Genomic DNA, 72,089 nt, shown 5'->3' with positions numbered 1-72,089 from the left:
ATGTCTGCCTATGATGTACATGAGGGCAAGATGATCATGAGCCACTTTATGCCAGCCGTGTTGCAGCCGCAGTCAGCTGCAGATTACATAAGGACCAACCTTGAGGTCCTTGCCAAGGACATCCACCCAATGGATCAAATCGAATTACATAAGCAAACGGGTGAGATGGTGTATGCCTCCTTGGCAGATAAGACATTGGTGAACTACAGGCTAGAAAATAGCCTAAATAATACAACTTCCCAACTTGAGTTGGAGAGAGCATCCTCTCAAGCAAAGGACAACAGAATCAAAGCCTTAGAGGAGATAATCATAGAACTTGGGCATGATCCCAAGGACATCAAGGCTGTACAAGCATTATTGAAGTTAAGGGATGCAGATATGGCAGCACTAAGGAAAATGGTAAAAGTCCCAGCAACCATTCACCCACAAACTGGAGAAGTTTCCCAGCTGAGACATGACCAAGATGCAGCAGCTATGCTAGTGTCCCTATACAAACAGCTGATCCAAACACAAGAGAAATTGGGAGAATCAGAGGCTGCACAGGCTACACTGCAGGCAGCATTACAACAAAAAGAAGGAGGGCAAACATCTCAGCCTCCTCCAGAGATAATCAACCTTGAGGAGCCTCCTCAAACTACTGCTCCTCCCACTGAACGAACAGAACAGGCAGCGTCTTCCACATCAGCACCAGCGCCAACAACAGAGCAGGCTCCAAGCCTGGACATGCAGAAACTGAAAAATGAAATCCAGGCCTTAGAGGCCCAAATGGCAGAGCTAAATGGGGCCAGGGAGAGTCTAGCTAAGCTCAATGAAAGATATGACAAATCCAAGCAGACTGTAGCAGAAAAAGGAAGGGAAATAAAGGCCCTTAAGGAGAAGATAAAGGAGCTGGAGAAGGAGCTCACACTTGATAAAGTAGTGGCTGAACTAAAGACAGTCCGATGGGCCAACATTGGCCAATCAATCACTGATCAATGGCAATACATTGAGACCATTCATGAGCAGATAGAGCTCATAGGGAAAGAACATAGAGAAATCCAAAGAGCAAGGGCATCTCTAGGCAATATGCCTGAGGTTGCCAACAGAATGATTAATGTGCTTAATAACAGAACAAGTGCTCAGCTGGCAGCAATGGGAATCTCCAGTAGAACTGAAACCATCCAGCTGATAAAGAGGGTCCTCACACTAAGAAACCTGGTACAAACACTGGAAAGAAGAAGCCAGGATATGCAGACAGAGGTTAATAAGTTCACGGACAAATTTGTGGCATTGCAAAATAGAGGTCTTCCTAGCTTACTGAATAGCGCAGGAAGACTACTTTCCCATGAACATTATGCCAAAAGGGTCAACACATTTTCTACAAATCAGATTACAGAAAGGCCCAGTACTTCAGAAGAATTAGGGCCAGCATCAGGGCAGAGTCCCTACAACAGGGTTGAGAACCTATTTTTCATCATGAATGAGATCCAACATTTGTTTGAAGTGCCTCCAAATTTCTACAAATACACAGAGGCAAATGAGACTCTAGAGACAATCCTGAGACATCAATTGCCCACACAGGAATTCTGGACCAAAATGATACAGTTAATACTATAAACCAGAGGCTGTATTCAAGTTTTTTCATTTAAATATATAAGTTATCATACACAGGAAAATTTTGATAAAATCAGCATGCATGGAGAAGAATGGGCTGAGCCAACTCAGCAAAACTATTCGGCCACTAAAGCAGCACTGACAGTCACAAGTGACAGGGCCGAAAAGATACAGGAGGACAGAGCCACAAAGACACGTCATCCAGCATTTATAACAGAACATTCAACTGACTCAATGGCCTCCAAAGGTCAATAAGTCTTCTGACAGAATTGAAGAGCATTTATGTTGTATTCAAAGTTGTAATAACTTCTTATTTGTTGTTCTGTACAAGTTGGTGAACATATTTATTTCTCAGATGACTCAACGCTTCAAATATTTTGTATGACCGTTTGTATATATTCCCCCTCGCATAAGTTTGCAGGGGTTGTTGTTGATTTCTCTTCTAGAGTTTCTTATGCTGTAAATTTCCAGAGTATTAATACAAAAGTGATGGAATTTCCAAAGCTCTGTGTTATCTGAGGCATTCTGGTGTTTTGCTGAAAGTTACAGGATTCCTGCGTACTTCATGGCACAATAACTTCTCCTTAAAAACTCTTCGTTATGTGTTTTGTTATCTTTTCATAGCTCATTCATGTTTCTGTGTTTCATAGTTAACGGCAAAGAAAAAGAATAGTTCCAGGATTTATTCACAGAATACCCTGAACTCAATCTATGCCTTTATAAATGTTTTTCTTCAGTTATAGTCATAAGGTGTAATTCTTAATTGTTGCACCTCCAAACTATATCTTTCACAGTGATTGTTGTTTCAGGAATTCAAGTATGCTCCTATGCAACAAATCTCTTTCCTACACCCTCATCTTAGTGGAAAATTCTTAATTGCTTTTCACTGGTTAATCATAGTTCATAATCACAATTTAAATTTTGTTTCATGATGTATTTGAATGGCCCTGCAGTTCCAGTAACTCAACTTAATATCTCAGACAACCTGTAGCCACAGACTCCATTGCCCAATGGACTAGAACTATCTGAAGATTTCCACCTTAGCTACAGAAGATATCCTTCAACCAAAACATAAAACCAAACCCTGAACTCATAACTAGCCTAAAATCTTCACAAAACAGAGACAAACCTTAAAGAGAGAGCCCTCTCTGATTACAGTTTGGCTAGAAGCTGTAATCCAAAGATTGGTTAGTGGTTACCCTGGCTGTATTCCCTTGGGAGTCAAAGGGAACAACCTAGGTGTTAACACCAGGAAAAGGAGCTGTGTAGCCTGTTGGCCAGTCACCTAGATGCTTTTGCTTGGAGCTATAAGGAGATGAAAGGATTTCATCCCTCGGTCTATACCCATCACATATACATCAAAGAGGGTTGTAAACCAGTTAGGCAACCTCAGAGGAGAATGAATCCAGCCCTTAAGGACATTGTCAAGGAAGAATTGCAAAAACTGTTGGATGCCGGATTCATTTACCCCATCTCAGATAGTGAATGGGTGTCCCCTCTGGTGTTGGTTCCTAAGAAGAATGGGAAATGGAGAATCTGTGTGGACTACCGAGAACTGAACAAAGCTACCAAGAAAGACCATTTCCCTCTACCTTTCATAGATCAAGTGTTGGATGGACTGGCAGGAAAGAAGTTCTTCTCTTTCCTGGATGGGTTTAGCGGGTACAACCAAATCCAAATCAGCCCGGAAGACCAAGATAAGACCACCTTCACTTGTCCTTGGGGTACCTTTGCCTACCGAGTTCTTCCCTTTGGGCTATGCAATGCTCCTGCTACCTTCCAGAGAGCTGTCTTGAGCATCTTCTCGGAGCTGGTCCATGATGCAGTGGAAATCTATATGGATGACTTCACTCCTTATGGGGCCAACTTCCAGGAAGCATTGTCCAATCTAGGAAAAGTCCTAACCAAATGCATTGAGATGAACCTGTCCCTTAGTCCTAAAAAATGTGAATTCCTGATGACTGAAGGGACCGTGCTAGGCCATACCATTTCTTGCCAAGGGTTACAGGTGGATCCTAACAAAATTGCTCTCATCAAGAAGGTTCCACCTCCTCAAAAGGTAAGGGATGTTCGGAGTTTCCTAGGATTAGCAGGGTATTACAGGAGATTCATTAAAGACTTCAGCAAGCTAGCCTCGCCATTGTTTGGCCTGTTGGCAAAATATGTGGAGTTTAAGTGGACTGACGATTGTCAGAGGGCTTTGAATGAATTGAAGGACAAGTTGGTGTCAGCCCCAATCTTGAGAGGTCCAAACTGGGCCCTACCTTTCCACATCCACACTGATGCCTCGAACAAAGCCATAGGTGCAGCTTTAGGACAAGTTGAACAAAAACTTCCATATGCCATTTACTTTGTTAGTAAAAACTTGTCCAAAGCTTAGCTGAATTACACTGTAACTGAGAAAGAGTTTTTGGCTGTGGTCCATGCACTGAACAAGTTTCGACATTATATCACTGGCTATCAAACATTTGTACATACAGACCATGCTGCAATTAGATATTTAATGAATAAACCAGATGTGAATGCTCGTATTATTAGATGGTTACTTTTGTTGCAGCAGTTTGATTTGACCATTGTTGACAAACCAGGTAAAGAAAATGTTGTTGCTGACTTTTTATCTAGATTGGATTTGTCTGCAGATGAGGATGGGACAGTGGATGACCAGATGCCAGATGAACATCTGTTTTCCATCTCAGCACTCTCTCCATGGTTTGCTGATATAGCAAACTACCTTGTTTCAGCACAGTTCCCTCCGCACCTATCTTCAAGAGAGAAGAGCAGAATCATCAGAAAAAGTGCCTCATTTACTTGGATCGGGGGCAATCTGTTCAAGCTTGGCCCTGATCAGATCTTAAGGCGTTGTGTAAGGGAGGAGGAAGTCTTTGATATCCTCCTCACCTGTCACGATGGGCCTTGTGGAGGAAATTTTGCAACAAAGAGGACTGCCTTCAAAATCCTGCAGGCAGGCTACTATTGGCCCACACTTCATCAAGATGTCAGAAGATATATCAGCCAATGTGACCAATGCCAAAGAATGGGGAAACCGACTCAAAGGGATGAGATGCCTCTCCAACCTCAAGTGACTCTTGAGCCATTTGAGAAGTGGGGTATGGACTTTGTGGGTCCAATCAACCCTCCTTCAAGGCAAAGGTCCTACATCATTGTGTGTACTGACTACCTAACAAAGTGGGCAGAGACTAAAGCAATCAAGGCAGCAACAGAAGAAAAGGTGGCCGAGTTCTTAAGAGAAAACATCTTCTACAAGTTTGGCTACCCAAGAGAGCTAGTCACCGATCAAGGGAGCCAGTTCACATCCAACTTAGTTGAAGACCTACTAGCTCATCACAAGATCAAGCATAGGACTTCCACCCCCTATCAACCTCAAGAAAATGGGCAGGTGGAAGTCACCAATAGAGCATTAGAAGGGATCTTGACTAAGGTGGTGAGCAGCAGCAGAAAAGACTGGGCAGATCGCCTGGTTGAGGCCACATGGGCTTACAACACAACCTGGAAGACCAACACCGGCTTCACACCTTATGAGCTGGTCTATGGGAAGAAAGCTTTGCTTTCCATTGAGTTCGAGTACAACACTTTGAGGATGGCAGCTCAGCTAGATCTAGATCTCAGCCATGCACAACAAGAAAGGTTATTGCAGCTGAATGGACTGGACGAGCACTGGATGCAGGCCCTCCTTCACTCGGAAGTGGTTCAACTTCAGAGAAAGGTGTGGCATGACCAACATCTCCATAACAAGCAATTTCAGCCGGGAGATTGGGCCTTGTTGTATGACTCCAGATACAAAGATTTCAAGGGGAAGCTGAGAACCAGATGGCTAGGACCATATGCAGTGGAAAAATGTCATGACAATGGATCTGTTCTTATTCGGACCATTGATGAGGAAGCCATCCCCATGCTTGTCAATGGGCATCGATTGAAGATCTAAAGGAAGCTTCTCTCAAGACAAGAGTTCATCAAAACTATGGAGAAATCAGTGTTGGTCATAGAGAAGGGTTCTGCCTCTCCTTTGGGCATACCCTGGAAGATTTAAACAAAATAATAATAATAATAATAAAGATCCTTGGGTGAAAACCTTTCTGAGGCGCCCAAGGCAGGTGGTAGGGGTGAAAACCTCATTGAGGCACCCCTATTGTCTTTCAAAAAAAAGGAAAAGAGATTTGAAAAAAGATCCTTGAGTGAAAACCTCTCTGAGGCGCTTAAGGTAGATGGCAAGGGTGAAAACCTCATTGAGGCGCCCCTGTTATCTTTAAAAAAAAAAAAAAAAAGAGAAAAAAAAAGAAAAAAAAAAGGGAAAAAAAAAACAATAAGAAAAAAACAAGGTCAGCAAATTCATAATGTAAAGTTGCATGCAGGTTGCAGGTGTACTATGGAGGAGAGGAAGCCTCTCAACTCAAAGCTAAGGATCCTTATCATGCTGTCAGGAGACCTCACCAGCACCTCCTCCAAGAATACTCATTTTCTCCAAGGTATGTGCAATTTTATCTCGGCTTGAGTCTTCTACAGGAAGACGCAGATTTTCTACAGGAAGACGCAGATTTTCTACAGGAAGATGCAGATTTTCTACAGGAAGGTGCAGACTCTCTACAGGAAACGCAACCTTTCTACAGGAAGCTCTGTATTTCTACAGGAAACTTCCTGTAGAAGTTCAGGACGGCCCAGAATCCATTTTATGAGGAGATCTAACGACTAAGGATCGGTTTGGACGCATGCAAGCTATTGTTATCTCCCTTGCACATTGTTGTCACCTCGTCCTGCCATCCTTGTCGACATGCAACGAAGTTACCTGCACCAGCAAAGCAGATTGATGAGTTATCAAGAAAAAACAATTTTTAAATGAAAAAAAATGCTGAGATCTCATACCATATCCATCCCAGTCATCCAGAAGCCCTGGGAGCGTGATCGGGAGGCCAGATCCTTCATCGTGCAACATGCACCCAAGGAGGAAGAACTGTTACAAGACATCCCGTGGGAGTCCTGTAACAGTTAAGCCCGCTAGAGTGTATACTATTCACAGTGCTGGCCATATGCAATGGAAACACGGACGCTGATCCAGATTTAAGCAGGAACGCAACAAATTACAGAGATAACCATATACACAAAGATGCAGCGGAAATAATACTTCATTTCATTAATGGAAAATACTGACATATGCTTACAAGCAGAAATGGCAATAAACTAGCTAGGGCGATGGTAGCTTATCTCTGAGAAGAGATGTGATGGCTACATGCCTCTGAACTGTTCTGAACTGTATTACAATGAGGCTCGAAGGCCTATTTATTGTTGAGAAACAATGGAAAACCTTCACATACCGAAACCTAACCCTAGAAGATGAAACGCCAAATTCCAAATTCCCAAAAAAACGTCGTTTAGGGCCTCAAAACGGCTCCGGAAGTTCAGGACCCGAAAAACTGCTAAAAATAGTAAACTGTGCTACAATTAAGGAAACTGAAAATGCTGAGAAAGACAATGGTGGGGGTCCAGGTGGACCTGGCAGGTGGCCACCAATATCCACCTGGATCATTCCTCCCCCCTTAGGAAGCAATGGTCCCCATTGCGTTGAGCTCCTCCATGAGATGAGGAAACCTCTGCTGAACTTGTTCCCTGGTGAGCCACTTGCCCTGCTGAAGGAGTTGGCCTGCTTTGACAACTCGATACAGTTGGATATGCTGTTGGCGAGTGTTCTTGATCTGTGTGTCCATGATCCGATCAGTTGCAGCTTGTTCCATGCAATCTGGATTTAATTCTGTGGGTTTGAGCTGTTCTGCAATGTCGGATGTGTCTAGCAATGGTGGAAAGTATGGCCGAAGGCGGTCCACATTGAACACTGGGTGCAGGCCAAGGAATGGGGGAATGCTGAGCTCAAATGCATTGTCTCCCATAGCCTTAGTAATGGTGTAAGGACCATATCGAAGTGGTCTCAATTTCCGATAGGCTCCAGTAAGGCGTTCCTTTTGCAAATGCAACCAGACTTTATCGCCCACCTGAAACTTGTGTGGCACCCGGTGTTGATCATGTCGCTGCTTGTACTTGGCATTTGATTTCTCAAGAATGTCATGGACCTGCTGGCGAATATGTTGGATGCGCTCAATGAAGCTGGTGGCCTTATCTGTTTCGGACTGGACATGAGCTGAATTCATGTGAGTAGCTGCAAGTGGCATGGCCACATCAATGGGGCATAGTGGCTGGAATCCTAAACCCACCTGAAAAGGGCTATGGCTAGTGGAGCTGTGAAGAGCTCGGTTGTAGCTGTGCTGAACATAGGGGAGGCTCTCGTCCCATGTGCGTGGATGCTTTGAGTTATACATGCGCAGAATGTGCACAATCATCCTGTTGACAACCTCTGTCTGGCCATCAGTTTGAGGATGGAAGGCTGTGGACTTCGTGAGTTTGGTGTCCAGCATTGACCAGAGACTGGACCAAAATGTGCTGAGAAACCGACTGTCCCGATCTGAGATGATAGACTGTGGGATCCCAAAGTGCACCCACACTTGTTCAAAGAAGAGTTTAGCAGTGGCTTCTGCTGTGATATTCTTCTTGCAGGCCATCATAATGGCCATCTTTGAGAACCTGTCGACGACCACAAAAACACAGTCATTTCCATGCTTAGTGGAAGGAAGGCCTGACATGTAATCCATGGAGATGGATTCCCAAGGTCGACTAGGGGTAGGCAACGGGGTATAGAGGCCTTGCTTCTTAATGGTCGGTTTGGCAATGGCACAGGCAGTACATGATCGGATGTACTTCCCAACATCCTGTCGAAGATTCGGCCAATAGAAATAGTTTTGCAGTACTGCCACTATTTTCTCGACCCCGAAATGCCCAGCAGCCCGACTGTAGTGTGCTTCCCAAATCATCTTGGCACGCTCGCTTGAAGGAACACAAAGGTGACCGAGGTGGCATAATAGGGCATCCTGGAGGTGAAAATCTGCAACCTGCCGACCCTCCAAGAGTGTCTGGTATGTGTGGCCGAATTCTGGGTCGCTTTTGTAGAGAAGTGGCCAATCAGAAGTCTCGTGCCCGCAAGAGTTGAGCACGGTGGTTAGTGCCATGATCGGTGGTCGACTGAGGCAATCTGCAACATTATTGGTGCTGCCCTTTTTATACTTGATATTCAAGTGAAACTGTTGCAGGTATGTAGACCACTTCTGGTGGCGATCATTCTGCAATTTCCCTTGGGTCTGTATGAATTGCAGAGGTCGGTGGTCTGTGTGGATGACCGTTTCCTTCCCCAAAATGTAATGCTTCCATTGTCGGCAGGCCTGTACAATGGAATACATCTCTTTATCATAAGTGGGGTACTTTCGGACTGTGTCTGAAAGTGTTTCACTGTGATATGCCACTGGATGTCCATGTTGAGTAAGGACTGCCCCAATAGCATAGTCAGAGGCATCTGTCTCGACCTCAAATGGTTGTTGTAAATCTGGTAACGCGAGCACTGGTGCCGTGCAGAGGCGATCCTTCAACTCCCTGAATGCCTTCTGTTGAGATTCAGACCAAAAGAATTTTGCTTTCGCCCCGCCCTTGGTGACTTGACTCAAGGGCCAAGAAATATGAGAAAATCCCAACACAAACCTGCGGTAGAAGTTGGCAAGACCTAGAAAGCTGCTGAGCTCTGTTAGAGTGGTTGGAGAGGGCCAATCCCGAATGACTTGGACCTTGGCTGGATCGACATGCACCCCTGTTCATCAATGATGTATCCCAGATACTGGACCTCGGTCATGCCAAAAGTGCATTTCTCCAAATTGGCACATAGCTTGTGTTGCCGCAGTGTTTGGAGAACCTGTCGGATGTGGTGGAGGTGCTCTTCCCAACTCTGGCTGAAGATCAGAATGTCATCCAAGTATACTACTACAAAGGAGTTGGTGAATGGCCGCAAGATGTCATCCATTAGCCTCATAAAGGTTGCAGGAGCATTCGTCAATCCGAAAGGCATGACCAACCATTCGAAGAGGCCCTCCTTGGATTTGAAGGCAGTCTTCCACACATCTGAGGTTTCAATTGGTACCTGGTGATATCCTGACTTCAGATCGATCTTGCTGAAATATTTCGCCCCCTTTAGTTGGTCTAGGAGGTCATCAATCCGCGGGATCGGGTACCTATTACGGACAGTGATCTTGTTCAGCGCCCGATAGTCAATACAGAGTCTCCACGTCCCATCCTTCTTCTGTACCAACACTATCGGGCTCCCACAGGGCGAAGAACTCGGACGGATGTGACCTTTCTGTAGGAGCTCCTGAATCTACCTCTTGATTTCATTGTTCTCCAGAACGGAGCGCCGATAAATTGGTCCATTGGGTAGCGGCGCACCTGAGGTCAGATCAATGGAGTGCTTGACTTGACAGTGCAGAGGAACCCCTGCCGGGGAGGTGAAGATGTCTTTGTACTCCTCCACAATCTTGTCCATTTGTAGCTGCCATGCAGAGGGACCTCGTTTGGAGGCCGCGGCCACTGTCTTCTTCTTCCCTTGAGGGCGTATCATCAGGAAAACAAATTTCCTAGTTTTGGAAATGATCTTACTGCATTGTTTTGCAGTAATCAAAGAGATGGCGGCAGGTGGTGGTACCTCTGGTATCCTGAACAACTTATTTCCCAATGTAATAATAACAGCACTAGGCCTCGATTCATACACAGCATGTCGCTTCCACAAGTATGGTTGTCCTAGTAATACATCACAAACTTCAAGTGGAGCAATGTCACACAATACCTCATCCGTGAAGGGCTTGATGTTGTATGGAAGGCGACACTGCTGGCTCACGCGAAGATCTCGCCCTTGGTAAAGCCACCCAATGGTGTATGGTTGTGGATGTGCTGTGGTCGGTAAGCCCAACCGCTTCACGACCTCTGCCGAAATGAGGTTCTTTTGACTCCCGCTATCAACAATGAACTGTATCGGGGAGCCCTTGACCCACATCTGGGAGTGGAAGAGACGCTCCTCCTCCTCTGGATCTTTGCGGTAGCAACAGTGGCGCTGGGATCCGCATCAATGATCTGCTTCCCTTTTTCATACCCCTTATCGGGTTCTGACTCAGAGTCGGAACATGCATCTGATTCTGAAACCTTTAGCTCAGCCACCAGTGACTGTTTGGCCCGACACTCACTTGTGTTGTGAGTGGAGCTCTTATGGAACTCGCACCATTTTCCAGTGTCCTTTCTCGGCTTCGCGGCGTTGCTCTTTGCTTGCAGCTTCAGCTGGTTGTCTTGGGCTGTCCCGCCTTGGCTTTGTCCTTTGTTCTGTGGCTTAGGGGCACCTTTCCCCTGCTTTGGATTCGCAGATCCAAAGTCTCGCTTCTTTTGTTTAAACTTCTGCTCGACTTTGACGGCATACCGGTATGCTGCGCCGAGCGAGGGGATGTTTAGGAACTGTATTTCTTCCTGGATGTACTTGTGCAGGCAGCCACGGTATTTGAGTATCAAATGTTGCTCCGAATCCTTGATACCCAACTTTGTGCGAAGGGTATGGAAAAGATTGGTGAACTCCGGCACATCTTGGTCCCTTCCCTGCCGCAGCGTGGTCCACTTTATGTATTCATCCTCATAGCTTCCGACAGGGTAGTACTGCTCCTTGATGGCATCCTGGAACGAATCCCAGGTGGGTGCGGCTGAAAATAGTGAGCCAGTACTTTCATCCTTCTACTCGCAGTAGGTTTCCCACCAGTCCTTGACGTGGGGGGCTGCTTTGAGAAGAGCAAAAACAATCTTTTCCCGACTCGAAAATTCATGAACAGAAAAATAACCCTCTAGCAGATTTAACCATTTATCTACGGCATCGGCGTCTATCTGACCCTCGAATATGGGGATTTCAAAATTAACTTGTACCTTAAAGGGTGTGGCGTTTCCAGAGGAGCTGCTGGAAGCCGATGCGCCGCTTCTGGGTAGCCGCTGAAGGATTTGCGCAAAGCTGTCCATCATCGCGTTCCGTTGTCGCTCGAGCGCTTCTTCGAGCAAGATTTTGATGGGATCTCCTGCCCCCTCGTCTTTCTTCTCGTCCGCCATGGGAGGCCGTCGGGATTTGCGAGGCTGGTCTTGCAAAGGTTCAACCAGTTCAAGCCCTAACTCCTTATATCCCGACCTTGTTGGGGACATGCAAAGAAAAACCGAGAAAAAGCAGACCGCTCTGATACCACTGATCCAGATTTAAGCAGGAACGCAACAAATTACAGAGATAACCATATACACAAAGATGCAGCGGAAATAATACTTCATTTCATTAATGGAAAATACTGACATATGCTTACAAGCAGAAATGGCAATAAACTAGCTAGGGCGATGGTAGCTTATCTCTGAGAAGAGATGTGATGGCTACATGCCTCTGAACTGTTCTGAACTGTATTACAATGAGGCTCGAAGGCCTATTTATTGTTGAGAAACAATGGAAAACCCTTCACATACCGAAACCTAACCCTAGAAGATGAAACGCCAAATTGTGGGCCCCGTTTGGGTAAATTGGTACATCAATTTCCCGGGGTCGTAACTTTGGCACACGATCTTCGTTTGACGCGTACGATAGCTCGTTAGAAAGACCTATCCGAGTACTACCACTTTGGGGGGCAACATAGGGCTCGGTCGCCCCAGAATTCCAAAAAAACGTCGTTTAGGGCCTCAAAACGGCTCCGGAAGTTCAGGACCCGAAAAACTGCTAAAAATAGTAAACTGTGCTACAATTAAGGAAACTGAAAATGCTGAGAAAGACAATGGTGGGGGTCCAGGTGGACCTGGCAGGTGGCCACCAATATCCACCTGGATCAGACGCATGCAGCCAAGCATCTACTCCATCGTCGGCAGCCTGTAAACGTGAACCTCCGGGCCTGTGCAAATTCACCAGCAGCAGATAGATCCATTCATCATCGTCCAAAACCCGAAAAATCGTGTTGCAGCCGCGCAGGTAAGTGTCTCGACCCTTTCTTCCGTCAGATTGCATGAATTTTACTTTGAATTGTTTGCAAAGTGTGAAGTGAATGGGTTGAGCGGCTGTATGGCCAGTTGACTGGCCACGTCGACCAGTTAATGGTCCAGTCGGATGTTTGGGTGGCGGCCGTGACAAAAGGAATGGGCAGCACACACGTGAGAACAATCCCCGTCGGGAAAAACGGATTTAGCAGAAGAAACGACGGCCACAGAACACATGTGAGAACAATCCCCGTCGGGAAAAACGGATTTAGCAGAAGAAACGGTAGTAAGTGAACTCGCAGACAAATGATGGAACGACGTCATCCAACGGTCCGGCGGGGACAGCTCACCCCCGCGCCACGGATTCCGCCGATTCAAATCTAATCGGCTAGATTGCCCACACGCATTTATCATTCATCGTTTGAAGCTCGAGTGAACATTCGGATCCCTCTGCAGTTCGAAACTCTGAGCCTTTAGCTATCAGAACGGCTGTGAAGCAACACCGAGAGCGCAGACCAACTGCAGTCTTCCCCAGGAATCACGCGCTGCTCCTACAGGAAAGTTGTTTCTACAGGAAGGCGGGTTCCTCACGTAAAAAGGTGGCAGATAAAAAGGTAACCCTGAACTCTCCATGCAATTGGTTTTTAAAGGTGGCAGAATCGTCGTCTACAGTCTGGTCATAGAAAGTTGTTGCAAGTGTTGTCTGCTGTGCATAGACTATCATTCTACAGGATGTCAGCGTAATTAAACTATGTTAAGGTCCTCAGGGATAAGTTTTGTGGATTATTTGCACGACGGAAGCGTAATTCTATGCTCTGTCCCAATAAGCTAAACTTCTTCCGCATTCGCCACCTCTAGCAACAGTTTTTATCATGCCGGGTGGGTTTATTAGACGGGAACCCACTGATTCATCAAAGTTAAGAGAAAACCAGGAGGTGGTGGAGCTCTTCACACGGGTGCAATGGATATCCTTTTGTGACAAGTTGCAGGGTTATGACGATGAAGTGGCAGAAGAATTTTTACAAGCTTTGAGGCCGAAATCCAGAACATTGGCCACCGTGAACTTCAGGGGCCTGAGCCTCAAGCTCACCCCGCAATATATCAGTCGAATTACTGAACTTCCAATGGGTTTGCCATGGGATAAGGAAGAAAGGAAGTTGATCCAGCAGGCAAAGAAAGAATTCTTTCCACCTGAGGAGGAATTCTCGGAGGACAAAAATGGGGTGCGTAGAACCAGTTTGTTGCCACCATGGAATGAAGTTAGCCTACAGATCATGAAGTATATAACCTGTGAAGGCCGTTTTAGCATTGTGTATGGGTATCACTTTCGGTTTCTCACTGAATTGAGGCACCAAATTGATCTTCCTGTAGAAAATAAACTGAGCATCCCTTATTTCCTGCTACAGTCTCTAATTGAGTGCGCCACAAAGTTAAAAGAAGGCATACCAGATCAGGTAGCCCACCATGGATTGATCAAACTTCTCGTGGAGGATGCGCTTCATTCATATAAGGTTCCCCTCTCATGGGAAGCATTCAGAAATTTGACAAGAGATGGAGACATAAGGATGTTGACCGAGGAAAGTGGTTCCTCCAGCGGTGAGGAGAAAGAAACAGTGGTCGCGGGAAAGAAAGAAACATGCCAGAATACCCCGACCACAGTGTAGAAGAAAAAGCAAGAGAAGAAACAAAAGAAAAAGGATGCTGAGGAAAAAGGTGACACACCCATCTTGTCAGCAAGAGATAAAAGGTTGCAGAGCAGAAAGGACAAAGCTGAGAAGGTCCACATCAGCACAAGTACCTCATCAGCACCCGCAACCATACCAGAAAGCAAAACCCATGCAGCAAAGCAAGCCAAGGTGGTGACACCTTTGTCTATAGGAAAGCAGAAACAGGCTTCTACAGGAAGCCCGAAGATTATTGAAAAAGGGTCTTCTACAGGAAGCCCGAAAATTACCAAAACAGGGTCTTCTATAGGAAGCCCGGAATTGACTAAAACAGGGTCTTCTACAGGAAGCCCTGAAAAAGTGAAACCCAAGGAGAAGAAAGATGATATTCATGAAAGGGAGGCAGCAGCTGTGCTGGCTGCCCTCAGCACGCCACCTAAGCCAAAAGAGAAAAGGAAGAGGGAGACCCCTCTATACTTTGAAGCTCGAAGAAGTGCGAGAATAAAGACGGGCAAGCCACAACCCCCATCCAGCAGCCAAATCACTACAGGGGATGCCCCTACTCCACCCGGTGAAAGGTCCCCCTCGAAGATATCGGTCACCTACGACAGGGGGAGCCCAAAAACAACTACGTGGAAAAGAAGGATAGACCAATCGGCTTCAAAAGCCCGGCTCAAGGTCAGGGAAACAGAGAAGAGGAAAGGAGCGGCACCCTCATCGCCACCAAGGGCAGAACAGGCAGAGCCACCAAGAGTAGGAAAGAAAGAGCGTATTCCGGAGCCTAGTTCTCAGCCAAGGACAAGGAGCTGGGGCAAAATTGCTCAAGGATGAGCAAATATTTTAGCTGGGGGGTGATGATGAGCCCCAATTTTTGGTAACAATTTGAGCTCATTTGGCCTACTTACCTTGCTCAACCCTTCATCTTTTATCACTTATGCATTCATTTCTTGGTATATTCGTGTTATTTGTAGGAAGAAGGGCAGGCATTATATCTATGTGGCTAATACATGATGATTTCAGGTTTTTTGGCATTAAAGGGAGCAAAGACCACGCAGAAGGAGACAAGGAGACAACAAAGGTGGCATTGCAGGTTTATAGGGAGGTTGTCTACAGCGTTAAATGACCTCCCTCGTGATCTCCACCCTAACTCCGAGCTCCAACAGCTCTCCCCACCAAGCTTAAAGGCAGCCAACGGGTTCTACAGGAACATCAGTTTACAGCAGTTTGACTTTCAGTTGGACAGCCAAGCTCCACGTATTGAGGAAGCCAGCTGGATCCTCATCATGTATAAATATTAAGGCCGTAGCCTTTGATAGGAGCTTTTTGAACTTTTGAACTACTGTTGCAATTTCTAAGCACGAGCTACAGCTCGGTTTTTGCTTCTTGTAAGCCAGTTTTGGCATGATGTTAGACTCATGATTATTCAATAAAGGCAGGCAGCTTTGGATTCAATTCTGAGTTTTTAAGGGAGCTATAGCTCTCAGGTTAGGGCCTAACCTGAGAGCAATAGACCTCCTCTTCCTTGTATTGTTACTTGTCTTTCCTTTCAGCACTTTATTCCTCTGTTTTGACATGCATTTGGAAATTATAGTCTGCCAATTCAATTTCTTTTATGTGATTGAGTAGGATTAGTTTACGGTTCAAGTGCTTTTAGTTGCTTAGACTAGAGTAGGAGGATCAGCATTCATTAGAGCTCCAAGAAAAGGTTGACAGTGCACTCACTGCCATCTCTGTTTAGAGATTGGGGGTGAAGACCGTACCAACCACCAAAAAAACGCAGTCTTATACTTTCATTCAAGCTGCCACACAGTCATTTCAATTGTAGATCCATCCATGCATTCTGATCTTGAGCAGTACTTCTTCATTCCAACTCCATGCACGATTCTTCTCTGAAGTTTACATTGCTGTTCGTTGATTGAATAACACAGTTAGGATAGGTTGATGAATTCTCGATTTTGTGTAGATTTGTTTCCTTTACACTGCGTTGCATCACTCTGTTATCTTCTTCTTCTTCTCAACCGTGCCTAAATCCACCTACCCAACCTCTGTTTAGCTCGTTTACCTTCTAGCACTTCTACTGTTCACGTAGCTCCATCTTTTTGGACTTTTCATTGCTTCCACCCTTCTATCCACCAACCAACTGTACCCACTCTTTCCTCATCTCATATCTCTGTCCCTGAGCCATCATAAGCTCCCTTTCCATCCTACCTATCCACCCATACAACTCCTCCACTCCTCCATCACCCAAAACTCCAACCACAGAACATCCTGTAGAAGTTAGCAGACTTCCTGTAGAAATCCCGAGCTTCCTGTAGGATCCCCTGCAGACATCCTGTAGAAGCCTGCAAACTCGGTTTCCGAGCACCTGAACGTTGTGGACTTCTGTGGAACGACGTTAGGGATCCCCTGGAACCTTTCCTAGCCCTCCTGACCTTTCCCAAGCTTTCTTTCCCTTCGAACTACCCCTGCACAGTCAAACCCTAATAAGAAACAAAATCATAATAACTCCAACCACTTAAGCAAAAATACAAAAACAATGTTCTTTTCAGTAGAAGTAGCTTAAATTCATGCATCTCATATCACTAGAAGTAATGGCATCATTTCTAGAAGTTTGCACTCCCACCATTGCATCATAGAGATTAGACTAGTCAGATTAGGGTTTACTAGGGTTTCCCTGTTTTGTTGGCTTTCAGTTCATTATTGCAAAGTAGGTCAATTTCCTTTGAGATAGCCTTCGTCCTTCATTTAGAAAGCTTCTTTTGAGAACATATAGAAGTTGGCTTGAGCCCTAGTGGACTTGTGCCAGCTGACCAAGTGACAGCTGCGACAAGAGCTAGTACTTGTGCATACAACACCGTCGCTTCCAAGTTTGTTACGGACTACCGGGTTGATAAAATTAGAGATAGGAAGCTCCAGGAGTTGTAGCATTATTGCTACAATACTGGAGCCCACCAGGCTCTACGACCGGGCCCACCTGAATGCTGATATAAGACCTGCGATGGACCTCCTGGGCCCGATTGTGATTTTCTCCTCAGACTTAGCCAGTTTTTGGTTTTCCTGAGCTTTCTAACAGAATCTTCAACAGGCTCTAAAGTTTGCTCTGGAAGTCCATTTTTAGACTTCTATATACCATTGGAAATCTCTTTCTGAGTAATAGGTATTGGAGTGGGGTTGATGCAACTCTAAGATCTTCTTTGGCTTGGGTAAGTGGCTCCAAAATTTCACTATTCTTGAGCAACCTCGACCAATTGAAACCCACAATGCAATGAGTGACAACATTGGCTCCAATTGGGGACAGTGCCTTGCTGGTAAGGTGATGAGGACATGTAGACCAATATATTTTCCTTCCATTGGGCATGGGGTTATTTTTAAACAAAATTTAATTTTATGAAATAAAGGAATTTTTTGACAATAAACTGAAAATTCAAGTAACAATTTCAACATACACACAATGGATATTTACAATGAGCAAGAGACAGTTGTCTCTAATTTTGAAAATAAAATTTTAGGAACTAACCATTTACAGGTAGTTTACCATCTAAGTTTTCAAGCATGTAAGTTTTATTTCCCCTTTCTTCTGCAATCTTAAAGGGGCCGGACTATAGCAGATCAAACTTCCCATGTTTTCCTTTTTCTTCTCGTCTGACATCCACGTGAGAACTAAATCTAACTGTTATAGAGGTTTGTCCTTATCCTTCTTGTCAAATAGAGATTTCATCCTTTGTTGATAGTTTGACAGTTTGGTCCCCACTTTCTCTCTGTTCTCGTGAAGCTCCACGAGCTGATTAATTCTTCTAGTCAAGGCGATAGGCTCTTCCTTGGTTTCTTGCAGCAAACTAGCTACTAGCATTGCTAATTGGATAGGGAAGACAACATCCTTTCCATATACTATCTCAAAAGGATTTTTCCCAGTGGATCTTTTGGGTGTTACACGATTAGCCCACAGAGCAAACTTTAGTTGAGAGTCCTAGTTCCTTTGATTTTCAGTGATGGTCTTCTTTAGAAATATCACCAGAGTTTTATTTGAAGACTCAACCAAGCCATTCCCTTGAGGGTAGTATGTAGTGGAGTGTCCAATAATGATGTTGCATTTGTGGTAGAATTTGGTGAACTTGGGATATTTGAAGACCTGTGCATTATCAGTGATGATTTTAAATGGACACCCAAAGCAGGACAATATGTTCTCCTCCATGAATTTTATCACCACTTAATCAATAACATTCCTCGCTGGGATAGCCTCTACCCACTTGGTGAAATAGTCAGTGGCTATTAAAATCCATTTGTGTTGGCCGCTAGAAGGTGGGTTGATTTCTCCAATGAAGTCCAATCCCCACTGTCTAAAGGGCTCCTCTACGTGCACCAGAATCAGGGGGAGAGGAGAAAACTTCTGTCTTTCAACAAACAACTGGCACTTTTGGCATGACCTAACCTGAGAATAAATATCTCCAAACAGTATGGGATGGTAAAATATTGCCTTGAGGATTTCGTGTGTTGTTTCCTTCCAACTGCAGTTTCCTCCACATAATCCCCCATGGAAAACCTCAATCACTTCACGGGTTTCTCCTTCAACGACACATAGCAGCAATACCACCACTAGGTCCTTCCAATAGAGCAATCCATTAGAGATAATGTATTTTTGTGCCTGCAATCTCAGACTCCAGTATTTAGATCTATCTAGTCCCAATGGGAATCTTAGGAATAACAGGTAATGAAAAATGTTCTTATACCGATCCATCATATTTGGAATAGATATTCTACTTAGCCATTTTTATTCTTCTTTATTCATCCTCTGGGCTACTCTCCTCTGTGATCAGGCTTATTCCTAAAGCTTGGCAGTTGGATTCAGACAAAATCTTGGCCAACCCTTGACCTTTCATAAGCTTGGTAGGCTTGATTTCCAGCTCATATTTGTTGGGTTGTGTTATATTCTTTCCATGACTAGCCCATGTAGTTAACCGGGGGGTTAGAAGGGGGGCGGAGCCCCCCCTTCGTTGCACCGATTGCGTAGCGAGGGGAGTCACAGGGGGTTTGAGGGGTGCAAGTAACCCCACTCTATGGGGTCTGGGGCAGCGCCCTGGAAAATTTTGGTTTTGGACCCTATGTTAGGTTGGGCGGACCTACCTATGGTTTTGTGCATGATTTTCGCACATGGTTTTGGATGAGATGGTTTTCGGTCCATGGTTTTGGACGCAATGGTTTTCAGTCCATGGTATTGGATGCTTCGGCATGTATAAATATGTATTGTAACATTGAAAGGAACATAATGAAAAATTAAGCTGGTATTCCCGGTTTTGGGATCCAGGGGAAAATCTCTATGTATATGTGTTTTATGTGTTATGCTCTTGCATTGTTTATTTTCTATGTTTTAGAATTTGTATGCAGGTAATTTTTGTACGGGGTTAAAACCTACATTTGGTTTCATAGTTGTTTTGGCTTCAAGGGGACGCCTTTGTTGTTGAGGTGTTTTGCTCGGGCTTGTGGTAGACCCTGTTCAGTGGGAGATCTGCGAGATCGATTCTAGTGGTGAAAGAAGATGGCAAGCTGTGGAAAGATAGAGATCGAGAAATTTAATGGTCAAAGTTTTGAGTTGTGGAAACTCAAGATGGAGGATCTGTTGGTGGATAAATATTTGTGGATTGCAGTAGATCTGGGTACTAAACCAACGGGAGTGTCCGATGAAGAATGGAAGAAGTTAGATTAGAAGGCAAAGAGCACAATACGATTGTGTGTCTCAGATTCAGTATTGTTGAATCTATCAGGGGAAGCTACGGCTAAGGCTTTGTGGAACAAGTTAGGGACTTTGTACCAATCTAAGTCTCTGGTGAATAAATTGTTTTTGCAGAAAAAGCTTGATAACCTGAGGATGAAAGATGGAGACTCGGTGACAGAGCATTTGAACGCATTTAATAATGTGGTAATTCAATTATTATCTGTTGATATTAAAATTTAAGATGAAGATAAATGCATCAGTTTTTTGTGTTCTCTACCAAATTCGTGGGATAGTCTGGTTATTGCAATAGGTAGCAATACAACTGCCTTGCAGTTTGATGAAATAGTCTCATCCTTGCCGACGGAGGAGATGAGACGGAAAAATATGGAGAGCTAGAATGGTGATGCCTTGTCTGTACGAGGACGGTCCCATAATAGAAACAAAAATAAGTCATCGAGTGGGAGATCTAAGTCTAGAGGGAGATCTAAATCTCCAGGAAAACCTGTAAAGGTGGTGTGCTGGAAATGTGGAAAGGAAGGGCACTACAAAAGGGACTATAATTCTAAAGCTCCTGATAAAGGAAAGGGATCTGATGATGCTCCTTCTACAGAGGCGAAAACAACCTCAGATGAAGGTGGGGATGTGTACTTGGCTTCTTCAAGTACACATGTAGATCACGAGGCATGGTTGATTGACTCAGGTGCATCCTTTCACTTCACTCCCCATAGAGAGTGGTTCTGTGAGTATGAGAAATACAATGGTGGTGATGTCTTCTTAGGGGATGATAGGAAGGCTAGAATCGTTGGTCACGGAAAAGTAAAGTTGAAGTTGCAAGGTGGAAGGGTTAGAACACTTCTGGGCATTCTACATATTCTTGCATTGGCCAAAAATATGATTTTTGTAAGCAAGCTAGATGATGCAGGTGTAAAAACAGTGTTCGAGAAGGATAGCAGCAAGATAGTTCGGGGAGCACTGGTATTGATGCGGGGAGTTCAGATTGGAACTCTGTACAAGCTGCAAGGTAGCACTGTTGTTGATGGGTGCAACAGTTCTGTGGTTCCTGAAAGTGGAGCAGAAAATCTAGTGGTCTCTGGAGAGAAGACCATGCTGTGGCATCAAAGGCTTGGACATATTGGAGAGAAGGGCCTTCGAATACTTCATGGTAAAGGTATGGTAGAAGTATGAGTAATAGCCCTTTGGATTTTGATTTATGTGAAAATTGTGTATATGGGAAGTAGAATCAGGTGAGTTTCCCCTCTGGTGGTAAGAGGGTGAAACAGATATTAGAGCTTGTGCACAGTGATGTGTTTGGACCTGTGAAGGTTCCATCACTGGGTAAGTCTGTGTACTGTGTATCATTTATATATGACTTCTCAAGGAATACATAGATATATTTCCTTAAGAATAAATCTAAAGTCTTTGATAGGTTTAAAGAATTTAAGGCTTTGGTGGAAAACCAAACAGAGAAGAAGATAAAGGTGTTGAGGATAGATAATGGTGGAGAGTTTTGCAGTAAGGAATTTGAAGAATTTTGTAAGAAGTATGGTATAGCATGGCAGAAGACTACTCCATATACACCTTAGCAAAATGGAGTTGCAGAAATAATGAACAAGATGTTGATGGAAAGGGCAAGAAGTATGCTCAGTGGTGCCAGGTTAGGACAAGAATTATGGGCAGAGGCAGTGGAGATAGCATGTTACTTGGTCAATAGATCACCTTCATCAGTGTTGGAGGATCAGACTCCACAAGAGGTATGGACTGGTAAGAAACCCTCTCTTTCACATCTGAGGGTATTTGGATGTGATGCATATGTACATGTTCCAAAGGAGAAATGAACCAAGTTGGATAGTAAATCTGAAAAGTGAATCTTTATTGGGTATAAGGATGGTCTAAAGGGTTATAAGCTTTGGAACCCAATAACAAGGAAGGTTGTGTACAGCTGAGATGTGGTGTTGAGAGAAGTGAAAGATGTTATTAAACATGAAGTCCAACCAAAGGAACCTGAGAAGATAGAGTTTGATCTAAAGGAGGAAGAATTAGAATCTACAACAGAGGAGGAATCAGAAGATGAAGACCCACAAAATTCGGGTGTGAGAAGATCAGTTCAAGAAAGAAGGCAGCCAGAAAGGTATAGTCCATTTGCTTTCTGTTCAAATTTTTCTTTATCTATTACTGATGATGATCCTAGAACTGTGAAGGAAGCAGTAGATTCAAAGGATGGAAAACTCTGGAAAGAGGCCATGGTTGATGAAATGGCATCTTTGTAAAAAAATGAGGCTTGGGATCTGGTGGAGTTGCCGGCTGGAAGGAAACCCATTGGCAGAAAATGGGTGTTCAAGAAGAAGACAAATGCAGAAGGAAAGGTGGAGAAATACAAAGCTCGTTTGGTATCAAAAGGTTATTTCCAGGTGCCGGGGATTGATTTTGGTGATATTTTTTTCTCCTGTTGCCAAGGTAACTTCTATTAGATTACTTTTATCTATTGTTGTGCTTTTGATTTTGAGGTAGAACAGATAGATGTGAAGACAACGTTTCTTCATGGGGATCTCGAAGAGGAGATCTACATGAAGTAACCTGAAGGCTTTGCGGTGAAGGGTAAGAAAGAACTGGTATGAAAGTTAAAGAAGTCTCTGTATGGGTTAAAACAGTCACCAAGGATGTGGTATTAGAAATTTGATACATTTATATGGGGACTTGGCTTCATCAGAAGCAAAGAAGATCACTGTGTGTATTTTAAATTAATTGGTGATCATGTTATTTATCTGGTCTTGTATGTGGATGATATGTTGCTGGTTGAAAATGAAAAATAAATTATCCAGGATTTGAAGACCCATTTGTCCTCCAAATTTGACATGAAAGATCTTGGTGCTGCAAACTATATTTTGGGTATGGAAATTAAAAGAGATCGGACAAAGAGGAAGCTCTGGTTAAACCAGAGGAAGTATTTCGAGACAATATTGTAGAGGTTTAATATGCAGGATAATAAACTGGTGAAGGTTCCTATTCCTGTAGGTGTAAAGTTATCTGCTGAACAGTGTCCCAAGACACAAGAAGAGGAAGAGGACATGTCCCGTGTTCCATATGCAAGTGCAGTCGGTAGCCTGATGTATGTGATGGTCTGTACTAGACCAGATATTGCACATGCAGTGGGAGTATTGAGCAGGTTTATGTCAAAACCAGGGAAGGAGCACTGGACAACAGTGAAGCGGGTTTTCAGGTATTTGTGTGGCACTATTGATTATGGTTTGTACTACCAAGGAAGACTAGGATTGGACAAAGTGTTGGATATTTGTGGCTTTGTTGATGCGGACTAGGCTAGAGATCTGGATCAAAGAAGATCTACAAGTGGGTATGTGTTTAACCTATTTGGAGGCGCAATCAGTTGGATGAGTAAGAAACAATTTGTAGTGGCACTATCAACTACAGAGGCAGAATACATGGCAACCACTCATGCAAGCAAAGAAGAAGTTTGGTTGCAGAGATTGTGTTCAAGTATGGGGTTATTACAGGCAACTATAAGGATAGACTGTGACAGCCAAAGTGCAATTTTCTTGGCAAAGAACCCTGCTTACCATTCAAAGACAAAGCACATTGATGTTCAGTATCACTTTGTGAGGGATATGATAGAAGACAAAAAGGTGTTGCTGGTAAAGGTGGACACTTTGAAGAATACTGCAGATGCATTGACAAAATCTATGAGCTCTGAGAAGTTCTCTTGGTGTAGAGAGACAATGGGTGTTGCAGGGCTGGATAATGACTAAGCTCTCTTGTGGCCCCCTATGGAAATAAAACAACAAGTGGGAGAATGTTGGGTTGTGTTATATTCTTTCCACGACTAGGCCATGTAGTTAACCAGGGGGTTAGAAGGGGGGCGAAGCCCCCCATTCGTTGCGCCGATTGCATAGCGGGGGGAGTCACAGGGGGTTTGAGGGGTGCAAGTAACCCCACTCTATGGGGTCTGGGAATCGCCCCGAAAAAATTTGGTTTTGGACCCTATGTTAGGTTGGGCGGACCTACCTATGGTTTTGTGCATGATTTTTGCACATGGTTTTGGATGAGATGGTTTTCGGTCCATGGTTTTCGACGCGATGGTTTTCGGCCCATGGTATTGGATTCTTCGGCATGTATAAATATGTATTGTAACATTGGAAGGAACATAATGAAAAATCAAGCTGGTAGTCTTGGTTTTGGGATCCAGGGGAAAATCTTTGTGTATATGTGTTTTATGTGTTATGCTCTCGCATTATTTATTTTCTGTGTTTTAGAATTCGTATGCAGGTAATTTCTGTACAGGGTTAAAACCTACAATATTCTTGTATTTTAGCTATCCATCTACCTCTCTTCCCTTTGCTATCTCCCTGCACTGGAATGTATTTGACTGATGTCGTTGGGACAAACGTTGTGATTTTGGATTCCAGCACATACATACGAAACAAATTCAGCGCCTCTACCAATGCATAAGCCTGTTTCTCCAATATATCATACTTCAGCTGAGCGTCCCTCAGAACTTGGCTAGAAAAGGCAATAGGCTGCTCGTAACCATCTTTATTTTTCTGTAACAGCACAACAACAATGATATGTGGAGAGGTGAAAGAAAATATGTAAAAGGGAACAGAATAATCGAGGTTGGCCAACACTAGGGCCTCAACCAAATATTTCTTGATCCTAGTGAAAGAATCACGAGGGGTGGAGCTCCACTTAACTTCGTTCTCCTTCTTGAGGATATCTATGATACCTTTAACTATCTCAACATAGTTGGGCACGAATCACCTTAAGAAATTTATCCTCCCCAAAAAGGCTTGGACTTCTTTCTTGTTTCTGGGCAAGGGAATGAGGTTGATGGCTTTGACTCGTTCAGGATCAATCTTTACTCCTACCTGTGCTACTATGTGCCCAAGCAACTTCCCCTCACTCAGGGTGAACTGAGACTTCTTCATATTCAAAGAGAGACCATACCTTCTGCACTTCTCGAAAACGAGCTTTAAATGGAGGATATGCTCTTCATCAGTCTTAGAAAATACTGTGATGGCGTCTAAGTAAACTACCATGAATTTATATTTCTCACCCACGAAAGCTGTGTCCATAGCTCTCTAGAAAGTGGCTCCTACATTTATTAACCCAAATGGCATGTAGGCGTACATGAAAGTCCCCCATGGGGTGGTGAAAGCAGTCTTTTTCTAGTCCTCTGGGTGGACCACCACTTGGTTATATCCTGAGAATCCGTCCATCATGGACATTCTGGCCACACCCACTACCTTTTGCAATATATTATCCATCTTGGGCAGAGGGTAGTTGTCCTTTAGGGACACCCTGTTTAAATTTCGGAAGTCCATGCACAACCTTATCTCTCCGTTCTTCTTTCGGGCAGGGACCAAATTAGCCACGCACTCAAAGTACCTTAAAGGGACAATGATCTTGGTCTGCAACAACTTCCTTACCTCCTTTTCAATGGAGGGGAGTAAGAGTGGGTTTATTTGTCTGAGTTTCTATTTGCATGGCTTTATCCCACTCTTCAAAGGAATCTTATGTTGAATAATATTTGTGTCAAACAATTTCAAATCATCATAGGACCAAGAAAATACATATTTGTAAGTTTTGAACAAATCTAAATACCTTTTTATGTATTGCGGGGGGACTCCATTAGACAACCTGATCTTCTGGGGTTCCTCCTCTGATCCGATGTTGTAGTCTTGGACTTTCTCATCCTTCTCTGGGGCTATTGGCATGGATGCTATGTCATCTTTATTGAAAATTCTTTCTAGTGGAACAAGTCCACGAGGGATGGTGTTCCCTTTTAGTTGCAAATTTTTTTTCCTAACCACTGTGTCTTTCCACGAAGTGGCTTCTTGTTCTGCTTCTTCTTCTTCTTGATTGATGGTGGAGTGAGAAAACTCCCCAACAACTTCTATGAATCTTCTTGCTTGCTCATCATCTTCGAATACCTGCCATTGTTTGACATTATCAGGTATTGAAGGCTTATGTCTGAATTCTATCTCATACCTAAGGAGTGGATTCTGTGGGGGCCTGAAATCGCTTGCAACTACCGCAAGAGAGTCAACCATCCTATTTTCTTCCCTGGGAAGAAAATGAACGTTAAAGGACAAGAATAAATTTTTTATTAAGTCCCACACTTCATTTCAGTATGTCCTCAACCTGGGGTGTTTGGCCTTGCATTGATTCCTGATATGCCTTACGACCATTTTAGAATCTTCATAGACTGCTAGTCATTCGATGCTCATCTTTTTTGTTTGTTTGTAACCCTAGGAGTAATGCCTTGTACTTTGCTACATTGTTGGTCACCTCAAATTCAATCTTGAATAAGAGGGGTATCATGCTGCCTTTTGGAGATACCGACAATGTTCCAGCTCCATTTCCCTATTTTGAGTTTGCCCCATCAAAGTACAATTTCCTTACTTCATTTTCATTTAAATGCTAGTATTTCAACTATCTTATCAAGTGCACTGATGCTTCTTGTAAGAGGTTCTCATCTTCTTCCAAGAATAGGCAGGAGATGTCACTGTCTTTCCCATGCACCAAGGATTTTTCTGAGCCTTTAGTCGGGGTCACGGTTTCACAAACAGAGATTCTCTGTATAGCCTCCTTTACTCACCTCCAAAAGTGGGGATGGTGGCATAAGTCAAATCCATCTTGATAGAACCACCCACCTTTGTACCCCAATATTTGGATAAGAGAATTCCAGAATGAGGAGGTATGTCAACCACCGCTATATCCATTACCACACTTTTGACTAGGATCTGAGCCAAGTTTACCACTAGATCCTTTATCATTTCTAAGCACTTGACTCTCTTGGAGTTAGAGAAGTACAAGTCTTTGTATGTTATGGTGATCTCCAAACCCAGTTGTTCCATTACTGATAATGGCATGAGGTTGTGTGAAGCTCCTGAATCCAGCATGTAGTTATGCAGCGAAAGGTCATGGATCACCAGAGTCACATATAACAGTGCAGTAGAGGGATCCAACTCTTCCACATGTGGCCCAAAAAAAACCATTGGCCTCTCCCCCTGGAGGTTCAAACTATCATAGGATGGTGCTGAGCCAGTTGGGTGCATGGATTTGGAGACTTGAGATTTGTAATGAGGCTACTTTAAAAGCTCAGTTAGAGGAACAATAATTTTTACTTTTTCAAGCTTCTTTTGGAGATTGAACGTATGTTGGGCCCTTTCTGCATCTCCATGCTCTATTCCTTCTCCCTTCTCGCTGGCAGTTGTTAGCGGAGCAGGTGCCTCTTTTTATGTGTGTCCCTTAGGACCATTTCTCTCTTTATTTGCAGAGACTCCTATCTTGGGTGGGTCAGGATGTAGCTTACCCTTCCCTTTGTCTGGGGCTAGAGGAACCACTTGGGGAGCAACTTCCTCTTGCTGATCTAGTTCTCTCATCCTCTTCTTCGAAGATCTAATATTATACTTGCGTTGTGGCTGTGTTTGCATGAACTCTGCAAACTGCTTGCAATAATAATCTATATCTTCATCCTCTGCTATTTCTTCTTTGTGGTGAGTGGCCTCCTGGTGAGCCATACTCTCATTTCCCTCTTCAGCAAAACCAGCATATATATTGCCTTGGATCTCCTAAGTATGCAATGATTGTTCGTCGGGACTATCTTCCAAGTATAAGGGATGGGGAATTTGATCAAGTTGCTCCTTTCTTTCTCTTGGAAGTAGTTGCAGTGGAGGCCTTCTGTGTTGTTGGTTATAGCCCCAATTGTTGATTTGAGCATTCTGCCTGGAGAGGTTCTTGTTCTCGATTTCAAACTTCCCAACCTTTCGTGATAAAATTTTGATGAGTTTATCTAGATCATCCCACTTTGGTTATGATGTTTCCCCAACTAGACCAGAGGAGAATGCCTACTCTTTCCCTCTCTTGGGTTCCGTGGGCTCCTGCTTCACCCTTGACTTTCCTGCCAAGGCCAGATTGGCTTCCACTTCGAGAGCATCGATTTGAAGTTGGTCCAGTGTGGTAGATTTCCTTTCTCTCAGGGTAAAACCAACATTAGAGTCAAAAGCTCCCAAGAAAACCACTCAAGCTGCAACTAGGGGAGGCTTTATGTCAGCTGGTAGGTTATTGAACTGCTTATTGAATCTTTTGATAAATTCTATAGTATCCTCCTTCGACTTTTTCCTTATTGCATTGAAAAAATTAAGGAGGTACTCATGGTTCCTCTTTTCTCCCCATTTCTGGGTGAAAGAGTTTTCAAGCTACTCCCATGTAGTGATGGAGGCATTAGGCATAGATTTGAACCATTTTCTAGCCTCTCCATTGAGAGATTGTACAAACAGTCTCATAACCACATCCATGTGTTCCACATTTATGTTCTTGGCAAAAGCACTGAAGGTTTCAATGTGACTTTGTGCCGTGTTATCATCTTCCCCATTGAACCTAGGCAGATGCTTTAGGTAACCTTGGGGCATTGCACTCAGATCCTGGGGTAGATCAATAGGTGCATATTTATTTAGCAAGAAACCTAGAAGAGCCAACCGGGTTAGTGGAGGAGGATTCAAATTTGCTTGAGGGAGTAGGGTCAAGACCACGGGGGTCGTAGGCGAAGAAGGGTATGTCAAGGCCTTAGGAGTGATTCCTCAATACTGAGCAGCAGTAGGCCAAGAACTGGATGAGGGAACTACAAAGGCTGGTGAGATGGTAGCATAGTCTGGGGGAGTTTTTTTCTTTCCAGAATTTCATGGATATTAATTTTTCAGGGTTAGATACAAATGGGGCTTTCTGTTGGGATGTATCTGAGCGAGTATGTGGCCTTTTTAAAGCCAAAGCTATGAATGATAATGAGGAAGGGTGTGGAGTCGCCAAGGTGATATGAATGCAATCAAAATAGGTTTTGATCACCTATTCAAAGAGTGTTTCAGCTTGTCGTATCCCAGGGGAAAGAATCCTTCAATAAGTCCCCGACAATGGCACCAAAATATGTTGGGGCTCCCAAAGATAGCCTTAGATTTCTTCAAGACCAGTGCCTGGGCACATCTAAATTTGGTGTGTCTCGAATGATTTATAGAAAACTGGAGACAACACTTATGATCTATAGATACATGTGTACATAGAAAATAGGTTGGTTCATTAATCCAAAGAAATGAAAAATGGATTTCTAATACTTCTTCACAAGTTCAAATCTCATAAATAAGCATAAAAATAGTGGAAGCCAAGAGCTTCAAGGTCTTATAGCTTAATAATATTTTGTAGAGTAGGTGAGAGAGGATAAGAGAGAAGAGTAATCCATCACATAGAGCATAATGCTTCAAGACTTCTATATTCAACACACAAAGCTTGGGGCAGTAAGGATTTCTATGCTTATTTGGATTATAAGAAGAAATAATGAATGAAGGGAGAACTGAAAGCTATGATTCATGTGATGCAGGTTTAAGGATCTAATCTCAATAATCATCATAGGCATATACATAAACAATGTTTCAGGAAAATGAATTTGTGAAACTACTACAGGCATTTGCATTAACATATGGATACTAATGAATCTGTGAGGAAGCTTGAAAAACATCTAGCAACAATAATTACATGAATCCAGGGAAGAAGCATGAACATAAAAAATGAGTTAGACAAAGGGGAACACACTTTGAAGAGGGAATCACCAATATTTCCTTAGTATTTTGAAAACATCTATATTACAAAGGAAATACAGTCTGAAAATATAACATGCAGTGCTTCTCTAGAATTTCTGAACCTTTTCTAAGTCTTGCACTCCTTTATTTATTTGGAGAGAGGAGCAAGAACATTCATTACACAAAATATCTAAGGTCTGTACTCAGTTGTCTGGTCGACTAGCTGTATCAATCCTAAATGGCTCCATGGCCCCAAAAATATTACAGAGTTGAATGCCTTCGGATTGGAGACACGTTACAGTACAACATAGTAAATAACCACAAGGAAAAAATACACGAAGATCTCCTCACCCATCCTGTGATCATCTCAATTTGCAGGAGTTGTTCTAGCTAAGATATGGCCTCCTGTGCTATTTCATAGACCACTTCCTTTTCTGCCATTACTCCATTCAGCGTTGACTCTTGGACTCGTGTCTTAGTGATCTTCCTTTGAATAGACCAATCATGTGCCTTGAATGCACCACCTACTCCTCTTAAAACAATAATTGTCGGCCCATCACGCCCTTTAAACCTCTGTACTACACTTCCAGTGCCTTGACGCGGTGGTTGAGTTGCATTCCATCTGTAACAACACAGTCTCACTAGCACAGGATTTTTTTCCTCTAAAACAGGTGAAACAAGCATTTTTTATTTTCCCCTTAGCCCCCTTTATTATAGCCCCTCGTGTGGCTTTTCTCATATGACTGGGGGTTGGAACCAGGGGCTTAGCCCTCAGGCGCTAAGGCCTTCAGACCCGTGTCTGGGAGCCTTTTCCTTTTTATCACAAAATCCCGCATATCGGTGCTTTACCATGCTTTTCCATTTTCCATAGTGCAGGTCGATAGTCCAAATGCGAAATCCTTATAGACCAAGCTGTAATAATTTATCATGTCCGGGGGGAAGTTTCGCACATCGCAATTGACCTTGCACTGTTGTCTTAAGCTTTTCCCTTTAGCCACTTGTGATCGTTGATCGTCGATAACCTGTTCACGTCAACACTGCCATGTGTCACCCTGTGGGTGGTACCACGTGGCACCTGGAAAAAACCCCATAGGACCCGTGAAAATGCAAAAAACGAGTGACACGTTTCCACCTTCCACGTCATCTTCTGTACTTGCCACGTCATCGTTGATGTCAGCTGCCATGTTAGCTCGGTGGACCAATCAAAGGTCGCCACATGGCCTCCGGGAGGAGAGAGAAAATGGCATGCCCGACCTTGTTTTGTCAGCCCTTTCCTTTGTAAATATTTTTCTCGACCCCCCCAACGATACAACACTATATCACAAATCGGCCCCCGTAATGTCTTTGAAGTTTTAGAACCCCGTCGATCTACCAATATGTGAGATGCGGGGTCACCGAGATGTTGGACTCCAATATCGGTCTTCTATGCCGAGAACCGCCGATAATCCTTAAGTGTGATCCCAGGACCTCACTGATATGCAGGATGTGATATTGCCAGTTGTGTGACACGTGGCTCCCATGGAGGAGAGAAAGGGGGTCCACCTGCCCTCTTTTGCAAACCTTTTCCTTTGTATTTCAGAATCATCCCCTCCCGGCGGTTCAACACTATATCGCAGGGTTGGACCCCTATGAGGTGTGTTAAGTATGAAGCCCGCCCATCCGTTGATGGACCTCCCAGGGCCGATTGTGATTTTCTCCTCAGACTTAGCCATTTTTTGGTTTTCTTGAGCTTTCCAAGGCAATCTTCAACATGTTATAACTTTTTCTTCGGGAGTCCATTTTTAGACTTCTATATACCATTGGAAATATATTTCCGAGCACTAGGCATTGAAGTGGGGTTGATGCAACCCTCAGATCTTCCGTGGCCTTGGAAAGTGGCTCCAAAATTTCACTAGTCTTGGGCAACCTCGACCACTTGAAACCCAAAATGTAGCGAGTGACAACACATGGTAAAATATGCTTCATGGAAGAAAACAACTCCGACAATGTTGTGATCTTACCTGAATCAACTAGATTTTCCCCCACCATTTGAATTGATACTTGGGTTGAGCATTTTCCCCTCTTCTTAAACTCCTTGTGAAGATGGCCTTTACCTTTCTCGATGTGTATTTGCACCTCGAAACCCCCTAGTTGAAGTTGTGGATTCACTGTCATTTACTTTTTTCTGATTCCTAAGATGGAGATAGGTAATCTAAAAATTGATCACCTTTTATTCTGGGATAGTAGGAGGGTCTTTACTTTCCCACTCTCATAGCATGTCAACTAGTAATCTTTCCTCTTGGCTCAAGGTATTGAGATCCTCCTCAACCTGTTAGAAAATTATATACTACACAACAATGGAACACATAAAATATTAAAAAAATATATACATAGAAAACGCATAAAACAAGAGAGACATAATTATAAGTGGTTCAACCAATTTGGGCTACGTCCACAGAGAAACAACCAATCCTTCATTTATATTATCCAGCAAAATAAAGAGATACAACCTACAACATAGCAACTATAATTCCCTCTTCGATCTCACACAATCTCTTCTCTCTTTCTTGCTCAGAATACACACCTATATCCAGCCGCAATACAATTCCCTCATATATAGCGAGGGGTTTCCTTCTAGGGAAAAAAACCCTAAATTAAAGATAACTTCTACTGTCAGATCACCCGTCTAATGAACGACTCAGATTGACTATGAAATTACAATATTTTACAAGGCAATTTTACATCTATTTTTAGCTTAGGGGGTGCTGCCCCCGAACCCCTGCTAAGGGGGGCTCATAAAAATCATCGTCGCCCTTAGACCTCCTTGACAACGATTAAACGACGGGCGATGTTGCCAGCCCGTTACGAACTAGGGTCCAACGCGAAGATACCTCTAAATAAAGAAGATAATCAGGCTTCACAAGCAACACAACCTCCTTTTACCACCCTCTCCAACATCATTCAAACTCTTATTGAAAAATATTTTATTAATTTGAAGATATATTAAATTATATATAAATTTAATAATTAAATAAATTATTTTTTGGAAATTTTAATTGTTCTTGTTTTTTCCCTTGACATTTAGAGATACAATTTCTAGTGTAATTATTATTTTTGGATATTTTGAATGCACAAATAAATTTAGAGTTTCCAAAAACTATTTGTCCGTGAATAAGTGGATTATTCTAATTTGCTATTTTAATAAATTTTAATGATATTTTAAGCAAAATTAAGCCAAAACATTAAGAACAATAAATATTATCATTTTCTTTAATAATAATGCAAAGTTTTTAAAAATTTTAACATTATATATATATATATATATATATATATATATATATATATATATATAGATATAGATATATATATATATATTAAATTTCATGACTTACATAATATTTATTATCTCATGGTTTACATACAAACCGATCACCAATTAAAGTGACTCTTTAATTCCACCACACATTATACATAATATAAACTTAAATAAAACTAATACTTTATTTTTAAAACATGTAAAAATAAACTATGATGATGATGGTGGTGGTGGTGGTTAACGTCCACTGAGACCAAACTTTGGTCTATGGGACTTAAAAAAACAAATTATTTAGTTTGATTTAAGATTTTATTCCTATGCTCAAAAAACAAATTATTTAGTTTGCTTTAAGATTTTATTTCTATGCTCAAAATACTTGGAGAAAAACCTTCCATCCATATATATATATAATTTTCATTTAAATTACTTTAAAAGAATTGTTATTATCACCACCTAAATTTAATTAAAATAAAAATTAAAATAAATATATTTATCCACTTTCCTATTACATGATGATGATGATGATGATGATGATGATGGTTAACGTCCGCTGAGACCAAATAATGATCTATCGGACCTAAAAAGACAAATTATTTATTTTGATTTAAGATTTTATTCCTATGCTCAAAAAGCTTGGAGAGAAACCTCCCGAGTTCACTATAATTTTGGCATTGTAAAAGGCTAGGAAGGTCAGTATTGTAACAAAGGTTGTGAAATTGAGATCTAATGTGGTTGTATGCAGGGCACTCTAAGAGGAAGTGGTTTTCATCCTCGATGCTCGTATTCTCACAAATATGGCAGATCCTTTCCATCCATGGCGTTTTAGGAACTGCCCAACGGCCAGTTTCACTATGGAGCTCATGAGAATTCGTTCTAATCTTTGATATATTAATTTTCTTCTTTGAGCTAGTTAAAAAAGAGAGATACTTTTGATCTTCAAGGGTGGCGTTGATGACCTTATTATAATAACTTAATTTTCTTTTAGACGCTAAATCTTTCTCACACCACAATTTTTCTTTGAACTTAGAAGTAACAATATCTTTAATATTATTTATGTTTTGCAAAGCATCATTCTCATTGATCTCCCAATAGTTTAACCAGGCCCTTGTGTCCTTATGCCATCCTCGGTTAAGCCTTAGGTGGTTTTGGCTGGAATTTAAAGCTAGCTTATGAAGTCTATGATTGTCTACGTTATTGAGCTTGTGCTTGTACAACAGAAACCTGAGCATAGCCAGGCTCTCAATAGGAGAAATACCTGCTTCTATAAGGAGAATAGGATAGGGTGTATTACTTTTAATTTTCAGGTTATAAATTATAAAACGCTTCTGGATTTTCTCAATCTTTCTCCAAGATTCTCTGGAGATGTTGCAGCCCCAAACTTCACAGCCATATAAGATAACAGGAGTGACTAAAGTTTCAAAGAGGAACTTCTTTTTATCCCACATTACGAGGTTTGTTGTTTTACAATTATTTTCAAGACCAAAATAAGCTTTCCATCCCCCATTGATCCTTTTCTCAATGCTATGGTTCCAGTTGAGCTTGTGATGGATATCAATTCCTAAGTACTTGTAAGAATACACTTCCTCCAAGTTATTATTGTCATACATAAAATTAGCGCAAGTGTCCTTCTTGGATTTGATAATCATAACTTTTGTTTTGTCAGTGTTAACAGTCATACCTATGGTAGAGCAGAAATCCTTAAGAAGCTTGAGTTGCTTATCAAGATCAGAAGGGCACCTTGCCAAAAGAACAATATCGTCAGCATAGAGAAGAAGGATAACGACTATCCCAGCTAAGATTGTGCCACCACATCCTGCTTCTTCTAAATAACCTTCGAGCTCATCGATGTAAATGCAAAAAGGGTAGGGGAGAGGGGGCAACCTTGTTTAACTCCGATGTTACACTTAATATCTTTTGATCACCCCTCATTGTTCTTTAGCTTGGCAATTACATTCTCGTATAGCCTTATAGCAGCAGCTCTTAACTCAAGAGGAACCTTTAGCTCTTCTAACCTATTCCAAAGGTTGTATCTAGGAACCGTCGAAAGCCTTTCTAAAGTCTACAAAGCAGCAAAATAAATTGGATTTATCATTACGACATTCCTCCGCAATGATCCTAAGTGTAACAAGGTGGTCAGTAATAATAATAATATATGCCCATAACCTTTTATTAAAAATGCTTAGTCAGTTATGAACTTCCGAATCATATAATATCCACCCGAATGGTTATATAAAATGAATGGCTTTTATTTACGGGTGAACATTTTTTCGCTTTTATTAATGTTGAAGGTTTTCCACATATGAAAGATGATTTTTTAATTTTTTCAAATCTTCAATAAGATTTCCTGTTAGTGATTATGACATCCCAATAAAAATTATATCCACCCAAAAAAAATATAAATTCAAACTAACTATTTAATGGAGAATAATCCACTTACAGACAGACAAATATATTAAAATCAATTTAATGAGATTTATATTAGTTAAATTTTTTCAAATCTTCAATAAAATTTCCTCATTTGAGATCAGCAATTATGACATTCCAATAAAATTTGAGATCAGCAATTATGACATTCCAATAAAATTTATTATATCCCTAATAGAGAATAATCCTCGAATATATTAAAATCAATTTAATGAGATTCATAATAGTCCGAAATTTTTAACCCAATCACATAATTTAGATAATATAAACGGAAATATCACGTAATTTAGATAATACAAACTGTAAATATATTAAAATCAATTTAATGAGATTCATAATAGTCAGAAATTTTTAACCCTATCACATAATTTAGATAATATAAACGGGAATATCGCGTAATTTAGATAATACAAACTTGAAAATTCCATCATTTCACGTTGTTGTTACCTAATTTATTTATTGAATTGAGTTTGTGGCGTAGGTTTAACTTCTTTATCCAAATTTAAAATCATTATAACAAAATTTATCAAGTTTTTCAGGGATGTAACAAAATTGTCAAGCTATAAAAATAGTTTTGTTTTTTGTTGGGTTTGTTTTCGAGTTATAAAAATAGTTTGTTTTTGATTTTATTATTTTTGTTTTTGGGTTTGTTTTCAAGTTATAAAAATAGTTTTGTTTTTTATTTTATTATTTTTTGTTTTATTTGATTAGTTAAATATTATTAATATTTTAAAGTAATTTAAGTTATAATTTATTATTAATATTTGAAAGTAATTTAAGTTTATGGATTATATAAGCTTTGAATTGATAGTAAATGAGTATATTGTTAAATTACATTTTCCAAAAAAAAGGTTATTGGTTCAAATATCTATCATTTCAGTTCATAAAATTAAATTGTATTTTATTATTTAAATTGTAAATTTATAAAGTGGAATGTAATTTAATTGTTACTGAAATTTTATGTTTTGAAGTTTTTTTGTAAAGAAACTATTTCTGAGAAATCTTTTAGGCATTAGAATTGCAAAAATTTATACGACGACAAACGAGATTTTGGGAAAAAAATTTGAAAAAATGAAAATGACACAACAAAACAATTACAACTATGCATTTAAATTTAGCAGACTGCTATATGAAAAAAAAAAGACAAGACAGTCTAATCCACACTAAAGGTTTGGGCCAAAACTCTTAATACCGTAACTCGGTAAACGAAGCAACAATGGTGTATGATCGCAACCCATCTTGTAAAAAACAATATCTTAGGGTGATCGACTATTTACCATAAATATGTAATTTAGATTAATTAGTTTCATCATAAAATTTGAAACTTTCATCCGTTGGGAAAATCTACCTACCTGCCGTGAATCTACTTTCCGGCACAACAAAAATACTATTATTTTCAGACACAACAAACAAATTATTTAAAAAAATTTAAAAAATGCATGCTACATTCCACAAGCACAGCGTATCAGTTTATAGCTGTTCAAAAACCGTTTTAGAAATAAAAATAAAGTTCAAAATGCAATAACAAAACTTATCAGAGTATAACAATTTAAATCGTATGTGCTTTTCTCAGATATATGGTTTTCCTTTTCTAGTTTTTTCATCCGTACAGGAAGGTTTCAGCGGGTGGTGTGCTCAGTGCCTTTCCTGATGCACTCTGTTCATCCTTACTTGTTGGTATCTTTGGAAATATTTCAGAACTCTAGCCGGGCCCTTGATTCTATCCTCACCCAAATCATGGGCAATCTGCCTCCTGCAGATTAATCTCTTTTTACGCACAGGACTCATCGCCTTACTTCGGTTTTTCTCATTAAGAACAGTGACTATCCTTATATACTGCCTCATCAATTCGCTCCTATGATCTGAAGCTATTTTTCTGCTGTTCTCTCATAGCCATCCTATGATCTGAAGCTTTCTGCTGTTCTCACAGAGCTATGTACATGTATTTTGACTCTATATTTTCTTAATATACGATCCCCATTTTCTCTCTGAAAAATGTGCTTTTCTAGACTCAAAAATCTCTTTAGAAATAAAAATAAACTGCAAAATACAATAGCAAGGCTTAGGAATAAAAGGACATGATAAAATAGAGAATTTCAATCTTAGCAAAATACAATAGCAAGGCTTGGGAATAAAAGGACATGATAAAATAGAGAATTTCAATCTGCTAAGAGTGCATTGGGCAATCAAGAAGTAAGATTGGTAATGCGCTATGGATGTTTTCAATACTAATATATGAGCAGCAGGGCAAAAATGCGCTGCCCGAAAATCGCCATACTATATATGATCATCCCTTCCATCTCCAAAAAGAAAAGTCACATTATGGACTACTCCGTAGTATATATTGCGGGGGACGACGGAGATAAAAGCACAGTACATGATGCTTGATTCCTTGCAAAATATTAAATCGATCACACATCATTCAATTCTTTTCATTTCATTGCACATCATTCACAAACATGATGCCTTAAAATGGTGGGTCACACATCATTCCATTCAATTCAATTCATTTAATTTCATTACACATCATTCACAAACATAATGCCTTATGGTCGTTAAATCCACATTATTTGGATATGTTTGTAATGTGTGTCATTAGCCTGCGTTTTCAGGTATAACCTTGCTTAGGCCTGCGGGCCCACTTGAGAAACCGCCGTAGACACACAAAACTGGCCATGCTTTACACCAGGTACAGAGTAGGAATTTCAAATCTGAAACTGCTTCGGTCAGTCATTGTCATTTGAATACAGGACATTGAGGGGTTGGAATGAAGTTTAGTTGTAATTGACGGGCAAAACACGCCGTGAAGTTCTGGGCAATTTGCCCGTCGAATTCTCCATTCGAGATTGTTTCCTACGTCAAAGCCTCTACGAACGCCCGCCTCTTCAAACTTTGTCGGATGCGCCTTAGGAACGCCCAACAGTTGAAGTTTTGTCCGATGCGCCTACCCCTGCATTGCTTCCTTTGTGGAGAGCCCCAACCGCTGACTTCCTTCAGCTTTGGACAATCACTCTTACTCCACGAACTCAAATTTCCCATACTTGGTAGCTCCTCTAATTTTATGCAGCTGAAAGTGTGCAGATGTTTAAGTGTTGCTGGCAATGCTTCAACCAACACTAGACGATCACAACCCTCTATGCGGAGCTGTTGAAGATTGGGTAAAACAGCTTCTAGTTTCCCCTCATCCGTTGTTGTTTCAATCCCCCCTCCAACTTTCATGAATGTCGCTTCTTCTATTGACGGACATTCTTTTAGCTCTAACACTTCAAGATCCTTGATCCCTTCGATATTCAACGTTTCCAATTGACTCAACATTCTGATGGAATCGTGCAGACATTTCAAGGAGCAGTAGGCGAGCGTCAATTCCTTCAAGCTCCTTAGATAACCCAATGAAGGTGGGAGCGATTCCAAGCAAGAGCTTTTTAATTCCAGAGTTTTCAAATTACTCAGGTTTCCGATAGCACTTGGCAATTCTTTGAACTCAAAGTCCAAACGCAATCTTTGCAAAAACCGTAAATATGCAAGCTGGGCAGGCACTGCTTCAATATTCTCACGAGCTGAAAGTGAGAAGCCTCCTGAAAGAGACAAGTCTTCAAGTGTGGTGATCTTTTCCAGGGTTTCGATCAAGATGGTCAACTGCTTGCAACCAGTCAAATGCAAATATTTTAGTTGTATAAAATTTTCGAAAGAATTTGGGAGCTTCTGCAATTTTTGGCAACCAGACAAGTCAATATGCTGGAGGTTGATTAAATTCCCAAAGGAACTTGGCAGCATCTGCAATTTTCCGCAACCAGACAAGGCAATGTGCTGGAGGTTGATTAAATTACCAAAGGAACTTGGCAGTATCTGCAATTTTCTGCAATCAGACAAGTCAATATGCTGGAGCTTGGTTAAATTCCCAAAGGAACTTGACAGGAACTCCAATTTTTTGCAACCAGACAAGTAAATATGCTGGAGGTTGATTAAATTCCCAAAGGAACTTGGCAGCATCTGCAATTGTTTGCAACCAGACAAGTTAATATGTTGGAGGTTGATTAAATTCCCAACGGAACTTGGTAGCGTCTGCAATTTTCTGCAATGAGACAAGTCAATATGCTGGAGCTTGGTTAAATTCCCAAAGGAATTTGGGAGATTCTGCAATTTATGGCAGTCAATCAACAATAGATCTTGTAGGTTGGTTAAATTCCCAAAAGAATCTGGCAGCATTTGAAGTAGGTCGCACCCGAACAACTTAACATACTGGAGGCTGGTCACGTTCCCAAAAGCATCTGGCAGCGACCTCAAATGACAGTAATGGAATACCAAGTGTTTCAAGGACGCCAAATGACAGAACTCTTCTGGCAAACTTTCCAATGGTATTTGATTATTCAGACCGCTACCGCTGAGGACAATCTTCTCTAGGTGCTTCAGCTGCCCTATGGACTTTGGAATCTTGGACAGCCTACAAAACTCCATTTGCAACTGCCTCAGGTTCAGAGGTGCCTGCAATCCAACCCTATGTCAACCATATGCATTGTGGTATATGAAAACAGTAAACCAATTTTTACAATGTAGGAATATAGAAACAACCCTGTCAATGAGTTACATGACTACCTACCTGAGATTCAAGGCACCACAGTGTTTCCAAATTGTGTCTCCTTATATCTAGAGCTAATAAATTCCGGGTTGAAATCTCTGAAGCTGACGAGGAGTGCTGCCAGCACTCCTCGTAAAGATATATTAGTTGCAGTGACCGCCCAACGCTGAATATACCTTCCACATGAGAATGCTCAAAGTCAGGGAGCTGCAACCTCAGCTCAGTTACTAGATGATCGCATTCTGGAAAAGTTTTGATTTCTCCCACCTAAATTGTTATATGGAAACTATTAGAAACAATATTGACATCCTTCCAATATTTAAGAATTCAAAATTTGACAGATCACTACACTATTTTAAAAGTCGGTCAAAAACTTCAAACTAATATGTACAGATGACTGGTTCCAAAGGCTTACGGCTGCGAAACGAATCCGACGCAAAGGTTCTTTGCTTGCAAGATCTCTGCCCAATTCTCTAAGGTGGTCGTGCATTCTTATGCATTCTGCCTTCTCATTGGAGAATATATCATCCCGACACTTCTCCACCTTGACCTCCACGAGGCACTTGTTCTGTAAATTCTGAAGAGCGAGTGATCCTTCCCACCCGGATCCATCCCATACCCTAATGGCTGTTTCCTTTCTTCGTCCTATGAAGATACAGGCAATATCTAAGAATATTTGCTTCTCCTCTTCATCCAGACTGTCGTAGCTAATTTTCAGGGTCTTTTGTATGTCTTCATGAAGTATTTTGGAAATTTTGCGCAACTGCGCTTTCCAATGCTCAAGATTTTTACGATAAAGAAGCGAACCGATGACTTTGAGAGATAATGGTAACCCCTTGCAGGCATGCAAAAAATCATTAACTAATTGTTCAAATCCTGCAACAGCATGAGGTTGTCGGAATGCATGCCAGCAAAAGAGCTCTGTGGAGTGTTGTGGATTGAGGCCTTCGAGCATGTAAATAAATCCATCTTCAACACCCCAATCTGTAAGTACGCTCTTATCGTGGGATGTAACTAAAATTAAGCCACTGAAATTAAGGACATCCCTCGCTCGTAAAATCGGAAGCAAAGCTTCCAGCTGATCTATATGATCCACATCATCCAAAATGATAAGAGCATGACACTGTGAGAGATGTTTTTTAAGAAGAGAGACACCTTCGTGAGTGTTGTTTATTTTGGCATCCACCTGACTCAAGTCCCTAATAAGTTGTATCTGCAAGGACTCTAAGGATCCTCTAGAGGCCTTTTCTCTGACATCTGATAAAAAACTGGAACGACGGTACTTTGTTCTCTCTCTGTTAAAGAACTCTTTTGCGAGGGTGGATTTTCCAACGCCCCCAAGTCCGACAAATCCTACAATCCTAGCCTCCCCATTTTGGTGCTGCTGCAATAACACTCTTTCTTCAAAAACTTTAATTTTGTCATCCAATCCAGTAGGATATTTGGAGACATCCAAGGGTGGCTGTGGAACTATTTCCAACAATCGTTCCACAACAGCGGCCAGCAGCATCCCCTCGTCACTGAATAATATTGAGAATAAACCTACTCGTAAGAGAAAACTATGATATAACTATGAATCAGACAAATGAAACAATAACCTTGACTGACAAACGAACAGGAGATTTGAGTACTCACCCATTATACGGCGCCTCATCCAGCTCGAAGCCGCTGAGTCCAGCAACTTCCTTGAGAGCCTTCTTCCATTTTCCAATGGTGTTGGAATCGTATCGTTGCAGAGAATCGGACGTTTCCTTCTTTTGGAGCGAGCTCAGGGCTTCGGCATACACTCCATTTTCTCCCTCCGCCCACCGAACTTCCGACGGCTTGACACCGAAGAAGACGGGAATAATCGTTGACTTCGACTTCTGCTTCATCTCCAGCATGAGCAGCAACTCGTTGAGACACCAGTGTGATTGGCAATAATTGGGAGAGAAAACAGCCAAATGGATGGACGCAGCTCTAATAGCGCCGTCTATCTCATCAGTTAACTCTTCTCCCTTCCTGATTTCTTCCCTGTCCAGGAAGACTCGCAATCGATGATCCCTGAGACGATTGTAAAGATGGCTGACAAACGTGTTCTTAACGTCAGGGCCTCTGTGATTGAGGAACACATCGAACTGGTAGCACTTGTTGCCGTCCGCTGTGGAAGCGGAGGCGGAGGCGGAGGTGGAGGCCCATGATGTGGAGGAAGATGCCATGGGATACAGAATAATAATAGTACAAAAGATTGGGAATGCGCAATCAATCACCTGAGTATATGCTTCCAAGTTATATTAGCAGGCCTTTGGCACGCTCTGTGTCTGTAGATCTCGGTGCTTGCTAATCGAAACGGACAAGCAAAACTGCAATCCAATGTCAGATTCTTCGTGGGTACCTTGCATTTCCTGATTGATTTAACTACCGACACCGCCCCACTTCACGGGTTTTTATCTCTTTCGTCGAAAAGACGATCCCCTTTCGCAGGATTCTTTTCTTTTGATTTGATTTCATTCAGGGCCGCCTAAACTTCAAACACATGCCACCTAACTTCCTAGTTAGGGAACACGTTTTTTTTCCTTCTGATTTCCCGCTTGCCGATTAGTATATGCAATCAACCTTCTGGTTACGACTCTTTTTTTCTTTTCTTTTTTAATTTAAAAACAATTTTCTCCGTTTACTTTGGTGTTGTTATTGACCACTAATTTATGGTGTAAGTTTTCATAGTATATGAAAAAACAACAAAACCACATAAATGATATAAAAATATGAAGTTGTGGAAGGAGCTTTTATTTAAAGCTGGTTCCTGCCATGACTTTCAATCAAAACGATCAACAGAAATTCACAATAGATATCTTGAAGTAAAGGTCTTTTGCAAACTAAAGGATAAATTTACCTTGAGGTAAAGGTATTTTGCAAACTAAAAGATAAATTTCAAACGATCAACTGAAATTCGATATCTTGAAGTAAAGGTCTTTTGCAAACTAAAGGATTAATTTATCTTGAAGTAAAGATATTTTGTAAAATAAAGGAAGTAAAGGTCTTTTGCAAATTATAGGATAAATTTATCTTGAAGTAAAGGGTTTTTTTGCAAATTAAAGGATAAATTAGGTGTGTATAAGAAAAAATATAAGTACGATAGTTGTTTTTAATGTGATTTTTTGGAAGTTTTTTTATAGGTTTTTTGGGTTCAATTTCTCTAAAATCTAACAAAAAATTATTGAAATCACGAGTTTGATGGGTAACCCCTGCACAATTGAAGTGCCCTAGGGATTTTTCAAGGCTTTGAATCCATATATATAGTAAAAAAAACAGTTTAAATAACACAAATTAACATTTCACCTCCATCCGATTCCAGCACCTCAAAGTCCAAAAAATCCCACTAAAAACAACTCCATTACCAAGTTCAATTATATATATATATATATATATATATATATATATATATATATATATATATATATATATATATATATATATAACCACAATCATATAATAATTAATGTTAGCATTTATATATATATATATATATATATGCTAAAATTAATTATTATATGATTGTGGTTAATATTTTTTTTTTTTTTTTTTAATATATAAAAATAAAGACTTTCCCAAGGAAGACTGATATCAGAAGACAACTAGGGTCTTGGAAAAATGACAGAGGCTTGGGGCAAGGGTTTCTAGACACAGGTTACAGAGACCATGGTTCGACTCCACAGTCAGCCACCCTAACTGCTTCACCTCCTTGTGGCTCCCCATAACCTCCAACTAACGGCTTACGGGCACGACCTGCCGGCTGGAAGCTTACCCATTGTCGTTTCTGGCCCCCTCACTGACATTCTCTATTCGCTAGCATCGATCCTGCAAGCAACTGTCAGCTAGCTGGGTTGATAGTTATGGACGACCTCCTTGATTATTCCGCGGACCCTTCGGAGGATGTGCCCATTTGGACACAACCCAGGACCACTTCGGAGGGTTTCTTTGCTTTTGACCATGAGCTTTCCGAGGAAGTAGAAGGCCTCCCCTCATTTTCTTAGGCTTTTGCTCGCCCGCAGATTCCACCCATCTCTCTTCCGGAAGGAGCTCCAACCATACAAGATTACGTCCCCTTCCTCCTTTACCTCATTCACGGGCCTTGGGAGCACTGTCTCATCAGCTGGGGGAACAAACCCTAGAGGCATCCGCTGGTACTTTACCCTCTTCAACTGGATTATACTTTCCCCCATCTCAAGCAGCTGACACATCTACATTCTCGGCTCCTGTGTCTACCTCACCAGGCAATTTCACCGGTATCGACTCCATCCTTGGTTTTTTCGACTCCATCTCGGTTAAACCCATATCAAGGGCTAGGGTTTCGACCTCCCGAGAAAACGTACTACCATCAGGGATCCATGAAGCTTCAGGAAGTAGGGATAGAGGATTTTCTAAGAGGAAGCGGTGCATTCAGCTACGAAGTCATGAGACCTTCCTCAAGCTATCTGAGGATATCCCGTTGATTGAAACCATGGATTCGGCAGATAAGGTCTTAGTGGGGAGGGTTCATGGTAGACATTACAGTGTTGAGCGACTTTAGAAATGGACTATGGAGGTTTGGGGGCATCACATGACGGAGCCCCCCAGGGTTCAAACTTTTGTCAAAGGATGGTTTGCATTGAATTTCAACTGCTTGGCCCATACCAACTGGGTCCTCTCTACTATCTGGCATATCGACCAAGCACTCGTGCTACTTAGAAGATGGATGCCTTTGTTTGACCTTGAGCTGGAAAGGGTTGATTCTGGTCCTATCTGGGTTCGGCTTCCAGGGCTGCCCTATCATTTCTGGACAGAAGAGGTCTTCAGACGGATTGGGGATGCAATGGGGACTTACCTTACTTTCGATGCTTCCTTCTAGACCACCAGTCGAATGGCTTATGCTAGAATTTTGGTCCATTTAGATCTCTCTGAAGGCATCCTGGAGCATATTAATATACAATGGTGAGATGTTACCAGGAAACAATTATTAGACTATGAAGGAATACCCTTCAGATGCAGGAGGTGTCATAAAGTCGGACATCTCTTCAAGGACTGTCCACTTAATGGTGGAAAGCTCAGGAAGACAAACAGAGAGTTCTCTCAGGAACCATTGGAGCCGGTATCTCAGAAACATGTGGAACCAGTGAGAGAGGAACAACCTCGGGGTTTTGGGGAACAACCTCAAAAATCTACTATAGATGCACAGCCAGCACAGCCTAGCACTAAGGATCTGACTCTAGTACCTACAAAGACCTCCCAGAAGAAGTGAGGCAGACCTCCACACTATCCCCGTCCCCCGCCTCCTGAGCAGTCCATGGTGGCCTCCGGAGATTCCAATGCATCGGGTAAGCAAATCTCACATCCTGAACTCTCACATTGCTTATCTGATTTGCATGTTATTTCTTTATCTGGGTTAACTTTGGGATCTTGCATGGCCACTTCTATGATTGTTGTTACACCGATTAATTGTCTCATTGCTCCCCCTAGTACTTCTATCTTTGTCACGCCCCCCCTCTTCTGATTACCACCCCATCGTCTCCCTCTTCCTCGTCCCTTGTTCCTCCTGCATCTGGATACCACACTCGTTCAAAAACTAGGAAACTGGAATTGGACCAAGTGGGTCTAGACATTTTATCCCCCCCTCCTCCTCATAAGCTTCCAAGAGGTCGGCCCTCTTCCCTCTCTATGGCAAAATCTTAGGCGGTTGATAATATCGCTTTGGGTACTCAGTCCACTATCCCCGGGGTCCTTAGAGCCAAAGTTACCCCTGCCGAGCCCCCGACATGAAGATTTTATCCTTCAACTACAGAGGGCTAGCTAGGCCTGAGAAAAAACTAGCTCTTCGTCAGTTAGTTTTTGCCGACCCGTTGGATCTCATCTTCTTACAAGAAACCCTCGGTCCTGCGACCGATATCTCTCGCACTCTGGAATCAATTCTACCTGGGTGGCATTTCACAGGCCTTGATGCCCATGGACGATTTGGAGGACTTGCCTTGGGATATAATTCCTGTACTATAAATCTTCTTAATTGTTGGGGAGGGGCTGGTCTCATTGGGGCGGATATTCATTCGGCCGATCTGGGTATGGATTTTAGGATCTTGAACATTTATGGACCTTGTCAAAACAAACGCATATTTTGGGAGAAGCTCCTAGACTCGGCTCTGCTTAATGCTGACCGTCTTATTATTGGTGGAGATCTCAACTTCTCCATAGGACACTCAGAGTCCTGGGGTCACCGAGCACAGTCTGACTCTCTCTCAGATTTTTTCACCGACTCTCTGGAGACACACAACCTGGTGGACATTCCATCTCCCAGGCTACAAGCTACCTGGAGAAACAATAGGACTAGTGAGAATGGTCTGGCCAGAAGACTCGACCACTTCCTTGTGAAGGAAAGTCCTCGATTTAGGTCTGCATATCAGGCAATGGGTCGGATCTGGGGGGATCTCGGACCATTTGCCTATCTACATGGAAATGGAAGGTGGAAGAACTAAGCCAAAGGGACCATTCAAATTTTGCTCAACCTGGCTCAAGGATGACTCTTATATCAATTTGGTCACTGAATTCTAGAGATCACATCCACTTGGGGCTAGAGGAAATCTAACGGAGGGTTTCATTCACAACCTCTCTGAGCTAAATAAATTGTCTAAGAATTGGGCACATCACAAAAGAATTCAGGAGGATCACTCACTGAGGCGCATCGAACTGGAGCTGATAAATTTTGAAAATGACCTGGGTGGACTATACAGTTCGGAGGCTCACAAGGAGAAGATCACTTCCCTCTACGCTGCTCGGAGCAAAATCCTTAAGGACAGAGAAGCAGCCTGGAGGCTGAGAAGCAGAGCTATCTGGATGAAGGAAGGTGATGCCAATACCAAATTTTAGCACAAGTTTGCCAATGGAAGCAAGGCGATTAACAATATTTGGAAACTTCGGGATGAGCTGGGTCAGATCGCAAATACCTTCCCTCAGCTTGCCTCACTTGCCACCTCACATTTCAAAAGGACATACAGTGCCCCCGGGACACTAATCTGGCCGAGATTATCAGAGTTGCACAGCATTTTCCAAGATTTGTGGAGCAAGAAGAGGGTACCGATCTGATGAAATAAGTCACAATAGAGGAGCTGGAGGCCACCCTAAAATGGTTCAAAAAGGACAAGAGCCCTGGACCTGATGGTTGGACTATCGAGTTCTACCTAGATTTTTTTGATATCATCGGCACAGACTTATTAAAGGTCATTGAGGATTCTAGAAATAATGGACATTTGGAGGCTGCCATCACCTCTACATTCATTGCTCTTATTCCAAAAGTTGATAACCCTCGCTCTTTTGACGAATATCGCCTTATCTCACTCTGCAACTGCTTGTATAAGATCATTGCAAAAATTATTTCCAACGGATGCAACCCATACTTTCAAACCACATTTCACCTAAACAATTTGCTTTCCTCCAGGATAGGCAGATTCACGAGGCCATTGGCACTGCCCAGGAAGTTTTACATACTCTCCACACCAAAAAAGGCAAAGGTATGATTCTGAAGGTAGATTTATCTAAAGCTTTTGACAGAGTGAATTGGTTATACCTTAGAATGTTTTTAACCCATCTCGGGTTCCCATTCAATTTCATCAAATGGATTATGTGTTGCATCACTAACGTTCCGTATAGTGTTCTGGTCAATGGAAGCGCATCTCCTTTTTTCTTCTTAGAAAGAGGTTTGAGGCATGGATGTCCACTGTCTCCGCTACTTTTTCTGTTGGTTATGGAGGGGCTAAGCAGAATCATCAGGGAGGAGCACAGAAGGGGCAGATTACAGGGTATCAAGATGATAGATGATTGCACGCTCACACATCTACTATTTGTGGATGATGTTCTGATATTCCTTAATGGAAGTATTAGTGACCTCACCAATATCAGAGCCTCTTTCACCTTATTTCAGGAAGCTACAGGCATGTTGATCAATGAACATAAATCTACCCTCACAGCTACAGAGTGCTCTCAGCATGAACTACAGTTCGCCCTTCATCGCTTCCAGTTTACACTACATAATCTTTCTGAGGGATTGAAATATCTGGGGTATAGATTAAAGCCTAATGGATACAAGATTGCTGACTGGACCTGGCTCATTGCTAAGCTGGAAAAGAGACTCAATATTTGGTACCTCAAATATTTATCTCGTGCTGGACGCCTTACTCTTATCAAGAGTGTCTTGGAAGCCACTCCAATATACTGGATGTCCCTGGCATGGATTCCTAGAGGAATTCTTACCAGAATACAATCAATTTGCTGTAGATTCTTATGGAGGGGAAGCCAGCAAGGGAAGATATTTGCATGGGTTAAATGGGAGGCTCTCAATCTTCCAAAGAAATGGGGAGGTTGGGGGATTAAGAAATTGGACGATTTCTCCTCTGCTTTCGCTGCTAAGCTAGGGTGGCACCTGGTCACATCTGACAGCCTTTGGTCGAGAGTGACAACATCGAAATACATTTCCCCTCTACACATCTTGGATTGGATCAGAAGACCGATCTGGAACTTAGCTGGGATATCGACCATCTGGAAGGCTGTGATTAAATCATTGGATACCATTCGAGCTGGTCTCACTTGGAGGATACTCTCGGGTCACAGCGTCCGCATAGGCATTGATCCATGGGTGGGTTGCGGGAATGCACACAGACTGCCTCTTGAACTTCTCCAGCATCTTCGAGCACACAACATCACACATATTGCACATATTGCAGATAGTGAGAAATCTTCTTTTCTTTATCAAGCTTGGAAATCAGCCCACCAGCTTGACATCCCCCCACATTGGCAACTATCCTGGGAAAACTATACTCGGGCTTTATCAGAAGCACACATTCGCATTATTGAAGGTGAAGATGAACTTATATGGGCATTAGCCAAATCGGGCAGATTCTCCCCAAAGGAAGGATACCTGTTCCTATCGGCTGATAGGAAACCTCTGTCCATACAGGCTTGGTGGAAACACCTTTGGAAGCTGAAGGCCCCCCCTAGGACTCGGCTTCTAATGTGGTGCATTATGAAAAACAAATTACCTACGGGGGATAACCTACTGAAGCGCACCTTTCATGGCCCGCACTGGTGTTATCTATGCAAATGTGAATCTGAATCTGTAGAACACCTGTTCCTCACATGTCCGGAAGCCCGCAATCTATGGTCTCTTCTTGCATCGGCTGTTTCCCCCCATGTGACTGGTCTGCAGACTCCATCGAGGCAGCATGGAACCTTTGGCACTCCTCGATTTCCTCCCACAAGATGCACTGCCTCCCCTTACTCTTTTGCTGGGCAATCTAGATTGCTCGCAACCGCTTAATTTTTCAATCCGTCTCTCCCCGATGGCCTATCATTGCTGCAAAGGTTTTGGCCGATTTTTCACATATACCAGACGATCCCCCACCTCCAAGGCCTAGGAACATTATACCTGAAGTCTTTGATCCTCATATTCCTCGAGCCTATTTTGATGGTGCAGCACAGGAGGATGGTTGCGGGGGCGGGGCCATCCTACATATCTCCGCATCACACTCTTACAACCTACTCCTAGGCTTTAGAAGAGGCACCAACAATTTTGCGGAGCTTCTTGCTGCAAAACACATCATTCTCTTTGCACTGGAGAAGAACTGCCGAGCCTTACAATTATTTGGGGATTCTAAAATTGTTTGTGACTGGCTGAATAGATCCACTAGATGCTCGTCTTTCTCTTTGAGACATATTCTGGATGAGACTTTGAGATTGATTACTCATTTTGATTTTTTTACTTGTAATCATATCTACAGGGAGCGGAACACAGTTGTTGACCGTCTTTCCAAAGAAGCAGCGCTCTGGGAGCCGGGCATCTGGATGATCTGAGAACAGATTGATGGTGTCCATTACCAGTACTATCATAGACCTTTTATGGACATTATTGCTTAGATGGCATGGTACTTTGGATATTTTAAATTTTTGTAAATATTTTGCACTTCTGGACTATTTATGTCGACCATACAACATGTTATTACTGTTTATATTCGAATTGTCACCTCCCTGCATGGATCAAAGGTCACAGTATCTTTTTTGAACTCTGTTAGTCTGGCTGATGATAGTTATGTTATTATACAATGTCTTTGAATATGCATATGCATCTACAAAATGTAATTTCTAATATTAATGAAATTACGAATTTTTCCACGAGAAAAAAAATAAAAATAAAAATATTTAAAATTTAACTAATCAAATATTATGTTAATAAGAAGTGTCATTTTTTTTTGAACTACTCCCATGTTATCCTCATTACATTTCTTAATTAATATGGAATTGATTATTTATATAAAAAAGTGTTTTTATCATAAAACCAATTACAATACGCATACATTATAAGTGTATATGGACTTTTTTTTAAAAAACGTGTGTGAAAGAAGTATTGTGAGATACTTTGAATGATTTTTTTAGGGGAGAGGAAATTTGAACAACAAAAAATTCTCACTTCAAACAATCAACTATTATGTTAGTCATAATGCATAATGCAAAATAATATGTATTTAATTAAAAAATTATCACAAGTTTAAACATGATTATTAGCTTTCTCAAATCTCTTCAAAGTAGTTATTTTTTTTTACTTTTTTATTTTGTTAGGGGGACAAGAAATTTGAACAACAAAAAATTCTCACCTCAAACAATCAACTATTATGTTAGTCATAATGCATAATGCAAAGCAATATGTATTTAACTAAAAAAAATTATCACAAATTTAAACATGATGATCAACTTCCTCAAATCTCTTCAAAATAGTTATTTTTTTAAGAAGTGCATTTACTCATTTTTACTTTTATTCAAAACAATGATATTCTCAATATCATCCTGTTGTTGCAAGTTAAAATTGTAATGTTTTACTATTATGATTTTAAAAATCCATAATAAAATCCATAACCAAATCAACAAGTGGTAATACTATAATTTTTTTTTTTTTAATTTAATATTAAAAATATAACTTTTTAAAATTATGAATCTTAAATTTAATATGTAATAAAAAATATGTGTTACAAAAAATATTTATTCTTCCTATCAAATTTAAAATTATAAAAATTTTGAATTTATGATTTAAAAACCATTATTATTAAAAACTCATTTAAAAGGAAAAATAGAAAACTAAAATGATGTGAAATGTACACTTCTACTACTTTATAAATAAACAAATAAGAAATAAATAAGCATAATTAATATAATAAGAATGAATGTGAAATAATATTAATATATAATAATAATAATGATGATGATTTAATTTTAAGGTCATGACCAAGCTAGAAAACTCTTGTTTTTTAGATAAGAGACCCACCTCCATACAATGATTTGACTACAAAATTTTATGGAGGTGTACATATTCTAAACAATACCAATAATATTTTGAAAAAAATGATATTAAACATTTATCTATCTACTTTGTTCATTCTTCATACTTACTCAAAAATATTAAATAAGTTTAAAATAAAATAAAATACAATTTATTTATTTATTTTTTGTTTCATGACAGGCTAGCTTTTGGATAAGAAACTACAATCTAGTGGCAACTAATCTATCATAATCACCTAACAATGGCACTTGCCCAGGGTACACTAGCCTTTAACATGGTTGAATTTTTCGTATCCATGTAGTTTTTAACTAGAAACCCTCACATAAACAATTTTTTAAAGATAAATTAATTAAAAAATAAATAAATATTATTAGTGTCTTCCATATTATAGCAATAGCTTCATGGTTATCTTTGCATTAGGATTCCCCAATTGGGGCGCAAACGGTGGTGGGTATGAAATTTATTTTGGGAAATGTGTTTGGTGTACAATTGTTGCATCCAGTGCATGGTGTGATAGAGGATAGGTGAGAGGGGTCAGTATTCACTCCCAACATCCCTTCGTTATAAATGCTTGATCTTTTCTACGGGGTGGCAGAGGTATGTTACATATGCGAAAGGAGGTGAGGTTCATTCCTCTACGTCTTGCACCTGAATTTATGTAGCTATGAATTTATGTGGATTCAGGTTGCATGTTGATGAGTTCAGGTTTGGTCTTGGAGTTAGTGTTATATGAGATTCAGTTCAAGCTAGTGTGACTATGGAGCCAATGTTTTTCGTCTTGTATCTACATTCTATAGAGCTTGGGTTCGTCTTTGAATTGGGGTCATCTATTCAACCTCACCCTCTTTGGAAAAAAAATACAAAGGTATTCATATCCTTGTCTAGGTCTTATTTATGGCTATTGATATCCAAGTAATTTTTCAATTTGGGTTTGAAATTGAGGGAAGCCTACTTCTGTTAGTGGAAAATTCGTATTTATTCAAGTTTTGTTTCACCCTTTTTGATTTCTAACCCTGGAGTTCTATGGTCTTGTGAATGGGGGTTCTGTTAGGTTGATTGTAATATTCCTTTTTCTTATATGGCTAGGATGGATTGTATTTGACCATGATATATATCATGGTGTTTTTCCATGCCCAATTCGAAAAATATTTAATCCTTCTGGCACATTATAATGTTCTAATTAATATGCTTACAATAAGAAGAAAATGGAACACAAAGGGATCTGAAAAATGTAGCCTTCTTTATATTAATAACTACTACAAAATAATACATGCCCATACAACTAATATTGGAGCCCTTGCCAAAGGCATGAATGAATTATCATCAATGACTAAACTAAGTGACAAAATCACACTTGTGAATCCTCAATGGATCCACTAGAAAAAATTAACTGTGGGGTTTTTGTCCTAGGATCAAGCTAGAACTGACCAACCAAGTTCTCAACAAACACACAATAAGATAGACAAAATTAGGATGCTCAAATGCCTTTCTCCTCTCCCTTTTTATAGGTTTGATAGACTCTCTAGAAGCCTTTATTTTATTATTTCCCCCCAAAAAAACCATGGGCAAATAACATGACAGATACCATGGTCAAATACCGTCCACCTTGACATATATAAAAAAATTAATATTACAAATGCTCCAACCTCGAGATTTCTTTCCCTCAAGAAATTCACAGTTGTCTGCCAGTATGGTTGTTAGAAGTAGTTGAGTACAAATATTGGGGTCCCATATGAACCACTAAATCATCACAATATGCCATTGTATCACCTAATCAAGGATAGATCTCCTGATTCCTAGATCCTAGATCAAACTCCGAGTCCACTACCCATCAATAGATCCACTGGCGTATGAACTGCCACTTGGATCCCAATCCAAATGTTGATTCAAGATCCTCCTCGATCCCAATGCCACCATAACCTAACTTCATAACACATGCACCATGGCTCTCACTGTATTATGTCCTTGGCTAAGAATGTCCTCCAAAAAATCGTCTCATCAATTAGGTACCAAATCATAATCTCCCACTAATCCATATGTTGAAATGTGTCATATGTGTAAATACCCGCACGAGAAACAATCCCACCATGTTGATGTTGTGCTACTCTGATCCTAATTGGGATGCTCCTAAATTTTCATACCATTGGTTGGTCATGGCCCACCTGTAAAACTCATCTGTAAGGCTCAAACAAAAACCATCTGGAGAAAAAAAATTCCATTTTCCTTCATTGCACAAAAGTGGGATGACAAAACTGCAAGCCCAATCGATGTATCCCTGAATAGGGTTACTCTATGACTCCCAAGTATTTTCCTCATGTTGTCTTATGAGGGAGTTGAGTCATTCCTCAACACTAGACATCTTTGTCACTGACTTGACACATACTGTTGAGAATGCAACAAGATGATGGAGCTTAGTGGAAAGGAGTCGCCTTCACTAAGTGGGCCCGCAGGCTATTTTTGGCGCAAAGTCTATTTTTAGAATATGTCTATTTTTAGACATATGGATCATGGTCTATGAGTTGCAGGATGCTATTTGTGGATGATTGGTCATGTTGGTAAAAATAGATGGACTTCTATTTTTAGACATATGGGCGGTTTCTATTTTTAGACTGCCGGGTTAAAAATAGAATAGTCAAATATTATTAGCTCATAATAATATTTGGACTATAAACATTATCTTATCCTCTTGGAGCACTTCAGTTTGAGCTACAGATGTGGCACATGCAGCTGTCAGAAGGAAATGCACTTTTCTTGTGGGTCAGTTGAGCTATTTCATGCAGGACTTCAGTTAGAACTCATGTGGTTGAGTTTGGTGGAGTTGATTGAGGAGTTGAAGGATTTGTGTTCAGTTTGACTTGGTTGAACTAGTTGTATTTAGTTTAACTGCAAATACACTAGTGATGAGTGATGTGAATTAATTGTTAATTAATTCACTAATTATTAACTCATAAAGCAACTAAAGAATACATCAGTTAACTCAGTGCGTGGACAGTTCAGTGGAGACAAGTGTTAGAGGTTGAGATTGCTATCAGTTGCGACTATAGTTGTGCATGAGATTTTGCACATGCATGGATTGAGTAATGCCAATGAGGATTGCGTGGTTCAACCAAGGAAATATGAGTTTGGTTCAGCCATTCATCATTATTCTCATGCAGGATTGCGTAGTGGAGGCAGGCAAGCAACGGAGGAGATTTGAACCTGTGATTGATTTAGATCTGAGCTAGTTTGTGTGTAACAGGTGGAGATAGTACTGAGTACTTGTGAGGAGTATTGTACTATGTATTTTTACATGTTATCAATCAATATAATATACATATAGTGTGGGGTTTTCAGCTGTATGCTTTCCTGGGGTTACATACTGTGTTAATGTGTGCATGCGATTGATGTTTCATTGTTTTTAATTCCGCAAAATTGATGATCAACGTAGAGGAGGTTATGTATTATGCATGTATTCCGCAATAGTGTATAATTAGGATAATCTCTGTGAATAAGTGTCATATTATTCAAAATTTCTACATGGTATCAGAGCTGTTGATCATCAGATCTATTATTCAGAAAGTGTTTACATTTTATTTCTTCATGGAGAGTCTGTAATCGGGCCACGTAACCTCTGGATTCATCCTTCCTTTGGAAGGTGAGATATCTGGTAAAAGCCCATACAGTCAATCTCTGTATGAGAAATACTTTGTTCTCACGAATTTTAGATCAGAAGCGGTTGAGTTTTGAGCTGGTGGAATTCGAATTTGCAGCAGTGTTTTCTTGGTGTCAAAGTTGAAATGTCTTTCAACGGATTGCGATTGGAGTATGCTCTTGAGGGCAGCTCGAATTATATTGCATGGAAAGACAGGATGGAGGTGATGTTAGATGATAATGGGCTGAAGGAGTTCATAGAGGCTGAGGTCCCAAAGCCTACTGATACTGTGCAAGTTGATGCTTGGCAAAAGAAGACAGCAAAGTGTTGAAGGATTCTGTTGGAGGGCGTGAAGGATCACATTGTGTCCAACCTGCATGGAAAGGCTTCTCCATACTTGATGTGGAAAGCATTGACAGATCTATTCCAAAGCAAGAGCGACCAGAGGAAGTTGGCGCTCAAGGATAAACTCAGAAACATTAAGTGTGAGAAGGGAGACAGTATGCCCAAGTATCTCACGAAGTTCACTCAATGTCGGGATGAGCTGGGAAGTGTGGGGGTGACTGTCGATGATGAGGACTTGGTGAGCTTGGCTCTCCTTGGTCTTCCGAAGAGTTAGAATTCCTATCAGGACTCTATTAATGGTCGGGAGAAATTGCCAGGATGGGAGAGACTTTGGTCAGATCTTGTGCAGGAGGAGATCAGGCGAAATACCAGGGACGGATCTTCATCAAAGGCACCTGATGAAGAAAATTACGCTTTGGCTATCAAAGAAAATAAGGGGAAGAAAAAGAAAGCTTCTCATTCTGGTGCGAAAGGAAAGAAGTAGGACATGTCCAAGGTGAAGTGCTTTCACTGTCACCAGGACGAACAATATGCCACAAATTGTCTGCAGAAGAAGAAAAATAAGCAAGCTGCTGGATCTGCAGCAGGAGAGGCCTTAGCCTCGCAGTTTGAGCTTGATTTTTCATTGATCGCATGCTTGGTATCAAGTGTGATGGGATCGGTATGGTTCTTGGACAGTGGTGCATCTTTTCACATGATAGGAGATCGAGATTTGTTTTCTGATCTGGAGGAGAAAGATCTTGGAGTGCACATCGAGATGGGTGATGATGGTAGATACAGTGCGACCGGTATCGGTACCATTTCCTTTGAGAGGGAGTCTGGTAAACCCTTCGTATTGAAGGAAGTGATGCATGTTCCAGGATTGAAGAAGAATATTATCTCTGTGGCGATGTTAGAAGACAAGGGATATGATGTTGTTTTCAGCGAGGGAAAGGCTTTCCTGCGCTGTAAGACAACTGGAGAAACCTGGAAGATAGGGGTTTGAGTTAGGAACCTTTATTAGTTGCATTTAGATGGCTGCGCAGCAATGGCATGCAAGGCAGAAGGATTGGTGAGTCGGGATGATGGCGAGTTGTGGCATAGGAGATTGGGTCACCTTCACCATGGAGCCTTGAAGATACTGCAGCAGATAACTACTAGGCTTCCTAAAGGCACTCTTACGCAGTCAGATCAGTGCAAGGGGTGTACTTTGGGAAAATTTGTGAAAGAACCTTTAACAAGAACGATAGTCACGCCACGATGATCCTTGAGAGAATTCACACAAACGTGTGTGGACCTTTCTTAGTAGCTTCGACAGCAAAGCACAGGTACTATGTGATCCTTGTTGATGATTTCTCTCGAAAGTGTTGGATCTTCTTCATGCAGAAGAAGAGCGAGACATACTCAAAGTTCTGTGAGTTCAAAGCACTGGTCGAGAAGGATTCGGGGAAGAAGGTGAAGGCTCTTAGGAGCGACAATGGTGGTGAATTCATCTCTGGCGAGTTCAAGGACTTCTGTAACACAGAAGGGATTCGAAGAGAGCTCATAGCTCCCCATAACCCACAGCAGAACGGGGTTGCTGAGCGGAAGAACAGAACGATCGTGGGTGCTGCACGGGCGATGTTGCATGATCAGAGCCTACCCCTTCACTTGTGGGCGGAAGCATGCAATACTGCAGTATATGTGCAGAACCGTTGTCCTCACAGGATACTTGGCATGAGTACACCCGAGGAGGCTTATTCTGGTAAGAGGCCTGATCTTTCTCATTTGAGGATTTTTGGTTCTAACGTTTACATGCATGTGACGAAGGATGCCAGGAAGAAGCTGGAGCCAACCGCAGAGGTTGGGATATTTGTGGGGTACACTGATATGCCCCACAACTATCGTGTGTATTTTCCAGACAATGGCAAGACTGTTGTGCGATGGGATATAAAATTTCAGGAGGAGAAAGCCATGAAGTGTTCGCTTGAGAGGGAGCCACACTTGCATGCAGATGAGGAGCTATTAGTTCCTAAGGATGAGCTTCAGGACGTGGATCAGCCACAGGGCGAAGTTCATGGAGTGGAAGAGACCACTCATGCAAAGCCAACCATTAGAGGGCGAAAGCGCATTACATAAGTTGAGCGACTGGCTCAAGATGCAGAGAAGGTTGGAGGACCACCTACAACTCAACGTAGACAGAGAAAGTCACCTGATCGGTACACTGGATACATGGCTCTTGTGAGCAAATGTGTTGTGACTGAACCATCCTCTTTCAAGGAAGCTGTGGAGGATCCCGCATGGGTAGATGCCATGGTGGAAGAGTATGATTCGATTGTCAGAAACAGTGCATGGGAGATTGTCCCAAGACCGTAAGGGAAATCAGTGGTGGGTTTGAGATGGATCTACAAAGTGAAGCAGGCAGCTGACGGGAGTGTAGAGAAGTACAAGGCAAGATTTGTTGCCCGAGGTTTTTCACAGATAGAGGGGATCGATTATGAGGAGACCTTTGCACCTGTCGCAAGGTATTCTTCCATATGGACGATTCTTGCTCTCTCAGTGCAGATGGGGTGGCACATTCATCAGATGGATGTGAAGACTGCATTCCTCAACAAAGTCATTGAGGAGGAGGTGTACATAGAGCAGCCCGAAGGTTTCAAGATCTTCAGCAGCGAGTCGCATGTGTGTAGGCTCAAGAGAGCGTTGTATGGGTTGAAACAAGCACCACATGCTTGGTACACACGGATAGACAGCTATTTCACTGGACTTCGTTTTCCAAGAGTGAGGCGGATCCTAACCTATACCAGATTGTGGTGGAGGGTAAGTTGCTTATCATTGCACTTTATGTAGATGATTTGATTCTAACAGGTGATGAGCTGTTGATACTTTCATGCAAGGATGATCTTGCTAAGGAGTTTGAGATGAAGGACTTGGGCCTCCTTCATTATTTCCTGGGATTGGAAATTTGGCAGCGCAGTGATGGACTATTTGTTTCTCAGGGTAAGTATGCTCGGGAGATACTGGAGAAGTTCAACATGCATGGATGCAAGCCTGTTGATACTCCTCTTCCTAGAGGTTGGAGGAAGGAGGATGCTACTTCAACAGAAGTAGTGGATGCCACTGTTTATCGACAGTTGGTGGGGTCTCTTATGTATCTGGAAAATACACAACCCGATATATGCTATGCTGTTAACCAACTTTCACAAGCTATGGTTAAGCCAACCAAGCTCTTCTGGAAGGCAGGCAAGCATGTATTGCGTTATCTTAGAGGCACATCGGGATATGGATTGTGGTACAGACAGGAGGATGAGGTGAAGCTATGTGGCTTCACGGATGCAGATTGGGCAGGGAGCCCAATGGAAAAAAAGAGCACAGCTGGAGGGATTTTCAGTATCAGGTCGACAACAGTTTCTTGGTACAATAGGAAGCAGAGATCAGTGGCACTCAGTTCATTAGAGGCCGAGTATATGGCAGCAAGTTTGGCGGCATGCGAGGCTATATGGATGAGGAAGATCCTGGTCGGGTTGTTCGGTTCATTCTTGGAACCTACAGTGATTTATTGTGATAGCCAGTGTTCCATTAAACTCTCGGGTAATCCAGTATTTCATGATAGATCCAAGCACATTGGCATTAGGTACCATCATATCAGAGATTGTGTGCAGTGGAGAATCATGTTACTTTCATACATTCCAACGGAGGATCAGGATGCTGATATCTTGACGAAGGTGCTCACCAGGAGAAAATTCGAATACCACCGAGGCAGGATAGGGGTGGCTGATAATCCATATCTTGTTGAGAGGGAGTGTTGAGAGTGCAACAAGATGATGGAGCTTAGTGGAAAGGAGTCACCTTCACTAAGTGGGCCCGCAGGCTATTTTTGGCGCAAAGTCTATTTTTAGAATATGTCTATTTTTAGACATATGGATCATGGTCTATGAGTTGCAAGATGCTATTTGTGGATGATTGGTCATGTTTGTAAAAATATATGGACTTCTATTTTTAGACATATGGGCGGCTTCTATTTTTAGACTGCCAGGCTAAAAATAGAACATTGGAATATTATTAGCTCATAATAATATTTGGACTATAAACATTATCTTATCCTCTTGGAGCACTTCAGTTTGAGCTACAGATGTTGCACATGCAGCTGTCAGAAGGAAATACTCTTTTCTTATGTGTTAGTTGAGCTATTGCATGCAGGACTTCAGTTAGAACTCATGTGGTTGAGTTTGGTGGAGTTGATTGAGGAGTTGATGGAGTTGTGTTCAGTTTGACTTGGTTGAACTAGTTGTATTTAGTTTAACTGCAAATACACTAGTGATGAGTTATGTGAATTAATTGTTAATTAATTCACTAATTATTAACTCATAAAGCAACTAAAGCATACATCAGTTAACTCAGTGCATGCACAGTTCAGTGGAGACAGGTGTTAGAGGTTGAGATTACTATCAGTTGTGACTATAGTTGTGCATGAGATTTTGCACGTGCATGGATTGAGTAATGCCAATGAGGATTGCGTGGTTCAGCCAAGGAAATACGAGTTTGATTCAGCCATTCATCATTATTCTCATGCAGGATTGCGCAATGGAGGCAGGCAAGCAGCGGAGGAGATTTGAACCTGTGATTGATTCAGATCTGAGCTAGTTTGTGTGTAACAGGTGGAGATAGTACTAAGTACTTGTGAGGAGTATTGTACTATGTATTGTTACATGTTATCAATCAATATAATATATAGATAGTGTGGGGTTTTTAGCTGTATGCTTTCCCCGGGTTACATACTGTGTTAATGTGCGCATGCGATTGATGTTTCATTGTTTTTAATTCTGCAATGATGATCAACATAGAGGAGGTTATGTATTGTGCATGTATTCTGCAATAGTGTATAATCGGGATAAGCTCTGTGAATAAGTGTCATATTATTCAAAATTTCTACACATACCCCTACGAGCTCCTCAATTTTCATATTCTATTGTAAGACACAGAGAAAATTTTAGGGGTGAATCTTTGCCCATGGGCACAATTTAATGCGCTTTCTATTTTTGATAGGAGAATTTTTTAAATTACATGTTTTTTCTATCGTTCGTCCAAAAATTATGGAAAAAATTAGAGATGAAAAATAAATAAATTAACCACCAATATTATGGAAACAGTTAGAGATAAAACATATTTCACCTCTCCAAATTTTCATTCCGAGCCTTGAATGCCTTAAAAATTTAGTTTGCGAGTGGGATTTTCTTCCAATCCCCTCCTGATTTCCAAGAATGGCTCGTAATTCGTTCCAAGCCCTAGTTCGCCTTGAAAAAATCCTTTGCATGCAACACAATGCAGGTGGAATTTTCATTTGCTTCCAATCGGTCCCCAATTTCCAGGAATGGCATTGGTTAGGGGTTATTTTCACCTCGTCTATGGTTAATGTCATCGTAGATTTTAGGGGTTTTCTTACATTTACAGTATGATTCCCTTGTATAAATGTGTACGATATTTACACTCAAAATGAATCCATCGAAATCACCAACACATAGTTAAGGGAGGAGCGCCTCACATGAGAACACTTGGGTAGTGGGTAGAGTGTAGTAACTCTGTGATCAATTGAGTCTTCACAATGGTCATTTGGCATTGAGCTGCAGTCTCAGTCTGGTTCATTGATTGGTGACCTAGACGATTGGAAAATTTTGGATGTTTTAGCCTCGGTCTGACCCTTTCTGTGCATATCAAACAAAAGGTACAACCTTTTTTTCTTCCTTTTAAAAGACAGGATGGATTGTTTTGGTTTAATTGTTTTGTTCACTAGCACATAGTTAAGGGAAGAGCACCTTGCATGAGTGTAACACCCTCCTCCCACATTTACCTAAGTTAACTGGTCCACTGGGATAAACATGTGATGAGAGGATACTATGATGTGATTCAACTTCCCCTGTACACTTAAGGAAGTGGAACCGACAAAAGACAACCAATCTGACCTTCTACACATGGTACAAAACCTTGATGAGTTGTTATAGCGGCTACAACCACCCTCCAAAATTTTTCCTTGGCCTGTTTTGGATCCTTCCTCCCAACCTTACTCAACACTTTGTCTTTCTTCGTCAAGTACTCAAGCTTCAGTGTTTTCCTCGCACAAAGGTAGCCTGTCGATCACAGTTGATCCATTTCCCTCACAGGCTGCTCACCCGAACTTGATCCAGTTGTAGGTTGAGCAACTTCCCCTTGAAAATTGCGCATTTATGGAGGGAAACCAACCTTCCCTCTAGGAATTACGCAATCCTTTCTGAAAGCCTACTGGGCTCCAGGATTGTGCAATCTTGCCAGCCAACCCTCCCAGCAGGATTTGCGCAAATTTTCCCAGCAACAGGCTGTTCAACCCAGGATTTGCCCAAATCTGGGAAGCAGTCAGTTGCTCTGCCCAGAAATTGGGAAAATCTCTTAGGAAGCCAACCTAGGTCCCAACCAGAAATGCACATTTTTCTCTAGCAGTTGAGTAGTCTCTTGCATGTGCAGCTAAGTTGACCCATTCCCTCTGGGACTGAGCAAAACAGACTTTCATGCATGGGCTATTTCTCCCAAGGCAGCATGCAAAGGCATACCTTGTTTTAGGGATCTATGTTTATCAATTGGAGGTTACATGCAAGGAGCAATTCTGAAACCTCCCACCAAGTGTCGCTTTCCCTAGATTTGTGGCATGCGCATCACAACCTCAATGTTATAAAAACTCATCAACCAGACCATACAGAGCTCATTCATCACATCAAACTTGCATCTCTAACATCCAAAATCACATCTAGGAGTAGTCGACACATTCAACTCAGGTGTTTTGGGGTAAGCTCGCTTCTCATGCCTTGTGCTACATTTCTGTCGCTTTTTGTGTTTTCTCTTGTGGGAGTACTGTTTTCTTGATTTCTTTGAATGCTTGTTTATGTTTACATGTATACTAGCTTGTCCTAGATCTGTTTCTATTTTCATTGCTATCTCATTGTTGTTGCATGCATGAAACTATTTTGCACAAACGTTCGCCCAACCGGCAAACTACCTCAACCACATGCATTTTGATATGTTTGCTGAATATTTCATTCATGTTTTGCAAGCATTGTTAATCACTTCTTCTATCACTTAGTGTCGCCATGTATTCACTAACTTACTTTCTTTCAGTTTCCCGTCGGCGAGTCGGGCCAACCTTGGCCCAGGCTCTGCCTTCACTAAGGCTGCATTGCGCAATATGGGAAAGGAAGGCTCACCTTCCTCTCCAGATTTGTGCATTCCTACCCAGCACTTGCCTCTAGGACTACGTATTTCTGGATGACAGTGGCTGTTTGGCCCAAGCAATTGCAAAAATTTGTCCCTAGGCTAGCAGTCCTTCCCAGCTGGAATTGCGCATTACACAATCCTAGCAGTCAACAACTAGACTGGACTGTGCATTGTGCATTTCCAGTAGTCAGTCAGTCTCCCAGCAACCCAGACTATGCCTTTTCTATCGCTTTTTGTGTTTTCGCTTGTGGGAGTACTATTTTCTTGATTTTTTTGAACACTAGTTGTCGTTTACATGTATACTAGCTTGTCCTATCTTTGTTTCAATTTTCATTGCTATCTCAGTGCTGTCGCATGCATGAAACTGTTTTGCATGGAAGGTTGCCCAACCAGCGAACTGCCTCACCCACATTCATTTTGATATGTTTTCTGAATCTTTCATTCATGTTTTTCACGCATTGTTAATCAATTCTTCTATCACTTAGTGTCACCATGAATTCACTAAGTTACTTGCTTTCAGTTTCCTGTCGGCAAGTCGGGCCAACCTTAGCCTAGAATTTTCCTTCACCAAGGCTGTATTGCGCAATCTAGGAAAGGAAGGTTCACCTTCCTCTCCAGATTTGTGCATTCCCTCCCAGCACTAGCCTTCATGACTGTTTTGTGCATTTTTGGAGGATATTGGCTGCTTGGCCCAAGAAATTGCGTAAATTTATCCCTAGCCAGCAGTCCTTCCCAGCTGGAATTGCGCATTGCGTAATCCCAGCAGTGAACAACCAGACTGGACTATGCATTGTGTAGTTCCAACATTCAGTTAGTCTCTCAGCAACCTAGACTGTGCCTTGTGTAGTCTTGGTAGTCGGTCTCCTGACCTCTCGGCCGAAATTGCACAACCTTCATGATCATGCACCCAGGTATGTTGCAAGTCAGTTCTCATGTTCATTTTGGTTTTCAACTGACAGATTTCTTGCCATGAGTGTTGCCATGTCTTCAGGTATCCCAAGTGTTCATCTGCCTCTCAGAAGTCTAGGTACAAAGGTTTCCATAAGAGCAGAGATGAAGACACCGTTCAGAGCACACTTGGGGATGCAGTCGATCAAGTGTCCATGGACTTGCCTACCCACGAAGACATCAAGTTGTTTGACAAGGACATCAAGCAACAACATCATAGCGAGCAACATCATGAACCGTAACTGAAGGCAGCATACCGAATGCAGCGAGTGCAAAGCATGCAAGAGGAAGGTGGTTGACAACGCAGAGGCAAAACAAAGTTGCAAGATCAAGCAGATCCACTAATAATGAAAGCAACTTTGGAGACTTAGGCTATGAAGTGACGGTGCGAAATGAAGATCGCACGAAGGTAGAAGATGGAACAAAGAAGGAGTTGCATGTGCTAAAGTAGCAACTCAGGAAGAACATGAAGCTACACAGACAGATGAATGAGTCCAAGAGAAACAGGAACAACAGTGGGCGCAACATACACTCATGGAGGAAACTACACCCGTACAAGTTAAGGATCCATCCCAGGAGTTGACACAAAGTAGACATGGTGAGCAGTGTTGTTGATTGCATGCAAGGGATTCAGTGGCATGCATGTCATTGTGTGCACACATGTAATCCAACCCATTCAACACACTAACCAAGGCAAAGACAAGAAGCAAGTTCAACTGGAGCTGAACGGGTACTTCGGCAAGTTGATGCACATGACCACCAACACACACTTCAAGATCAACACGAACACTATGCATAAGTGTGCTATTGATTCAGCTGCACCCAAGAATACCATGCACATTTTAGCATACGAGTTGTATGAAGGGGCTGAACCAATGCACTGGTTGCAACGAAATCAAGAGTTCGCTTCAACAAGATGTCACTATGAGGTGCATGCACATCATCACATATGTCCAAGCTTGGCATCATCTCACTAGCTTCACCATCACAAGCATTTCAAAGATTTGGTCTCACCACAATAGACTGAGTGTCAGTGATGTCTTGCAAGGTTTACTCAAGCCATGTTCTCTCACATGAGTACATGTGTATTGTAATGTTGAGTCATGTCAAGTGTAAGTCAAGTGTCAATAGTTGGATGTAACAACCATAGAGTAGGTGAAGAGTCATGAGGGTAGTTGAACTGTCACAAAGGGGAATGTCAAGGGTCACCCCACACTTGCTATAAATAGTCCCCTATAACTCATTGTATAGGCTTTTGGTCAGCTAAGCTTCTACTAAGACTATTTTGAAGAAGGTTTGGACAGTATTGTAAAGTGCCTTGACTTCTCCACTGCACGGAGCTAGTACAACTATTTGGAGGAGTAGGTAGATGTGGATGTAATGTTCCACTGTTGGGGCTAGAAGGTTTAAATGGATGTATTGTATGATTTTGAATTACACTTCTTTATATAATAAGAGCCATCACATTTTCATTCATATGTTGTCTGGTTTCTTTAATGACATATGCTTTTTTAACTTACGTACTTTTGTATGAAATGATTCACATGCAATTGTATGAATCTTGTTGTTAATGTGTTGCATATGTTTTTAATGATGTTTCCGCTCGTGTCAACTACTCTGCTGGAAATTAGACAAACCTTTCACTTGAACCTTGCTATAACAACCGTCACACTCATCTCAGACTGATCCATGAGTGTTATAAGTGTTATATTACCTTGTATGATGTGACTGCGGCATCTGAGTGGACTGCTCCACCGAAAGTTGTGCATGTCCTTTGTGTTGTGTGTTCCTAGCCAAGTTGGGATTGATCCCTTTCAACTTGGAACTCACATTCACCTCCTTCTCCCTTCGAAGTGTTGGAACCTCTCATACACCTTCCTTGACTCACTACATCAGTCACACCCTTGCTGCTGACAGAGTTATTCTACTTGCCTCTATGCAACACCACGGTCAAGGAATTACCTTACGACCCATTGCTGGGACTCCAACACCAAACAGTCTAAGGCCTAATTGGGACTTCTTACTGGGGAGATCCCCTTGACATGTTGGTGGTTCCAACACCATGAAGATTTATGGCACTAGAAGGAGGGCCTGATGACAAGCCGTGTCCTCTCATCCAGTTTTCAACCTTTGCATATTTTTCATGGATTCTTACACTCTTCTTCCCCCGAGGTGTTTTTCGAATCGTGAAGATGTCTCCATCTCAGGGAAGCTTTTCGATCTCTTTTCCACTCACACGTATGATGGTGAAGGCAAAGTGGCCTAGCCTGAGCACTTATATAACTTTCTTTTCATGATTTATGAGGAAGATGAGTTTTCTGATGAACAGGCCGATTTGTTTCTTGCATACACACTTTGAAAATATCCATTTTGTTGGGTGCTCAGCCTACTGGATGACACCTTGCACTCATTTGAGCACTTCTGTGATCTCATTGAAGACACGCTTTATCATTTTGATCCAGACTATTTTGGCTGGAAAGTGTTACAACAACGGAGGGCTCCGAATGAATCCATTAATGATTTTTGGCAGTGCTTCCGTGACTTGAGTTTCAAGCTTTGAAGAGCCAGATGAAATTTTCTTATCTTTGGGATTGTTTTGAGTATTGCCTTAAGAAATATTCCCATCCAAAGAGGAAGCTTGATATAAAGCCTCGCTCAACATTCTTCGTTAATGGAACTATGCAATCTCATGTGGGAGCGGGCACTGTCTCAACTGACTGTCCACCTCCCTCTCATTCAAAAGCTCCACCGCTTCCCAGTGATGTTGAGGATCATGTTCACACACCTGTCCATCCTTCATACTCTCCCAACATCACTCCACTTGATTTTCACGTAGATTTGGTTGTGAGTCCTTTGAGTTCTCATATGCATTCTTTTCTTTGACCTTTGTCTTCACACTCAGGTGTTCCTCCAGATGATGTTGTCTTGTGTTCGTCCATTCCAGACTCTCCACTTGTTGTGAATGAGGAACAACCCACGAATGAAGTCGGTGTTGCACAACCAACATGCGTTGTCATTCATGAAGAGTATGAGTGGCAGTATGAGTCTGTTTAAGTCCCCTCCGTTCTTTCCTAACCTCTTTGGTGAACCTGCCATCCATGATTTTTCATGTGTATCTTCATCCACGAATGCACCCATTGTTAATCACTCGCAGAACTCACCGGATGTTAGTCCATCATTGGACAATGGAGAGGATAAGTTACTCGTTGAAAATCCATTTTATCCTTCATCTATCCTTTCCAGAAACATGGAGGATGAGTTTGTTCGCTTTTCATCTACCCCTCTGTGTGATTCATCCAACCATGAGGATGTTGACCGACATCGTGAATTTTCTGATCTTGGTTGTCATGATCCCTTCACCTCATCATCTGACCATGATGTTGATTCACTCGTTGTTAATCCGTCTAAGCCACTGGTCTATGGAGATCCATCTGTCAACGAAGTCAAAACCCTACAGACTATCGACTTCAACCTGAGCTAATGGTTATGTCAAGCCTTCGCTATCCTAAGGTTGGTTTCGCTTCCGATCAGGAAATTGTTCAAACACTAAAGGCTCCTCATCACTCATTTGTATGCACTCAAGATCAATATAACACTCATATTTTACTTCTCCACTTGAACTACATGATCCCATTGCTCATGCATTATAGGAGTCTTACTTTGAAAGCACTCATGCGTGACAAAAGTTATCTTTGTTTCTTTCATTTGTTTGCATGTCACAATCAAGAGTGTTCATATGCTTCAAAGTTGCACGTAGTGTCACACAACACCATGATAAGTCTGTGGACTACCTATCATGCACATGCACTCACTTATGTCCTATGGGAACATTGAATCACGAAGTGTGGCTGTATTCATTGTTATATCTTTCTTACTCACCGGTTCACACAACTAGATTGCTCGCGGACTAAGCCTTCACAAAAATGGGTCTACCAATGTGCCGGTGGCTACATTGGAAGTATCACTTCATGTGATCAAGCCCATGTACCGTTAGTGTAGGAGTAGGAGTAGTGTTTGCTTTCAGTTGTTTGCATGCATGCTTGTTTGGTTACGTTCTTTGTTTTCTTGTTTGTTTACTTGCTTTGCTTTCATTTTTTTCTTTTGCTCTTACTTTTCTTTGTTGATTGTTAGTTTTTTCACTTGTTTCATTCATAGGTTAGTTTTGCATGAAACCATGTATGACTCTTGAAGCCAGTTGGGTGAAGTACAAGAGGGATTGTACAACTATTACTACTTGGTTATTTGTCATCTTGCCTTTGTATGATGAGCTTGTTACTTTTAGTCCATGATACGTCGAAGGAAAATACGTACCGTTTGAAGTGAACCTTGGTGTAAACACAATGGTTGCGTGCTAACTAGTGTCACCTTCTCTAGTCCATTGTTTTGGGTTAACCCTTGTCATCTCAGTCAAGCAAAGTAAGGTAAGGGGGAAAACCTTAACAGGCACGTCAGAAATACAATAAAATACTTCTCAGCTAGAACAACCTCTTATGCTCTCCATAAGTTGGGATCCCTCTTCCGCCTATGAAATGAATAAGTGTCGTGCATAGTGAAAAATGAAAAAAATGAAAATCAAAAATTCAAAAATGAAAAATGAATAAGGTGAAAGAAGAGAAAGGCTTCCTATGCAGGGCGGTGATACAAGTAACTCTGTTGGTGTACTAACCAAGCTCACTGGCAACAGAGCCATGCTTGTGTTCCTATGTGACTCCACCGGGGTACTATCCAGGCCTGCTGGTAGTGGAGCAACACCAGAGATGAAACTAAGACTCTGACGACTATACTTCTTGTGCACCTATATACCCCTCAACCCCAATCAAAACAACTGTGTTTCCTTGGCTTGGAATGTGTGTCAATCGACCAAGGGATTAGCAGATTCTACATCTTATAATCAAGTTAGTGTGAAACCAAGATAAGATAATAACTGAACAATACTTCCGAAGGTGTTAGACTTGCTTTTCACGAACAAGGTCTATGCAAAGAGTTGGAGTTCTACCAGTGTGTCGCCAAGTGTTGTAGTGGCTACAACCACCCTCCAAAATTTTTCCTTAGCCTATTTTGGAGCCTCCCTACCAACCTTACACAACACTTTGTCTTGCTTCATCAAGTACTCAAGCTTCAGTGTTTTCCTTGCACAAAGGCAGCCTGTCGATCACAGTTGATCCATTCCTCTCATAGGCTGCTCACCCAGACTTGGTCTAGCTGTAGGCTGAGAAGATTCCCCTTGAAAATTGTGCATTTCTGGAGGGCAACTAGCCTTCCCTCCATGAATTGCACAATCCTCTCTGACAGTTTGTTGGGCTCCAGGATTGTGCAATCCTGCCAACCAACTCTCCTAGTAGAATTTGCACAAATTTTCCCAGCAACAAGCCATTCAACCTAGGATTTATGCAAATCTAGGTAGCATTTAGGTGCTATACCCAGAAATTGTGCAAATCTCCTAGGAAGCCAACCCAGTTCCCAGCCAGAAATGAGCATCTTTCTCCAACAGTTGAGCAGTCTCTTGCATGTACAGCTGAGTTGATCGACTCCCTCCGGGACTAAGAAAAATAGAATTACATGCATGGGTTATTTCTCCCAAGGTAGCATGTAAAGGCATCCCTTGTTTTAGGGATCTATGTTTAGCAGTTGGAGGTTACATGCAAGGAGCAATTCTGAAACCTCCCACCAAGTATCACTTCCCCTAGATTCGTGGCATGCACATCACAACCTCGATGTTATCAAAAATCATCAATCGGATGCTTCGTAGCTCATTCCTCACATCAACCTTGTAGCTATGACATCCCACATCACATCTAGAGCAGTCAACACATTCAACTCAACTGTATTGGGGTAAGCCCGCTACCCATGCCTTACGCTACATTTCTGTCGCTTTTTGTGTTTTCTCTTGTGGGAGTAATGTTTTCTTGATTTATTTGAATGCTTGCTGTCGTTTACATGTATAATAGCTTATCCTATCTTTGTTTCAGTTTTCATTGCTATCTCACTACTGTCGCATGCATGAAACTGTTTTGCATGGATATTCACCCAATCAACAAACTACCTCACCCACATGCATTTTGATCTATTTTCTGAATATTTGATTCATGTTTTGCATGCACTGTTAATCACTTCTTCTATCACTTAGTGTTGCCATGCATTCATTGAGTTACTTGCTTTCAGTTTCCCATCGGGGAGTCGAGCCAACCTTGGCCCAGGCTCTGCCTTCACCAAGGTTGCATTACACAATCTGGGAAAGGAAGGCTCACCTTCCTCTCCATATTTTCACATCCCCTCCCAAAACTAGCCTTCAGGACTGTTTTGCGCATTTATGGAGGATAGTGGCTGCTTGGCCTAAGAAATTGTGCAAATCTGTCCCTAGGACAACAATACTTCACAGCTGGAATTGCGCATTGTGCAATCCTAGCATTCAACAACTATACTAGAATGTACATTGCACATTTCCACCAGTTAGTCAGTCTCCCAACAGCCCAGAGTGTGCCTTGTACATTCTTGGTATTCGGTCTTCCGACCTCCCAGCTGAAATTGCGGAACCTTCATGATCATGCACCCAGGTATGTTGCAAGTTAGTTCTCATGTTCATTTTGGTTCTTGACTGATAGATTTCTTGCCGTGAGTGTTGCCATTTCTTTAGGTATCCCAGGTGTTCATCTGCCTCTTAGTAGTACATGTACAATGGTTTCCAGGAGAGTAGAGATGAAGACACCGTTCAGAGCACACTTGGGGATGCAGTCGATCAAGTGTCCATGGACTTGAAGACATCAAGTTGTTCATAGACAAGGAAATCAAGCGACAACATCATAGCGAGAAGCATCATGAACCGTAGCTGAAGGTAGCATACCAAATGTAGTGAATGAAATGAATACAAGAGGAAGGTGGTTGACAACACAGAGGCAGAACAAAGTTGCAAGATCAAGCAGATCCACTGATAATGAAAGAAACTTTGGAGACTTAGGCTATGAACTGACGGCACGATGTGAAGATTGTGCGAAGGCAGAAGATGGAACAAAGAAGGAGTTGCATGTGTTGAAGCAACAACTCAAGAAGAACATGAAGCTATACAGATAGACGAATGAGTGAAACAAGAACATGAACAATGGTGGGTGCAACATGCACTCGCATAGGAAATTATGCTCGTACAAGTTAAGGATCCATCCCAGGAGTTGACACAGAGAAGACATGGTGAGCAGTGTTGTTGATGACATGAAAAGGATTCAATAGAATGCATGCCATTGTGTGCATGCATGAAATCCAACCCATTCAAAACACTCACCAAGGCGAAGACAAGAAGCAAGTCCAACTGGAGTCGAATGGGTACTTCGACAAGTTGATACGCATGACCACCAACACACACTTAAAGATCAACACGAACACTATGCATCAGTGTGTTGTTGGTTGAACTGCACCCAAGAAGACCATGCACATGTTAGCCGATGAGTTGGGTGAAGGGGCCAAATTAATTCACCATTTGCAACGAAAGCAAGAGTTCGGTTCAGTAAGATGTCACCATGAGGTGCATGCACACCATCATGGACAACCAAGCTTGGCATCAACTCACCAGCTTCACCATCAAAAGCATGTCAAAGAGTTCGTGTGACCACTATGGACCGAGTGTCATTGATTTCTTACAAAGCTTTCTCAAGTCATGTTGTCTCACATGAGTACATGTGCATTGTAATGTTGAGTCATGTCAAGTGTAAGTCAAGTGTCAACAGTTGGATGTAATAGTCATAGAGTAGGTGAAGAGTCATGAGGGTAATTGAACTGTCACAAAGGGGAATGTCAAGGGTCACCCTACCCTTTGCTATAAATAATCCATCATAACTCATTATATAGGCCTTTGGTTAGCCAAGCTTCTACTAAGGCTATTTTGAAGATGGCTTCGACAATATTGTAACACACATTGGCTTCTCCACTGCACAGAGCTAGTACATCTCTTTGGAGGAGTAGGAGGATGTGGCTATAACGTTGCATTGTTGGGGCTAGCAGGTTTACATGGATGTATTGTATGATTGTGACTTACACTTCTTTATAAAATAAGAGCCAACACATTTTCAGGCATATGTTGTTATTGTAATTGGACTGCTCCAATTGCTTTATTGATATATGTTCGTTTAACTTATGTACTTGTGTATGAACGGATTCACATGCAATTATATGAATCTTGTTCTTAATGTGTTACATATGTTGTTGATGTTGTCATCGTCCGTGTTGACTACTCTGCCAGACATCAGACAAAAAATTCACATGAACCTTGCTATAACAACCATCACACTCATCTCAGACTGATCCGTGAGTGTTGTATGTGTTATCTTACCTTGTATGATGTGACTACTGCATCCGAGTGGACTGCTCCACCGGAAGCTGTGCATGTCCTTTGTGTTGTGTGTTCCTAGCCGAGTTGGGACTGATCCCTTTCAACCTGGAACTCACATTCACCTTCTTCCCCCTTCGAAGTGTTGGAACCTCTCATACACCTTCCTTGACTTACTGCATCAATCACACTCTTGTTGCTAATAGAGTTATTCTACTTGCCTCTGTGCGACACCGCGGTTAAGGCATTACCTTACGACCCACTGCTGGGACTCCTACACCAAACGGTCTGAGGTCTAATTGGGACTTCTTACCAGGGAGATCCCCTTGACATGTTGCCGAGTCCAGCACCGTCAACATAAGCCAACCAACTCTTCCAGGTGACCACCCCTAAGATAAATTAACATTTTATTGACCTAGAGCCCTAGTCACTCCCTTGCCAAGCACTCCAAGCGACTGAGAGCCTCCAGTCACCCCCATGATCCTGCCTGAGTGTGACTATAGCCTTTTTCTTCGAATGTTATGCCAACAATTGCGATATTTAAGGCTATTTCCTAGGGCTAGGACCTAGACATTGCCCA

General features: G+C 41.7%; 2 protein-coding genes across 2 annotated transcripts; both read right to left on the bottom strand.

Annotated features, from left to right (window-relative positions):
- Positions 1-40,061: 40,061 nt before the first annotated feature.
- On the bottom strand, positions 40,062-41,263 carry LOC149212324 (disease resistance protein RUN1-like). Its single transcript, XM_089390592.1, has one exon. It carries the CDS (start codon positions 41,256-41,258, stop codon positions 40,104-40,106), a length of 1,155 nt encoding a protein of 384 aa, XP_089246718.1. The 5' UTR covers positions 41,259-41,263; the 3' UTR covers positions 40,062-40,103.
- Positions 41,264-41,379: 116 nt separating this feature from the next.
- On the bottom strand, positions 41,380-41,946 carry LOC149212323 (toll/interleukin-1 receptor-like protein). The gene has a single exon (XM_089388633.1). The coding sequence runs from the start codon at positions 41,944-41,946 to the stop codon at positions 41,380-41,382; it is 567 nt and encodes a 188-aa protein (XP_089244759.1).
- Positions 41,947-72,089: the final 30,143 nt, after the last annotated feature.

This window comes from Pinus tabuliformis, chromosome 1_1, assembly GCF_031772625.1.
Source record: "Pinus tabuliformis cultivar Carrire ecotype Pingquan chromosome 1_1, CPIR1, whole genome shotgun sequence".
NCBI classification, from domain to species: Eukaryota; Viridiplantae; Streptophyta; class Pinopsida; order Pinales; family Pinaceae; genus Pinus; species Pinus tabuliformis.
This window is presented reverse-complemented; position numbering and strand designations above follow the sequence as displayed.

Bases quoted from the DNA above. Each gene is read 5' to 3' on its own strand.
- LOC149212324 (XM_089390592.1), bottom strand. From the start codon at position 41,258: ATGCTGCTGGCCGCTGTTGTGGAACGATTGTTGGAAATAGTTCCACAG.
- LOC149212323 (XM_089388633.1), bottom strand. From the start codon at position 41,946: ATGGCATCTTCCTCCACATCATGGGCCTCCACCTCCGCCTCCGCCTCC.